A 62,198-nucleotide genomic window follows, 5' to 3' on the forward strand; every position below is an offset into this window, starting at 1 on the left:
ACTGAACTCGTTCGTCTTTAGTCAATGGCAACTTCTTTGAATATTTTGTCAGTTTGGGGTTCCTCTAAAAATCAATCGTCTATATATATTTCAGAGACATTTAATGCAGATCACTTATCGGTTCATGGACTTAATTTGATTCATTTTGGAGATAATTCAGTCTCACGTGTGTTGGGATGCCAGTCCGGATGGGAGGATTAATTGTGGATGTGTTGACTGCATTGCTGTGGCAGGGCCCAACCATGACTGTGGCAGCTGGAGCAGAGGGCACCTCGTCCGGTAACGACCTCACGGTCTTGGCCCCCACCTCGTCCAACGAGGTGCTGGTGGCGGCCGACGAGAGGTTCTACACGCAACCCAGCTGCATTCCCCATGGCCGGCCTGAACCCTCCCTGGTGCCAGCTACAGCACGCGAGAACATCAGCGTGTCTGTGCTGCCTGCACCCCAAGGTGAGTGTGCGACCACGCGACCTCGTGACTTCTCGTTAGGGTGGCAGCCACCAACGCAAGGGCCACTTTGGAGCCACTGCTGTTGCTCATCATGAGTAACACGGGGAGCTTAAAACACCTATCAGACAACGTGACAGGCACATCACATTATTCTCGAATTTGAGCTTCATACTTCAATGTGGAGCAAAATCTTTCTGGTTAATGGTGGCACGACGGGTGCTGGCTGGGGCCATGTTTTATCTATAATGGGAAATGTAGACCCAGAAGTACGAAATGTGACCACTGTGCTTCTTCTCCTTCTTGCAGATGGCGACACCCGCGAGGGATCCCGCGGGGCTGTGCCCGGGACCCCCTCCCCGGATGAAGCCCGAGGCGCGGCGCGGGTCGCCGTGCCGGAGCTGACGGGAGCCGCGCAGGCGGCGGCGGGGCCGCTAAACCAACCACAACGCTGGGAGTACACTGGGGTGGGTATTGGATAATGATAGGTGACGTTTCAGGCAATGGTCCGTCTGCAGAGCACATCACAGTTGTTTGCCCTTTCATACCGTCGCCGATAGAGGGTGGCCCACAAGTTAGGACACACAGATCTTATTGATTTATTTAAACAAATCACAGAGGATTGTTTTGTCATGGTATTAATTATAATAACAAAAAAAATGTTAACTTTTAGACTAAATGATTAAAACGTTGCAATTTCAGTGGCACGATGAATGAAACTTTTGGGCCAACCTGTATTTTGCACTCCTATCATGTGTTGATATTGTTCGTTGTTTTAACATTCTTACCTGCCCCAACATACGAAAGAGCTTTATAACTCATCGGATTCCTCCAGTCTAAATATCTATTCTGATTCCGATAATAATGTGTAATAAATATATAATGTGTGGTTATATATAAAAAAGCGACGTTTCAGGCAATGGCCTTTCTGCAAAGCACATCACAATTGGCCCTTCATAACGTCACCTATAGAGGGTAGCCCAAAAGTCATGCCACATAGTGTCATCATTTTTATTTTAACAGTTAGAAAGCATTATGTTGTTTGTTTTAACAAATGTTAAAACTGACTTCTGTTAACATTGATGCACGATGCACGTATGAGCAATCACAGCTGCCTTCTTTTGCATACGAATGACAATCAAACTCGTTCGTCTCTGGTCAATTTCCTGTCCATTTTTTCAATGTCATCTGAAAATGAAGAAGAAAAATAGATATTAATAATAACATCAAGTTCAAGTTCATTTATTAGGTATAGCCCTGTGAGCCATTCGGCTCTTGAATCGGGTGCAACCACAACAAACAAAAAAACATGAACAAGAAAACATCTTAAAGTGACTATGTGACTATTTGCAAACAGAAAATCCAAGAAAAGACGGCAAAACATTGCAGAAAAAGCACCGTACACCAACGCTGTGTGCAAAAATCCCAGTGGGATGCAAGTCCGGAGTGAAACATTTTATTTTAGGCCACTAAATAGCAGTGGCAGCTCGGGGTGTACATCTCCTCTAGAGCAGTTTTGAGTGAAGATATCATAGGTAGTGATTCAAGTTGCAGTTTATTGGCAATAGCATTCCAGACCCTGGGGGCATCAATAGAAAAGGCCCTTCCTACAGTATTTATACGGCAATAGGGAATCTGAAGTTGGTAAATGAGCGAAGACCTTAGGTCAAATTTTTTCTTTGAAACTGAGAGGAAGTCCCGCAGATAATCTGCGGATTTTTTTGTAAGTACATTATGAATAAAAAAGATCTGGTGTACAAGCCGTCGAACATTAAGAGATGTTAAGTTTGACCCAATGTAGAGATCACAGTGATTAGTCCTATATGGGCAGTTCAGTGCAAATCTTAAGGCCGGGGTGATACATTGAGTCAAGCTTCTTCAATGCAGTACTTGGGGCTGATTTATACACGATGTCACAGTAATCAAGTAGAGGCAGTATGGTAGCTTTTATCAATTCCAAACGGAACATAGGGGGGAAGCAGTGCTTGTGTCGATACAGAAAACCTATTTCTGTCTTTTTACCAATATAATCAATGTGATCTTCAAAATTCAGTTTTGAATCAAGGATGACCCCAAGATACTTATAGATCTTGACTTGCTCTATTTGATCATTATTTAAGAAATGTAATTGGGGAAAAATAACTTCCCGCTTTAGTCCTGGTGAGAAGCATCGCGTAATTGCCCGTCACGTGACGGGTATTTTCACGTCGTAAACGATCCACTGTGTTGTGACTTTGTCGATGACGCCACCTCTGCCGTCTTCCTCCGTTTAATCGACGTCTTCTTTCGTCTGCGACTCTTCTGGATTCATCTGAATGAACTCAAAATTACGGAATGTGACGTACCGAATGTAATTTTCTCTTCTCCGAGAGTAATGTATAACACACCTGCAAATAAAGAATGAAAAATTGTAAATCACCTTCATCATTCTAATAGCTGTTGGAGTTTCCTTTCTGTCGGGAAGAAAGTAAACGAAAAGTTTCAATCGAAAATTAGTTTTGCAAACTTTTATTTTTTTATCACCTGTGAGAGTGAATGAAACAATGTAAACACGCGGTTCATGGCTTATGTTTGTTGCGAATGCGCAATTGTTGTGGTAATTATTACATTATTATTATTATAAGTATTGACTCACTGGATTCCCTATTGATGTGGATACTAAAAAATGAGCTGTTTATAACCCGGAAGGACGCGTCGTTGTGTTCACCAATTTTCGCTCAAAGCGTGAGCAGAAAATCGCTTTTACCAAAATGAATTTGCACTCAGTGAGAGGAGCGGCCCTAGAGCAGCTGCTGCCAGCAACTGGCAACGCCCTCGCCAACCACCCAATGGGCGGCCCCACCCCCAAACCCCAAGGGCAGATCCAGGCTGAGTTTTCTGGTAAACTGGGAAACATTTTTCCCCGATTTTAGGTATGATGATAACTTAATGTTTTAAGCGGATTTTTTTTAAACAGAGGAATAATGATTCGGTCTGTCCGTTCGCCCGTCTGTCCAACCAATACATTCTCAGGAATGTTGAGAAGTGAATTATAATTCATATTCCTGCTGTATGCGCACAGGAATTGAAATAATGACATCGTCGTTATTTTATTTGTATGTTTACTGGTAGTAACCTCCTGGTTACACCAGCCCACAGGGGATTATTTTGTCCGTCCGTCGTGCAGGGAGGAGCTGGGTGGGGAGGGTGGGGCTGGGTGGCGAGGGTGGGGCTAGGTAGGGAGGGTGGGGGGTGGGAGGGGTGGGGCTGGGTGGGGAGGGGCTGCTCACCCCGTGGTGCCCTAACACGTTCCTTCGGAGTGGGCAGGTAGGAACTTGGTTGGACAGCGCGCCGTTCAGGGGGGGGGCAGTTGGATGAGTGGGCGTGTTTACCATTCCCCCCCACCCTCCCCGACATCGCCAACCAATCGCGGCGTAACTCGGTGTTCGATGGGGAGTAGGCCTCAGCAAGGTAAGGTAATTTACCCTTTTTACCGGGTAAAAGGGTAAAGTTGTCAACATGCCAAGGGGTAAGGTCAAGGGTAGGGTAAAGGTAGCTCGGAAGAATTACCCGGTAGGGTAAATGTAGCGCGAAGTATTACCCGGTAAATACGGTACCTTGTTTACCGCTAAAAGCTCCATGGCGCAGTCCATGGCCTCCATTTAATAAGTAATATTACAAAATATTTTTTTTAAACACGCTTTCATTAAATGTACGAGTAATAACAGAACTCCACGACTCCAGGAAGTGGCCCCGAAGCTTGCCACAACGTAAGGGACCGTGGTGATTTACAGCCAACGGCAGTTGAGCGTGGACAATTAGACCCAAGCCGAAACATAGCATATAAAAATCATGTAAATTTTTTTTTTTATGATAGAATATAGTATTGTCATCAGTATGCCATAAGTATACCAAGTGTGCAGTCGATACCACATTAGGAAGTGGGTTAAAATTGAGTTACAAGATTTGAGGATACGACAGCGATGACAACGACGACAACAATGACAACAATGACAAGCGTGTAAAATTGGAATCATCGAGAGTACTCTATATGAATAAAGCGCGCTATCTAGCATTTACCGTTATAAACCTTTTTCATGTGTAGTACCCTAGTAATTACCCTGTAATCGGGTAATTTGTATGGGGTAAGGGTAAAAGGTAGGCTCGTTGCTTTTTACCTTACCTGCTAAAGGGTAAAAGGTAAGGGTAGAGTGATTTTATTGTGGTAAGGTAAAAGGTAGGGTAAAGGTAGGCTCGTCGTTTTTACTTTATAACTTTTACCTTACCTTGCCGAGGCATGGGTGGGCAGAATTCCGGATATGCACGACAGACAGACAAATAATCCCTGGTGGGCAGTGTGGAACCTGTTGTTCCTACCTGTATAACACTCTAGGTAACTAAGACTCACACACATATACACTCACTCTCACACTCTCAGACTCACACACACATACACTCACGCTCAGACGTTCACAGACACTGACATCTCACTCTCAGACTCACACACTCTCAGACTCACACACACACTCACCCTTACACTCTCAGACTCACTCTCACTCTCACACTCTCAGACTCACACACACATACACTCACTCTCACACTCTCAGACTCAAACACACACTTACTTTCACACTCTCAGACTCACACACATACACTCACTTTCACACTCTCAGACTCACACACACACTCTCAGACTCACACACACATACACTCACGCTCAGACGCACACAGACACTGACATCTCACACTCTCAGACTCACACACTCACACTCTCAGACTCACACACACACTCACCCTTACACTCTCAGACTCACTCTCACACTCTCAGACTCACACACACATACACTCACTCTCACACTCAGACTAACAGACACACACTCACTCTCACACTCTCAGACTCAAACACACACTTACTTTCACACTCTCAGACTCACACACACACACACTCTCAGACTCACACACACACACTCTCACTCTCTCAGACTCACACACTCAGCGCGGCGTTCGGGGGGGGGGGGGCAGTTGGATGAGTGGGCATGTTTACCCTTCCCCCCCACCCTCCCCGTCATCGTCAACCAATCACAGCGTTGCTCGGTGTTCTGTAAGGAGGGGATTTCATGAGTGGGCGTGTTTACACGCCACCTCTACCAGTGGCTGCCCCGCTCGGCGTTTGGGGGGGGAAGTTGGATGATTGGGCGTGTTTACCTTCCCCCCACCCTCCCCGATATCCTCAACCAATCGTGGCCTTGCTCGGCGGTCGGTGGGGGGGGGGGCATGGGTGGGCTGCATTCTGATGCACGACAGACAAATAATCCCTGGTGGGCAGTGTGGAACCTGGTGTTCCAACCTGTATCAACGTTTAACCTACTCACGCCGGCGTGTGCCTGCCCTCACAGTCGGGCATATTTGCGGAATACACCACGCCGCTGTTGACCCTGGCCATTGACCGTTACTACCAGCTCCCTCCGCAGGAATGTGTTTTGCTCGAATTTTTGGCGCCCCACTTAACTTGGGGCCCTAGGCGGCCGCCTCGTTCGCCTTCATGGACGGGTGGACGCCCCTGTTCAGTTACAATAACTTACTGGATTCTGAATTGATGTGAATTTAAAAAAAGTGAATATTCATTATTAATCGCAAGGGGAAAGGTCGATGTTCACTCATTTTAACAAATGTTCACCGTAAGTGCGAGAAAAAGTCATCAAAGTGAAACTGCACTGAGTTCAAATTCAAAGCAGATTCTGCTCCTTTATTTCAAGTTCTATTCGACGTTAAAAAATACCTATTATCACGCACAAATTAACTGAATAGTTTATTTATTATTCAGTAATATTGGTGTCAAAACGCAAAGATAAAATACAAACAGAGGATATTTTGGGAGAACATTGATTTTTCTTCTTACAACAAACGATTGATTAGTCACAATTTTAATCTAAGCCTTCGAAGAAAAAAAAAAATCTTGAGAATTGCATGGAACTCCACCGAGCCGAGTCAGTGTTACACGCAGCATGCAGAGTGTCCGGCGTTAGGCACATAACACCAACACTTTGAGAATAAAGTTAACTTTTAAAATAAATAATGAAAACGTAGTAATGTAAGTGCCAAGATAAATTAAATAACCCCGTGTCTTAACTTTTGGGCCAACCTGTATAATAATGTGTAATTAATGTATACTGTATGATTAAATATATAACAGGTGACGTTTCAGGCACTGGCCCTGCTTCAGAGCACGTCACAGTTAGTCCTTCATGACGTCGCTAATAAGAGGCTGGCCCAAAAATCAGGACACATCGGGTCATAATTGTGGTAACAAATAACAGATTGTTATTTAGTTCAAGATTAATGCACGAATTATCTTTTAAAATTAAGTTAATATCTTAAAAAAGTTTACAGCTGCCTTCTTTTGCATACGTAACGACGAACTGAACTCGTTCTTCTTTAGTCAATGGCCCCTTCTTCATAGACTATTTGGCGAGTTAAAGTGAGTTTGGGGTTCCTTTAAAAATAGATTATGTTTATATATTTGAGACATTTGATGCAGGTTGCCCATCGGGTCGTGGACTAAAATTGTATTTCTTTTGGTGATAAAATAGTCCCACGTGTGTTGGGATCCAAGTCAAGATGGGAGGAGCAATTGTGGATGTGTTGACTGCGTTGCTGTGGCAGGACCCAACCACGACTGTGGCGTGCGGAGCAGAGGGCACCTCGTTCGGCAACGACCTCACGGTCTTGGCCCCCACCTCGTCCAACGAGGTGCTGGCGGCGGCCGACGAGAGGCTCTGCTCCCAACCCAGCTGCCTTCCCCATGGCCTGCCGGAACCCTCCCCGGTGCCAGCCACAGCACGAGAAAACATCAGCGTGTCTGTGCTGCCTGCACCCAAGGTGAGCGTGCGACCACGCGACCTCGTGGCCTCTCGTTAGGATGGCGGCCACCAATGCAAGGGCCGCTTTGGAGCCACTGCTGTTGCCGTTCACGAGTAACACGAGGAGCTCAAAACACCTATCAGTCAACGTGACAGGCGCATCACATTTTTCGCTACCTTGAGATTTAAACTTAAATGTGGAGCAACATCTTTCTGGTTAAGAGTAGCAGCACGGGTGCTGCTGGCTGGGGCTACTGAACACAGTGCCAGGTTAAACTTTCGTGGGAAATGTAGAGCCGTGTGTTTGTCCGAAGTACGAAATGTGATCACTGTGCTTCTCCTTCTTCTTGCAGTTGGCGACCCCCGCGAGGGATCCCGCGGGGCTGTGCCCGGGACCCCCTCCCCGGATGAAGCCCGAGGCGCGGCGCGGGTCGCCGTGCCGGAGCTGACGGGAGCCGCGCAGGCGGCGGCGGGGCCGCGTCTGGGGGCGGAGCCTCAGGTGAGGGGGCGGGGCCCCGGGTGGCGGGCGGGGCGGGGCCCGCTGGCGCCACTCAGCCAATCACAACGCTGGGAGTGCACGAGTGGGGGGAATTGTTACAGGAAAATGATAGGCGACGTTTCAGATAATGGCCCTTCTGCAGAGCACATCACATCAATTACATAACGTCGCCTATATAAAATTGCCCCAAAAGTCAAGACACAGAGTTACCGTATTTATTTGAACTAGTCACAGAGGATGTTATCAAAATTAATGATAGTTAAATTGTTAACTTTAAGAATAAATAATGAGAACTATGTAATGTCAGTGTTAAGATAAATTAAGTAACCCTGTGTCTTAACTTTTGGGCCAACTTGTATTTTGCACTCCTATGATGTTTGTGTTGTTCGTTGTTGTAACGTTCTTACCCGCCCCGACTGGACATCTGTGAAAAAGAACTTTATAGCTCATCGGATTCCTCCCGTATAAATATTCTGACTTTGATAATAACGTGTATTACATATATAAAGTATTCTTAAATATATCGACCACCCGTGGTGGGATATGGTCAAAGAACCACAATGGTGGGGAGGCCTTCATCCAGCAGTGGATTGACCGTGGGATGTAAAAACAAAGTGTTGCTTTGTAGCAAATAGCCCCAGGGTGACCCAGTTCCACTCGATATTCAGCTAGGGTTGGACCGAACATTCGGGTCAGACGGCCAGTTGAGAGGGTCGCACGCATCTTCAATGGAGCCTCCATCAAGGCATTGTTGTATTTCCCGATGGGCCAGAGCAGCAACTGATGCCACCCAAAGGTGACGAAACCTTTTAACGTAGCGGCCGCCACGTAATTCACTTTCATCGACCATATCGAGATGAGCACTGCAGTCAGGATCACGTCAGATGTTCTGTGTACATGGAGTGGTGGTGCTGTTATTTTTACTATTTTTTATTTTAACCACGTAAATCCCACTGAGCTATGAAGCGCTTTTATAAGAAGCGACCTGGCCACAGATGATAGCTCAACAAAGTGGCTTCTCGCGTGGACATTTAGAGCACCAAATATTCTCAACACGTCGACTCTAAATGTGGATGGGAACACCGCAGCACCGGGAGAGAAATCCACGCGACCACGTGGAGAGAGACACCGCAGACTCCACATCTAGAGCAGCAGCAGCAGCAGCAGGCGTCGGGGTCGAACCCACGACCTCCTGCACACCGGGCGAGGTAGTTAACATCTCCTAGCCACCGTGGCGACCCGAAGCCTTCATCCAGCAGTGGACTGCCAACACGGCATGGGGCATCACTGCGGGTCTACAAAGGTACCTGGTTGGAGGATGTGGAGCTGAGTGGACTTGCCGATGAGCGGTACCGGCGGTGTCAAGATCGGCCTCTGTGGAGGAGGAGGCTCGTGAGGGACGCTCACAACAACGAGCGGAGAGGCGGGCGGCTAAAACGCGGCGAGTTGGCACAGCTGGTGGCGTCTGCAGCCATCTCGAGTCGGTCAACCCCATGGCACCTGCAGGGTTCTGCCCCGTGACCTCCTGTCAGCGAGCCTTCGACACTTCGCGTGGCCTAAGAGTGCACCTAGCCTGGCACCAACGCCGCGGGGACGTCACCGCCACTTAGTGGCGAATGGTGACGGCTGCTGCTGCTGCTGTTGTTGATGCCGCTTGTGTGGACTGTCCTACTGTACGTTGACTTCGATGATTTTCCGTGGGGGAGGTGGGACCAGCGATGGACGAGTCCATGTTGGTGTCTGACAGGGGGGCGAGGGAGCTCCACTTGGACAGACCAGTCCATGTTGGCAGTTGGTGTAGGGGGGGGGGATTTGTTGTTCCCTGGGCCACGTGACCTCGTGGTGTGAATGCCCCTCCCTCTCTCTCTCTCTGTCTCCACGTGACATGTATTAAGACATGTGTATTATTTTGAGAATATCAAAAAACAGTCATCCCCATAATACATAGTGTTTTATTGGTCGCTCGTCCATTTCACGTCCCACAGCTTAACCACTCATATATGTGGATGCCTCTCGACGAGTTATTGCCACAAAACCACAAACATCCCCAAATCCTTTCGGTTTGGAGTCCAAATGTTGTCGCTTATTATATCCCATAAGAAACGTCGCATCGAATCAATGTAATTGAATTCTACTCGCCTGGACGAGCGGAATTGAATAGTGAAACTGGTTTTGCTGTGCTGTGTTAAATCAGATATTTGCATGACTGCATGAGTATTATTTTGAGAATTGCAAAAAACAGTCATCCCCATATTACATAGTGTTTTATTGGTCGCTCGTCCATTTCACGTCCCACAGCTTAACCACTCATATATGTGGATGCCTCTCGACGAGGTGAGTTGTCCGGTTTTTTCATTTATTAGGTATAGCCCTGTGAGCCATTCGGCTCTTGAACCGGATGCAACCGCAACAAACAAAAAAACTAAAACATGAACAAGAAAACATCTTAAAGTGACTTTGCGCAAACAGAAAAATCCAGGAAAAGCACCATACACCAACGCTGTGCAAAGATCCCAGTGGGATGCAAGTCAAACAACAACAACCACAAGACAACTTAGATTAAAGCCATCATTCTATCTCTGTACTACAACAAACATGGCCAAACCAAAAAACGAAATCACTAAAATAAAGCCATCAGCAATGATGGTCATGATTGACACACACGCGCCACAACCAGGGGAGGGGTAGAAACCGGTCCGGACCGGTCGGGCCAACGGCAGTTGGAACCCCTCTGAGGGGAGGGAGGGGCTGGGGGAAGCTAGGATCCCCCAGAACCCCGCCCCTCAGGGAGAAATCAAAATATATAAAATCGCGAATCTGTCTGTCTGTGTGTCGCCGGACCATACGCAGTTTCATTGGATGACGGTTGCCCCTGGCAACGGGTAGCGACGCCTTCGCCGCTTTCATTGGACGGCGGTTGCCCCTGGCAATGGGTAGCGACGCCTTCGCCGCGGGGTGGACGCCATTTTTAATTCCCGTTAAAAATAGGCGCACGCATTAACACGCGACTCTGAGGTAAATTCATCAAAGTTTCACGTCCTCTTCACTCCCCCCCCCCCCCCACCACAATGTGTGCAATTACTATTATAGGGTCGGTAGATTATAAAATTATAGCGATTAGACAGTATTATTGTAGCGCGGGGGGGGGGGGGGGGGAACGGCACCCGTACTCAGCCTCAGCCGGGTGGGCAATTTAGGCGAGGCCGGAGGCTCTGCACGGTGCTAGGCCTCGACACCCACCACGCGACTCTGAGGTAAATTCATCAAAGTTTCACGTCCTCTACAGAGTTGTGAGGGAGGTGGAGTCGTGAGGGAGGGAGAGTGGTGAGGGAGGGAGAGTGGTGAGGGAGGGAGAGTGGTGAGGGAGGGAGAGTGGTGAGGGAGGGAGAGTGGTGAGGGAGGGAAAGTGGTGAGGGAGGGAGAGTGGTGAGGGAGGAAGAGTGGTGAGGGAGAGAGAGTGGTGAGGGAGGGAGAGTGGTGAGGGAGGGAGAGTGGTGAGGGAGGGAGAGTGGTGAGGGAGGAAGAGTGGTGAGGGAGGGAGAGTGGTGAGGGAGGGAGAGTGGTGAGGGAGGGAGAGTGGTGAGGGAGGGAGAGTGGTGAGGGAGGGAGAGTGGTGAGGGAGGGAGAGTGGTGAGGGAGGGAGAATGGTGAGGGAGGGAGAGTGGTGAGGGAGGGAGAGTGGTGAGGGAGGGAGAATGGTGAGAGAGGGAGAGTGGTGAGGGAGGGAGAGTGGTGAGGGAGGGAGAGTGGTGAGGGAGGGAGAGTGGTGAGGGAGGGAGAGTGGTGAGGGAGGGAGAGTGGTGAGGGAGGGAGAGTGGTGAGGGAGGGAGAGTGGTGATGGAGGGAGAGTGGTGAGGGAGGGAGAGTGGTGAGGGAGGAAGAGTGGTGAGGGAGGGAGAGTGGTGAGGGAGGGAGAGTGGTGAGGGAGGGAGAGTGGTGAGGGAGGGAGAGTGGTGAGGGAGGGAGAGTGGTGAGGGAGGGAGATTGGTGAGGTAGGAAGAGTGGTGAGGGAGGGAGAGTGGTGAGGGAGGGAGAGTGGTGAGGGAGGGAGAGTGGTGAGGGAGGGAGAGTGGTGAGGGAGGGAGAGTGGTGAGGGAGGGAGAGTGGTGAGGGAGGGAGAGTGGTGAGGGAGGGAGAGTGGTGAGGGAGGGAGAGTGCTGAGGGAGGGAGAGTGCTGAGGGAGGGAGAGTGGTGAGGGAGGGAGAGTGGTGAGGGAGGGAGAGTGGTGAGGGAGGGAGAGTGCTGAGGGAGGGAGAGTGGTGAGGGAGGGAGAGTGGTGAGGGAGGGACTCAGCCTCAAAACGAGTAACTGGTGTGGCGTATTAACATCGCCACTGGGGAGACAAAGGCGGCCGGGCGTGGTGGATACAAGTCCCGGGCGAAGCCGGGTAGTACAGCTAGTAGTATTTAAGGCAGGTCCCTGAGAGCGCGAGTCAGTCCGTCTCAAGCCGAAGTCAGAAGCTACCTGGATAAGAAGATCCTGGACCTCAAGCCACCGACGTACTTCTAAGGATTGGGGCTCAGTGCGGTGCCAGTGTTCAAGAGGTTAGGACCCTGTGGTTCCCTCGGCCTGATTTCCTTCTAAGGGCCAGGTCCGGACGGGCCAGTGGTCAGGTACCTACCGGGCCAGTGGTGGGTCAGCCTCCCCTAGGTCTAGCCAGCCGGAGGGCTAGAGTGGACAGAGTTGTAGATACGATAGCCCGGAGGCTGTACCTCCCCAGGTTGTGGGTGGAAGGGGCCATTATTTCTTTGTGTTAGGGTTTAAGTGTAAACTGTTTGGTATAATAAACCGTGTTGCCTCTACAAAGACTCCGTCTCTCTACAAGAACATTACATCAGTGACCGTCGGCACTGTGAAGACAGCGCCGCCTCGCGGAGAGCTCCTCTCATCGCTCCTAGTGCGAGCAAAGCCCCCCCCCACCACATCCCCTCTCTCTCCATCCTGCACAGCCGCCTCCTCCTGCTGCCTCTTTCTCCTCCTCCCTGTGTGCTGCCTTCGCCATCTCCACAACCATCAACCATTACCACAGCCATCATCATCATCGCCGCCATCATCGCCTCTAGCAGCCGTCATCGGTGACATCGCAGCCTCCGCTCTCAGCTTCGGGTCGGGAAGGACAACCGACGTATCCGTGAGTACAGCGGTGTGTGTGGTGTGTGTGGAGTGTGATGTGTGTTGTGTGCTCCACCACACCCCCCTCGCTCCACCACCCCCCCCCGCGCTCCACCAAGCTACCCATCCGTGGCGTCGCGGGGGGCGCTGCGCTCGCGCCGGAACTCGGCGAGTCACCGGGGTGACCTCGTGCAGGCGGCCACGCTCCTCTCTACTTTGAACTTGTCTTGAAAAACAGCGTCGAGATTCGTGCAATCGCGCCTCAAAATGCTGCAGGATTTGTAACGAGCGCGGTTTTCGCAACGAGGCCACTCGCGTGGAAAGCCAGAGGCAAGCGGGAAGGGAGCCATATCCGGTGACATAAATGTTCAAGTTATGCGCTCCTACACTGCGACGTTCAGCCAAATCCATGAATGAGTTTACTCCTGTGGAAGGAAACTCGAGTACCCAGAGAAGACCCAAGCATTAGGGGATGATACTAAAGCTACCATAACAATTGACAAAGCTCTGTCATTCTTCATAGGGATATGTGGCTCGCTCGATGAGGACATCTTTGTATGTATGTACGTTGAGATACTTTCACAGCGTACGGAGCCAACCGCGCTAACCGGCAGTGTTGATTCTATGGTGCAGTGTTGAGTCTATGGGCAGTGTTTTAGAAACACATCAACAACAACGGTGTAAATTTCGATTTAAAGCTTTCGTGACTGCAGGGATTCCTCTTCTTGGTACTTTCGGTAAAGTCACGTAGAAGGGAAATAATAAAATAATAAAAATAAAACATAATAAAATAATTCTCACGACGTTTCGGCCACAACGCAAGCAGCCATCCTCGGGTGAAGACCAGGTCTGTCGGGGAGGCAGCGTCTGAATGCGTGGTGGTGTTTCATTCAGACGCTGTCTCCCCGACAGACCTGGTCTTCACCTGAGGACGGCTGCTTGCGTTGGGGCCGAAACGTCGTGAGAATTTTTTTATTATGTTTTATTTTTATTATTTTATTACTTCCCTTCTACGTGACTTTACCGAAAGAACCAAGAAGAAAAAAAAACACAACGGTGTAATTGCCAGCTCAGGGGGGGGGGGGGGTGTGAGCGGCCGAGTGACGCAGGAATTGAGACGCACCCCCCCCCCCCATAGGGATGGCGTCACTCCGAGGTGCCGTGTCTCTGACATCGCCGCCGTGGCGCCCAAGGGGGGGTGGAGAGGAAGCGCCGGGCGCCACGAGCCGCACCTGTGCTGCTGTCACCATGCGGTGGGTTTCGGGGGGCAGAGGCCACGAGCAGGAGGGCCCCCTGTCAAATGCAGCAGGGTCCACCGCGGGCAAACGGTGCTCTTTAATGGGGGACAGCTGCGACGACTTGAAGCACGCTCCATTTGGCACAGATTTTCTCCAGTTGCTGCTGCTGCTGTAGCCGTGTTTCGCTTGGCGTGGCCTTGTGGTGCCGTAGCGTAGCGTCTCGTGCTGGCGATGGGAGCGCTCTGCCACCCGCTGCTGCTGCTGCTGCCGGTGCCGTCGGCGAACTGCAGCTGTGAGCGCGCGTGCGTCTCGGCCTGCGGGGACGAGGGCAACTCCACGTGCTCGTGCCGAACCTGCGACCCACTCTGCTCCAGGGTCCTCTTGGTGACCTGGTGAGAGGCGTCAGTTGCGTCATTGCGGGAGATGTGGTTGACCGTGTGCAGAGACGCCAAGTCCATGCTCACGTCCCTGTGCTGCCGCTTCTGTGGCGATGGCAGCTTCAATGGCTGCGGATACTCTTCGCGCTTGTGCCTCTGGAAGCAGTCCTTCTGCAGTTCCTTGTTGGCCTTAAATCGAACCTGGCTCATCTCCAGTTGCATCAGCGAGCAGGAACGCACGCAGCATTCTTCTACGATGCCGCCCAGCCCGCCCTGGCGCTCGCTCGGTTGCGCCGCGTTGAAACCATCGGTGCCGCACACGAACTGCAGCGCCTCCACAAGCTCGGAGCCGCAGAGCGTCTTGGCCGAGCAGCGTTCACTCCACAGCGTGCACAGCGCCAGCCACAGCAGAGCCTGGCTGAGGTGGTGCGGACGCGGCTGTCTGCTTGAGTGGAGGAGGCCCATGGCGAGAGCGAGCGGCGCCGCCCCTGCTGCGGCTGCCGTGATCGCGGTGACGGTAAGAACGGCGAAGCACGCCGTTGCTCTCTCTGCTTGCGGACTTTCAGCCCCCTCTCGCCTCGCCCCTTCTCTCTCACGCCTCACCTCCTCTCTCGAGTACCACCTTCATGGGTCTGCGACGTTTCCTTCCAGAGGTATTGCCAAAAAAACACACATCCCAGAATCCTCTAGGTTTGGGGTCCAAATGTTGTCGCTTATTATATCCCATGAGAAACGTCGCATCGAGTCAATGTAATTTAATTCTACTCGCCTGGACGAGCGGAATTGAATGGTGAAACTGGTTTTGCTGTGCTGTGTTAAATCAGATATTTGCATGACTGCATGTGTATTTAGAATCGACGTGTTTCGAATATTTGGCTGCTCTAAATGTCCACATGATAAGCCACTTTGTTGCGCTATCATCTGTGGCCAGGTCGCTTCTTATAAAAGCGCTATGTAGCTCAGTGGGATTTACGTGGTTATAATAAAAAATAGTAAAAATAACAGCACCACCACTCCATGTACACAGAACATCTGACGTGATCCTGACTGCAGTGCTCATCTCGATATGGTCGATGAAAGTGAATTACGTGGCGGCCGCTACGTTAAAAGGTTTCGTCACCTTTGGGTGGCATCAGTTGCTGCTCTGGCCCATCGGGAAATACAACAATGCCTTGATGGAGGCTCCATTGAAGATGCTTGCGACCCTCTCAACTGGCCGTCTGACCCGAATGTTCGGTCCAACCCGAGCTGAACATCGAGTGGAACTGGGTGACCCTGGGGCTATTTGCTACAAAGCAACACTTTGTTTTTACATCCCACGGTCAATCCACTGCTGGATGAAGGCCTCCCCACCATTGTGGTTCTTTGACCATATCCCACCACGGGTGGTCGATGCTGGTCGGTGAAGGTCGCGGGCAACCAGCCCTGTCATCGCTCCCCAGTGGTGTCGGTGTTAGCCCTGGACAGGAATTGAACTCGGGTGGAGCCGGTTCGTAGCGTGGCGCGCTACCCACCTGGGCCACTTCTCGTCACCCTCTTTGGCTGTTTACTCAACGACCTCAACATTCGTCAATGGTGACCGATTCCATTCATAAAGTGCGCGCTTGCCGCCGTGTGCGCCGAGTAGTGCTCAGTATTAAACACGCGTTGACTGCTCTATACAGGGTGGGATAGAGATCTCTACTCAACCCTGCAGGGTGACCCCTCTCATAGTGAAGGCGTTCACACTTGAGCTGCGGTTGTCCTGTGCCAGTAGTTGCATCATTAACCGTGCGAAACCCTTTTCAAACCATTACTATAAAAATGCGGAATTTGCCTTTAAGTTACTTTTCTTGGATTTAGCAGAATTCCACAGTAGCGCTCTCAATAGCTGTAGCGATTGAGTAACGATCTTTTAAATGTTTGCGTTGTTAAATCGTATGAGTCGTAAGACGATAATTGAATGACCACTTAGTGTAAGACGATCATTGAATGTTTTGAACTATAAAACTCTGCAATGTTAATTTAATGCTTAGGGTGTTGACAAGCAAAGTAGCGGGTGTGTGGGGTTTAAATTGTCAACTCGTGCCCGCACTGCATCGTGTGGCGGGTTTCTGACAGCAGCAGCATCGCCACGACGCTCTCATTGCCGCTTGGTGAATATCCGTGGCGGGTTCCTTTTCGTTTTTTGTTCATTGAATGAGACATCACCCTCCCTGCACCTGGCCACCCACTTGTGTGTTTGTGTGCCTTCAGGTGTCACAGCAGAGCTATTGCAGAGGGATGCTGCGATTATACTGGCGTGGGCTAAGCATCCACAGCGGAGGTAAGAGCCCCCCACTCTGTGTCAGTAAATGGGTGGGGGGGTGGTTGATCATACTTCACCACGCTGGTCAGTATGAGTTGGTGTGAAGAGGAGGCAGCCCAAAAATCTGTTCAGATGTCACTCCGCACCGACGTTAGCCGTGGCCGGGAATCGAACTTTGATGGCAGCTAAGGGCCGTGCCACCGCTTCACGGGTGAACGGGCTGATTAGATGAGACGAAGGCGTTGCGTTTCGTATCAGTGGCTACTCCTCCACGTGGCTGAGCGATTGAGAAACCACACCCACAGCAGTGCCCCAGTGTACCGGCACCCCCCCAGTGCTGGAGTCAACATTCTCTGGGCCCCGTTTTTCTTCACACGCCGCCCTGGATTTGGGCCCGGCAAGAAGCGCGTCGCCACCAAACGCGTTACGGTCAAATGTTGTAAGCGGCAGGTTTATCTAACTTCATATTTGACTTCCTCTTCCAAGACCTCCTGGCCAGTGTGGAGGAGTAGGCCAATTACCCTCACAGGGGCTCTCTGCAGCTCCCTCTCGTGGAGGCCCCATTTGCCGGCAGTGGCGTGAACAACCGCAGGGGCTGTACCTTTACCTTCTATCCACTTTTTATATTCAACATTTAATTAGGTCAGCAAGGCGGTGTTGACCTCTTACCCACACACGTTTCTGACAAGTACAGCAAGTGCACGTGTACACAAGTGTACTCCTGTGCTAGTTGCACGCCACTTCTGCTTTTTGTGTTTAGTTTGTTGTCGTTCCCCCACACCTCAGATTAGCACGGTTGGCTGTGTGTGGTGCTAAAGAAGTTAAACATACACACACGCGCATCCACGCACACAAACACGTACACACCCATCAACACACAGACATACAAAGACAAACACCCCCCGTATAGCCAAACAGGCTGTTGGGGCAAGTGCTGTTAGCGAGCACACGCACATACACACATACATACACACATAAACACATACACACACATTTAAACAAACACATACACATACACATCCACACCCATACACACATACACACACACACAAAGACACATACACACACACACACTGCGATGGCAAAGTAATAAATGGAAGCGAGACCAGTTTTGTCACGACAAGTATATATTCATTTCAAGTGCAAATGTAATAAAAGGACTCAGACACTTCTTGCTGACTCCGTGTCCTTTATTTGGGGTTCGCGTTCTCCTTCCCACACGGCACTCCTCCTGAGACTCTCTCCCTGGCAGCCCCACATCTGCCTTCGCTCCCGTAGCCTTCCACGCTCCTGCAGCTCCGCTGCAGGCTCTTGGTACAGCCCTCTGGCTGCTCCCCCAGCAGCTCCATCTCTGCTCCCTGTTCCTCCGTGCGTGGCGATCTCGCCACCTCCCAATGTCAGCCCTTCGTGGCCTCTATGGCTATCTCGCCATTTCCTACCTCAGCCCTTCGTGGCCTCTGTGGCTATCTCGCCATTTCCTACCTCAGCCCTTCGTGGCCTCTGTGGCTATCTCGCCACTTCCTACCTCAATCCTCCACTCTCTCTTCCACCCCGCTGGCTGGCGCCGTCATGAGCCCCTCAGCCACCAGGCTGAGGCACGGCGACCACCCAACGTGTTCACCACCCTTCACTCCCCCGACTGACCCAGATAGCTTCCTGTCTCCCCGCTATAACTTCTCCCCCACGTCACCCTGACTCCTCCCTCTCGGATCGTCATATCCGCCCCGCCCATTTACGCCCGCATTACACTACCCTCCCCCGTAGAGAAAATCCCAGCCGTCCTCGGCTGAAACAGAACAAAATAATGCGGGCGAAGGCATCACAATCAGGAGTCCCCCAGACACAACGGAGATTATAACAACAACAACACAAGCAACGAAAGGGGAGGTATCAGGAACTGGAACAGAACACCGGCCTGTCCTCCGCGCAACATCAATAAGAATAAAAATGGCACAATGAACAAAAACGGCAACTGACACGCAAGAACGGCCAACGCGCACAATCCAGAAATGTGATGTTTTAGTGCGTGTCCATGTTGCAGTTCCATCCGCTCGGCTCAAGTCCAACGTCAAAGAGCAAGTGGTAGAGCAGAACGACGAACGGCGCTCAATTGCTCCTTCAAGTCCTCATCCAGCTAGCACACCAGGTAACACCCAGTGCGACGGGAGCTGAAGAATCTGTGACGAGAAGGAGAATCCAATCCCCTGAGGCACAGCACAACAACGCACATCCGCATGTCGTACACGACAGCCACCCGGCCTCAGGGTAGTGGAGATGATGTAAATCCAGCCCGCTTAAAAAAAAAAAACTCCCCATAAATACCCAAAATAACGCAATGGATGCCCCAGTATTTACATTTTAACAACAATATTATTTACACGTGACAACAACAACAACAAAATTTTCTGCTCTTACCCACCAGCAGTCCTCCCTTGAGGACCAGCACAGACATCGCACGTACACAGCATGTACCCACGGTCACTCTCAGCAACCCAACAAAACGCCTAATCGCACACCCTCGCGTGGAGAGAGCCACGCTCCCCAGCGGTAATGTTTAACTCGCCCTAACCCCCACCGTGGTCGTCAACCCACAGCAACATCCACTGACCATACTCTCAGCTAGTGCAATTTCGGGGACGAGCAGCAACTCGGCCATGCTCCTCCCTTACTATCCCATCGGAGATGGACACACACCAGCCTCGTATAGTCCGATGCTTTATAGCCCAGGGAAGGTTCATCCCCCGGCAATGCCAGACCCCATGGACTCCCCCCACGGGGCAATGTTCTCTTATAGAGACAATAACACCCTAACCCAGATCCCGTGAGCCCCCGGCACACCAGGTTCAGTCTGCCACCGCACAACTGAACCATGACTCCCCGAGCCATATGAGCACATGGCCCATTAGTTTAAGACATACCACGGATGTTTCGCCTCCGGGCTGTCAGGTCAGCCATCAGCCATAGGCCGATGTGACCACAACTCGTGCATCACCCAATCAACAATGGCAGGCATAACAGATGGAATATTTGCCCCACCGCGGTTTTTCCCGCGCGCTCAAAATGGCGTCCCCCTTCGCCCAGCGCGTTCGCGCAATCTCTCGCGCGCACTCAAAATGGCGGCCCTTTCCGCAAAGCGCATCGTCACCATACCCCGCGTGCGCGCAAAATGGCGGACCAACGTGCGAACACGTGGCCAGTTTTCTCCATTCGTGCACCCCAGCTTCCCCTAGCTGGGGGTCACAAGACGCCATCCCCCGTCACGTTATAACAACCCCACCAACGATAGACGCACAGCCCCAGCTTGCTGCGCGCAGCAGTCATATCGGGGAATTTTAACCAATATTTTACCAACCACATTGGTTACACAACCCAACTCGCCAAGCAACTCGTGGCTGCATGCGATCAACCAAATACGCGACGCCACTTGGCGCCAATTTACGGTCCCATTAGCATTAACCTTTGAGACACCCACAACGGCGTCATCACGCACCCTCAAAGCGCGCTCTCTCTCTCAAAAAGCGCAATTACCCATAATATACACGAAATCTCGTGTGCACAACACCCATACAACCAAATTTTAGGGTCCCCCTCTATAATATACACGCAATCTCGTGTGCACAACAACCATACAACCAAATATTTGGGTCCCCCTCGAATTTGTTACCAATTTCCAACAGGTACGCACAATATAATAACAATCCCAATTCCAATAATCAACCACTGCATCGCACCCCATAACCATACAGAACGGTATAACAGCACATGCAATCAGCATATCGCGATCACACGCGCACATTTAAGCACAATAGCAAGCAGATCTGCAGGCAACCAACACACCATTAATCCTGTCGTAACTTTGCAGCAACAACACAATTATTCTCTCTCTTGCAACAATCGCATCGCACACAGCACCTCGCAGCACAATACACCAAAAAAAAAATATATATTTTTTTCCAATTAAGCCCATCACACAAGGTAACCCACAAATAATACAGCGCAAGATACCTGACGCTCCCAAGTTAACAATTAACTTCACCATCAAGATAACAACTCCACGCAGCAGCGCACACACACAATTTGACACTCAGCAAATACAGCAGACTCTCCGTCCATTCTCAACACACGCACACACTTATATTGACACCAAGCAACAAGCAGATAGCGCGTTCATCGTTATTACACACATATACACACAGTCCGAACCGCGCTCCGCACAATCGAGTCATAAGAGAAAACCAAAATACCCCCCCCCCCGGCCCTCGAAAGATGAGTGAGGTGTGTGTTAAGGCCGGGTGCGTATCGTTATGACTCGCCCGGGGCTGCAGCAAGAAGAGGACGGCAGGGTGGCAACTTGAGACGCCTCGCAGAACTCGTTCGGCGACTTGACGGCTCCGTTGTCACGCACCCGAACCAGGACGGGAAGCTCCCGCCCCAGCAGCTGCAGCATCGGCGTCTTCTCCTCGCAGCACCCCCTCGAAAAACAGCAGCTCACAGCAGGCTGCTCACCCCGCGGCACCTCCAGATGGCAGCGCAAGGCTGCCTCTCCGCCGCGATGTTGAAGATGGCGGCGTCCTCCCGCCGCGGTGAAGACAAGATGGCGGCTTCCCGCCGTTTCTCCCCTGCCACGCCCAAGATGGCGTCTTCGTGCCACGTGGCAATGGCGCTGGCAGCGCAGGAAAGGCAGAGGCCTGCGGATCACCACCGGGCCTCCCCGACGTCGTCCTCGGCGTGGTGAACTCACACAGTTGCGCCAGCACGATTTTCAAGGTCCCCATCTGCATCGCCATCTGTCTCCATCGTAAGTTGGCGTCCTCCGGCACAGACAGGTCCACCGACGCGGCGACACCTTGCTCACCCGGACCCGTACTCGTTCCAGAACGGATCTCCTCTTTTATCGCAGGCAGGTCCACCGTCTGAGGAAGGTCGTCGTCGTCGGATGATGTAGCAGGAATATTCTTTTTTTTTTCTTCTTTCTCTCAGTTGTTTTGAGATGCCGTTTCACTTCTGACTCCAGTGTAATAAAAGGACTCAGACACTTCTTGCTGACTCCGTGTCCTTTATTTGGGGTTCGCGTTCTCCTTCCCACACGGCACTCCTCCTGAGACTCTCTCCCTGGCAGCCCCACATCTGCCTTCGCTCCCGTAGCCTTCCACGCTCCTGCAGCTCCGCTGCAGGCTCTTGGTACAGCCCTCTGGCTGCTCCCCCAGCAGCTCCATCTCTGCTCCCTGTTCCTCCGTGCGTGGCGATCTCGCCACCTCCCAATGTCAGCCCTTCGTGGCCTCTATGGCTATCTCGCCATTTCCTACCTCAGCCCTTCGTGGCCTCTGTGGCTATCTCGCCATTTCCTACCTCAGCCCTTCGTGGCCTCTGTGGCTATCTCGCCACTTCCTACCTCAATCCTCCACTCTCTCTTCCACCCCGCTGGCTGGCGCCGTCATGAGCCCCTCAGCCACCAGGCTGAGGCACGGCGACCACCCAACGTGTTCACCACCCTTCACTCCCCCGACTGACCCAGATAGCTTCCTGTCTCCCCGCTATAACTTCTCCCCCACGTCACCCTGACTCCTCCCTCTCGGATCGTCATATCCGCCCCGCCCATTTACGCCCGCATTACACAAATACAAAACGAGGTAGACAAAATCTCTGGAAAACATTAATCTCGCTTTCCCTTCCCACACTTTGAGCTGCTTTTGCACAAACGATAAAAACCCCGAGGAGACCGAATTGTCACCGATCTACATTCACGAGTTCAGAAACCGCTATTTCTGGAGGTATCGTGGATGATGGAAATAAAGTGCTTGGCGAAGTTCATCATTTATCCGTACATTTCACGTGGTAACGGCTTGGCGCTACGGTTAGCGTGTCCATTGAAATGTGCACGCCCCGTACATAAAAAAAAAGTAACAGATATGTAGTTTAAAAAATGCCGACGTATTCACAGTTCAATAAATAAATACTTTGCAACAGCGGTTACTTTTTTAATCCCCGAGACAACGCAAAATAAAAGCCCCGCATTTTACATGAACAGAGACAAGAACCGTACGGGAATACCTTGCACGACCTCACTGAGACCGCACTCCGGCCTCGCGTTGCGGAGGATGCAATCTCGGTCTTCATTTGTAATGGGACAGTTCATTTTGCGGTCACCATCACAGTGACGTTCCTGGTGCCAACTCTCTTGACGATTGGCCAGGGAATAAACATCAACCCCAAGACATAATGGGTTGGTGCCGCCTGCATGGATCTTGGCTCCTGTTTCCCAGAATGGCTGGCGTGATTTTAAGCACTTTCGTGCTGGGTGTTTCAAGTCTTCGTGGATTAAAACTTGATTTGAAGCTTTCGTGATTGCATGAATTACTCTTTGGTTATAGTAGGTTTTTACCCTTTAAACTGGTACAAAACTGACACCTTTATACAAGGCATCATGTTTGCAATAACCACAACACAAGCAGTCAAAATGCAAATAAAAAGAAACAACTTTGATAATGATATGCACTGTCCTTGAAGTTGATTGGTCCACACCCGAGACAGCTTTTCTTAGAGCCTAGTCTCCATTGGTGTTGGACCAGAAGACGCCAAAAGGCGTACAACTCAAAAACAGCACACTATCAGAGTATTGAGAGCTCGGGGTAAGCATTTACACTATGAGACCTCGTTTGTCACTGGTAAAGGAGGTCTCATAGTGTAAATACTCTTTGGTTCTTTCGGTAAAGTCACGTAGAAAATAAATAAATTAAATAATAGAATACGACGTTTCGATTGCAACACAAGCAATCGTCATCAGGTAGAAAGCAAACCTAGTGAACTTAAAAATATTTTCTTTCTTCGTGGATTGTGAGGTCAGAGTTGCTTTAAATGTTTTCTATCTCGTCGGACGGCTGTCAGCATTGGACGGGCGTGCATGAGGCCTTGAGCTAGTGATTGCAGCTCTTTATTGTGTTGAGAATGTGGTCGTCGAGTGAGAATGTCGAGTCTAAGGTGATTCCAATGATGTTCAAGTGATTTCAGAGGCTGGTGGTGGAGCCGGCGATGAATACATTTTGGGGGGCGGGCGACGCCATGGTGAGCCTCTGCCTGGTGCCTTCGTAAAATGTCTCTCAAAATTAGTTTGATCTTGAGGGGAAGCAAGAGGTTAGACACGTGATCATGGATTTTAACCAGCGACTTATCTTGGTGGGGCGAGTGCCAGTTGTTACACCGGTGGTGGCTGCTGTGCGACCAGAGTGGCGGTGGCTGTGGTGGGACTGGTGGCTGCTGTTGGACTGGCTGCTGTTGGACTGGCTGCTGTGGGACACGCGGTGGCAGCAGCTGCTGTGGTGCTGACGGCGGCTTCTATGAGACCTGCGGCGGTGGTGGTGGCTGCTGCAGGACTGGTGGCTGCTGCAGGACTGGCGGTGGTTGCTGGTGGAATGGCAGCGGCTGCTGTGAGATCGGGGTGGTGGTGGTGGCTGCTCTGGGACTAGCGGCAACGGCTGTTGCGTGTCTGGCGTTGCCGGTAGCTGCTGCTGCTGCTGCTGTTCCTGCCGTCGCACTTGCAGTGGCTCCGGCAGTTGTTCCCGTTGGGGCGGTCCGACATCTTGGGTTTCTGGAGATAAAGAAGATGATGGCGCTAAAGTCCAAACCGCTCGACATTGGGAGAATGAAACAAAACCGGTCTAAAGTATAAACAAGAAGATCGCTGTACTTCACCATTCCCTTAATATAAAATGATGCGCTGTCAGGGTGTACATTCTCCCTGGGCATTTCCACGCACACAGGACGGCGTTTCCAATCCATCCTTTACCTTGCGCGCCGGTGAGGAGAGCTGCTGTCCGGTAACTGGGTCCGGGGTCTTCCTTCGCCGAGTGGGGCCGCTTAAGGCACGACCAGGACGTCGCCTTGACGTGCTCCAGCGGGCAGTAGCTCTCCGCTGGCGGCGCGTTCAATTCTGGGGACCTGCATGCACACACCAACGCGTCGCAAACCGTTAACACCTGCCTTTAAAGGAGACACTGCTGCTCGCACAAGACAATATCTTTCCAGTGAGCTGGTCTGGGGGACGGATGTAAGTGCAGGTTAAAGTGGAGGGGAGAGAATGTGACTTACCGAATATAGAAGAGCACGTAGGCCTGCTTATTCATCACAGCCTTGGTGTCGACGTGCCGCACGATAGAGTCGTTCATGCAGCACCATTGTCCATCGCTGATCTGCGCACAGTCAAAGCACAGCTACACTTGGTTACAATGTTTACACAACTGCACCCAGATTCCTCCGTTGATGTAATAACAACACGCAATACACACTCTAGACAACAAGTTCGTAAAGAGCATCACCCCATTGTCAGAGCTGCAGAGCGTGCTACGGTTGCTGTGATGGTGCTGAAGTTACGAAACGATCTGCCTGAATATATCACTGCATGGATGACCTTGGACCAATTTCATCAGAATCAGAATCTTTATTTGTACTGAAAGAATTCGATGATCTACGAAGCTCTTAAACAAATGTCCAGTCGGGGCGGGTCAGAAAGTTACAACAACAACAAACAATACAACACCGATTGGAGTGCAAAGTGTAGAAATGCTATGGAAGTCACTAAATACAAATAAAGTATACACTATAAGTAGAAATTGCATGAGTGCATCAAGACGCAAGAACATACACAAGACTTTTAATTATTCTTCCCTATCGGACATTGGTAACATTATGGGCGCATTGCAGATGTGCGTTGTTTTTGTTTGATAGTAACGAATGGAATTACCTTATTGTAGCAATAATAATGACCCCTGTTGGAGTTGGCTCCCTTGTGCACCAGCACCGAGTACAGGGAGTAGATCGCGGGCTCGCCCTGAGACGTTGAGGTGAAGGGTTGCATGTCCAGGTGCTCCGGGTAGGTGATGTTCTACAGGCAGCGCACAGGAGGGGGAGGCAGTGCACAGAGACAAATGTTAGGAGAGGAAACGGCAGGGGTGGTGGGGTGGGCAGCAGAGATAGGCACCATCTCAGTTACGTGTCAAAGTGATGTCGTGATGTCTCGCTAATTTGAGCGTTGAAGATGGTGCTCATCTCCTGTTCATAGCCCTGAGCAAGTGGTGGAAATTCTACAGTCACATGACGGGGGGCGAGTCTATCTGTCGGACCTATTCCAACATGGAGAGGCATTTTCTCCAGCGTTGAACTGACAAAGGGCTGTCATTAAGTAATTTAATTCGAACGATGTGGAGGGGCAGAATCGTTACCCGGTTGATCTTGACGCCGTAGAGGTTGTACCGCTTGATGGAGACGGTGAGGACGTTGGGCAGGCGGTGGAGAGCCATCGTCTTCGTCGCTTCCCCCTTGCAGCAGCACCTGCACGACAACAACAACGCCAGCCATCGCACGCGTTCCCCAACTTTAAACAATAAGTCTACTCTCTTTTTGTTGTTTGTTAATTTTTCTTAATTTCTTAAAATAAAAAAATGTTACTTTTATTATATATTGTAAGTTATTTTCAATGTATTTACATAATATTTTATTAAAATATTTTATTATAATTTGATTTAATCTGCAGACTTTTGAAGCTACAAATGATTCCAGGGTGTCAACACACGATGCCCAACTCACATTCCGCAGGTGTATTCGTCCAGCGTCTCCTTGTTAAAAAACTCTTCAAATGCCTCCACAAGATCTGATGAGTTCTGTTGGTCGACAGAGTGAAACGCAAATGAGGACTCTAAGAAGCATTCCATGAACATCTGCAGAATGTTATTGTGACGGCAACTCCGAAAACCTGCATCTTGTATGAAATCGTACGACCAAAAAAAGAGATCACGTACGCTACCGGCAGTGTGTTTGGATGTTAAGTGGCTGATTCAGGTAGGCGTGTGTGTGGTGGATGTTGGCACAGCAGGGAGCACAGGTGGTGCATCGGCCAGTCATCTCGGTCAACCCATGGCACTTGGGTCTGTCCCGTGACCTGCCAGCGGGCGTTCGACACTTCATATGGCCTTAAAGCGCACTCAGGCTGGCACAAGCACCGTGGTGACAACACCGCCACTTAGTGGAGAATGGGGGTTGTTCACGTATGCGATGTATGTACGTTTAACTTATTTCGCACCGTACGTAGATCTTTAACTGTTAATCGATGACTTCGTCATTGCTTACATTAATATGGAGTGCAATGTCCAGGCACGTGTCAAAGGTGTCGGAGTGGTTGCAGCACTGCATGCACTCCACTGCAAAACACAAGCACACACGCATTAGGAAGGGACGTCACATGTTACTTAGTAAAACTAAATGCACGCTCCCCACTGACATTGGTAATTGGTAGTTTTCACCAACTGGTAAAAGGTTATTCTGTGTTACACGTGCGTGAGAGTGTGCAAACGCTGCGACGCGAGCACGTCTACACTGTGATGGTGCACTTGCTGCTCGCGGTTAACAAGTTTCTAGAGGAGTGCGCACAACTCACCACGTGATCGAAGGTAACCCCCGAAGATCTGGTAAATGAGGGTGGTAGCCTCCGTGTATCTGTCCAGCCTGCCAGTCACAGAGAACGACACCACACGGTGGTTACAGCAGCAGCAGTAGTAACACCTTTACCGGATGCACACGCGTGTGTGAGAGTTACACCATTGCCCGAGCTGTCGATTCACTCTTTCCCTTCAGCACTGCAACGCGTGCTCTGTAGCAACCAAACGTGGTAGTGTCTGCACAGGGCAGCCACCTTCACGGCACAGCCACAGAGCTGGGGGCACGCTGGCAGCCATCACGCGGTGCTGTTGCCCGGCGCTTTTGTTGTGCTCGGCGTGCCACGTGCCGCTCGTCAACACGAGGAATGTCGTCACGGGGCCACCGCACATCGAGACATCGATTTTCCGATATTTATCGGCAACGTGAAATGCGCAAACAAAAGGTGGCCCACGTCAGGGCCAAGGTGAAAGAACCGTGGTGCCAGCAGGGTCGGACCTCTGCATCTCCCAGGTTTTCACACAAAAGTGTGAGTAGCTTTTCACAGACGTTGAAGTACAATCGTGCAGAAAACCAAGAGGAAGCCGTGAGGTACCAAACTGCAGAACGACTGCCGCATGTTGACTGGCGCGCAGTACTCACTCGCTGTGGCCATAGAGGCATGAGGCTTGCATGCCATCTACCACGTATCGCAGAAACTCGTGGGCATCTTCCTGTCTCCCAATGCGCAGGTGTTTGGCGATGCCTGCAGAGAAATGGACATGGGGACAAAGTGACAGGTACAGGATCTGATGACATCCTTAAAGAGCTCCCCAACATATATGGCAAAAGGAGTGGTGCAAAGGACTTGGAACACAGATGGAGAAAGATCGCGGGGGATAACTTCTCCTGCGAGTGCAAGTGTGAACGTAGTATTGGGACTCACGCGTGATGTTCTTAGTTATGACCTTGGGTGTCAGCACTCTCTGCGAGTTGTTGAACGTGCTGACAATGTGATGCTCCATGACACACATCAGGCAAAAGTCGCTCTGTTGGCCTGCGAACGAGAGCACAGGTGGCACAATCCGTCAGCGCACGCCACTTGCACTCAGCCCAGCTGGGGAGTAACAAGAAAGGCTAGAATCCTGGCACCAGCAACAATCGCAATGAATGTTGCGTCTAAGTACCAATTGCATCACATCTGTCCGACCTATTAAAAATTATCGCCACATGTGCTCGTGTTTATCAAAATCATAATATTTATACTGGTGGAATCCGATAAGCTAAGAGGTTTTGTTTAAAAAATGTCGAGTAGGGGCACTGGGTCAGAACATTACAACACCAAACAATACAAAAAACGATCAGAGTACAAAGTATTGGAAAGGTAAACAAATCACATTTTAAAAATCTACAAATAAAACTAAACTTATTTTTTCATCTTCCCAGATAAAGCCCACTGAGCTATTAGCTTCTTCAGAAGCGACCTGGACCACAAATGATGGCTCACGAAGTGGATTATCATGTGGGAAATGTATCGCAGCAAAGTCACTGACATAATAACCTAACCCATGGGTAAACGAGAGTGCCAGGGGGGAGGGTACTTACAGGTGCTGCAGTGCTCTTGCAGCAGCAGGTAGTTGGCGAGCGGCGGCGTGTAGGCGAGGCACTGCAGCGTGGCGTTGAGGAAGCAGGTGTTCCCCAGGTTGCGCAGGCCGGCACCCTTGCAGACGTCGCTCTCCCACCTGAGGTTCAGCCGCTCCGGCGCAAACAGCGAGAGCCGTGCCGCTGGAATGCCGTCGTCCTCCTCTGCACAAAGGGCACGGTGGTGGCGGAAGCCGGTGTCATCGCAGGGCGCTGCACTGCCGATGGGGCTGGCGTGGATATTCAGTAGCCCCAGCCAGCACCCGTACTGCTACTCTTAACCACGAAGATTTTACTCCACATTTAAGTGTCAGGTTCAAGTTCGCGAAAAATATGATTTGCCTGTCGCGTTGGCTGCTGGGTGTTTTGAGCTCCCCGTGTTACTCGTGAACGGCAACAGCAGTGGCTCCAAAGCGGCCCTTGCGTTGGTGGCTGCCACCCTAATGAGATGCCACGACGTCGCGTGATTGCACACTCACCTTGGGGTGCAGGCACAGACACGCTGATGTTCTCTGTGGCTGGTACAGGGGAGGGCTCCGGCCGGCCATGGGGAAGGCAGCAGGGTTGCGTGCAGAGCCACTCGTCGGCCGCCGCCAGCACCTCGTTGGACGAGGTGGGGGCCAAGACCGTGAGGTCGTTGCCGGACGAGGTGCCCTCTGCTCCGCACGCCACAGTCGTGGTTGGGTCCTGCCACACAACGTAGTCAAAACATCCACAATTATTCCTCCCATCTGGACTGGGATCCCAACACACGTGGGACTGTTCTATCACCAAAAGAAATACAATTTTAGTCCATGAACCTATGGGAGATCTGCATGAATTGTCTCAGAAGCAAATATATATTTACAGTATACACCTGTATTTTTAAAGTAACCCCAAACTCACTTTAACTCGTAAAATATTATATGAAGAACGGCCATTGACTAAAGATGAACTAATTCAATTTGTTGTTATGCATGCGAGAGAGAAGGCAGCTGTAGTTTAAAAGAGGTCATAAATGCATTTCAGAAGATAAATCGAGCATTCATGTTAATCAAATTCATTTTTAACATTTGTTAAAATTAAACTAAATAATCCTCCGTGATTTGTTCAAATAAATACACTAATCCTGATTTTTCGGCCACCCTCTTACAAACGACGTCATGAAGGGCCAACTGTGATGTGCTCTGAAAAAGGGGCATTAACTGAAACGTCGCTTTTATATATTTAAGAATACTTTATATATGTAAAACACGTTTATACGGGAGGAATCCGATGAGCTATAAAGCTCTTTTTCACAGATGTCCAGTCGGGGCGGGTAAGAATGTTACAACAATGAACAACACAAACATCATAGGAGTGCAAAATACAGATTGGCCCAAAAGTTAAGACACAGGGTTACTTGATTTATCTTAACACTGACATTACACCGTTCTCATTATTTATTCGTAAAGTTAACAATTTAACTATCATTAATATTGATAACATCATCTGTGACTGGTTCAAATAAATACGGTAACTTTGTGTCCTGACTTTTGGGGCAACCTTCTATAGGCGACGTTATGTAAATGAAAACAAATATTTGTGATGTGCTCTGCAGAAGGGCCATTGTCTGAAACGTCGCCTATCATTTTCCTGTAACAATTCCCCCACCCCCGTGCACTCTCAGCGTTGTGATTGGCTGAGCGGCGCCAGCGGGCCCCGCCCCGCCCGCCACCCGGGGCCCCGCCCCCTCACCTGAGGCTCCGCCCCCAGACGCGGCCCCGCCGCCGCCTGCGCGGCTCCCGTCAGCTCCGGCACGGCGACCCGCGCCGCGCCTCGGGCTTCATCCGGGGAGGGGGTCCCGGGCACAGCCCCGCGGGATCCCTCGCGGGGGTCGCCAACTGCAAGAAGAAGCAGAAGCACAGCGATCACATTTTACACTGCGGACAAACACACGGCTCTACATTTCCCACTGGAGACAGACATGGGCCTGTCGATCGCTTCTGAAGAACTAAATAGCTCAGTGGGCTTCACCTGGTTTAATAAAAAAAAAATAACCCGTAAAAACAAAGTTTTTCACTATAAATCCTTTATATGCGTGGCATCGGTTTCATTTTATTATTCATTTCTGTTTTTATTGAGTAAGAGTTTCATTTTTATCACATTGGTATTTTAAATAACATATGAATTTTTATTTTTCCTAAAAAATTAAACATTTTTTTATGAAAATAAATTGTCACACACAGCGAGTCTGTGTGCAAAATGCCAGCTCGATTGGATCACGGGAAGTGGGTTAAAAAGACGACCGAAAGATTTGCACGGTCGTAAGCGCGCAAGCAAGCAAGCGCGCAAGTGAACTTAATATAAAGGATTTAAAAAGAGTGGAGCTCATTTCGTTTTCGGGATTAACTTACTTTTCTCATACTTTTCACTTGTTGTTATTGGTGTAATTTCTTGAAATCGTTTAAAAGAGCTTTATAGCTCATCGGATTTATCCACGATTAATAAAGTTCATGATTTTGAATTGGTGAGTGACGGTTGGTATCTTACGGGTGGTCCATTGCCCCCCCCCCCATTGCCCCCCCCCGTGTGACGGTTGGTCGCTCACGGGGGTCTATTGCCCCCCCCCATTGCCCCTTCCCCGTGTGACGGTTGGTCGCTCAGGGGGTCCTTTGCCCCCCCCCCCCATTGCCCCCCCCCCGTGTGACGGTTGGTCGCTCAGGGGGTCCTTTGCCCCCCCCCCCATTGCCCCCCCCCCGTGTGACGGTTGGTCGCTCACGGGGGTCCTTTGCCCCCCCCCCCCATTGCCCCCCCCCCGTGTGACGGTTGGTCGCTCACGGGGGTCCTTTGCCCCCCCCCCCCATTGCCCCCCCCCCGTGTGACGGTTGGTCGCTCACGGGGGTCCTTTGCCCCCCCCCCATTGCCCCCCCCCCGTGTGACGGTTGGTCGCTCAGGGGGTCCTTTGCCCCCCCCCCCATTGCCCCTTCCCCGTGAGTGACGGTTGTCAACGCGACCGCTTCACCCCGACACGAATCACGGCCTACAACGACCACTTGGCCCAACCCCAAACCCCCACACGCAGAGCTCGGCGTTTCGAGCCTTTCGAGTGACTATTTATCGCGAGATTGGTTATTTAAAGCGACCAACACGCAATTAAACCATACGGGTGGTGCTGCTGCTGCTGCTGCGTGGGCAGTGGCGAACAGGTTGCACCAGAACACAACCACTCAGCACGATCCGTGTCGATAGCGACACTGCGGCCTCCACAGGTGCAGGGGCACGTGGGTCATGGCCCCACTTCAACAGCGCCATCTATTGTGTCTGTTTCCCTTCGCAGCAGTGCTGTTGACGTGCTGTCGATTTAGTTTCACGTCGTCTTCTGACCAAATATGGACGAATAAATACTTTAACGATCGTTTTACCTCATCTATATACAAAACGGTACATTATTGAATGTGTCTGTTCGAAATGTTTAACATACTTCCCAACATGCAACAAACTTGATATTTGGCATGTGGGCAACTTCCAGACAGTACGCAATGGAAAAAATATAAAAATAGACTTTTGTATTTGGGGGGGGGGGGGGGGCACAATAATGATACATTTTGCACGGCCAGGGAGCGGTGACGTCACGCAGTATGCCTAGTGACGTCACGCAGTGTGCATACTGACGTCACGCACCCCCCCCCCCCACCCTCCGCGTATTAATCCAAGACAATAATCCAAGTCCCGGGCGAAGCCGGGTAGTAAAGCTAGTACAATATTAATTCTAGATCTAGTACAATATTATTAGAGTCACGTAGGTATATATTTTAATAAATTAAATCACGACGTTTCGGGCGCAACACAAGTGTCCGTCATCAGGTGGGACAACCACAGCAAGAAACAATTGCTGAAGTCCGTGACTTTACCGAAAGAACCAAAGAGTATGGATCCCTGCAGTCACGAAAATATCAAATCTAGAATATAATTAAACATTTAGCTTATTCTACTGTGCTGCCTGTCTCGTATGTGGTGTGCTTGTGTGCGTGTGCAGGTGTAGGGCTGTTATGGAGGGGCTGTTTGTACATAAGATCAAACGGCGAACAAACACAGTGGGCGGAGCTCCGGGAGTAAGCGAGGGGGGGTGCCCGCAACGACGTCCGCATCGGGCAGCCTGGGGGTAGGGCTGCCCGGGGTTGTGATCCTGGAGGGGGTATAAAAGGGGATGACAGAGAGAGCTCGAGGCTCAGTATTAGAACAAAGGAGGGAAGATTGAAGACCCGGGTAGCTAGAGCCCTGGACTCCCCTGAGACGCCGCCCTTGTCAGGGCCGCGCAGGACCGAGCCAGCGGCGTGGTCCCGTGAACCAGAGTCAGCACTCTGGGATTCCGGGTACCGTAGCCCGACTCACCAGTGTCGGGCCAGACAGCCTCCCCTAGCCTGTTAGTGGAGGACTCGGGGTAGGTCAGGGATAGCTAGTGGTGTATCCCCAGTTATACGGGTGAGGGGGCCGATACCCCCTCCAGTGCTGTCCTGTCGTGACGACCTGTAAAATAAATACACGTGTGCCTCAACCTCGGTGTCAAGCGTCCTCACCGGTACTTCACAGGGAAGAAATTGACATTTTTGGGGTAAAAATGTTGATAATTTCCCTTTAAAAGTCCGACGCTCACCTTGGGGAAGCTCTCGTGGCATAATCGGTCGATGGGATTCTCAGGTTGTTGAAAGTGTCGCCGCTGTTCACGTTCAAGAGAGCAGGGACGACGCAGAATCACACAAACACGTCTGCTCTTCTCGCCGTGCTGGAGTTCTGTGCCCGTTACGGGCCTCACGTGACCGTCGTGTCCCTTGGCAACGACCGCGATCATCAACATGGCGACATTCAAACTCGGCACGTGGTCCCTCGTCATCGTTACAACGTTGGAGACGCGAGAGGCACGTGGGGGGCACGGGAAGGGGCTCGTGGGGGGCACGAGGGGGGGGGCTCGTGCCATCTCCCCCCCCCCCCCCGTGAGTGACCAACCGTCACCCCGTGAGTGACGCTGGTCAACGCGACCGCTGCTGGGTGGGCAGAGGCGGCCGGGGGCGGGAGGGAGAATGAATACACGTGGCCCCATCGTCTTGACTGTCAGCGAGTTCCTCTGATTATTACTCTTATTACTATTATCACCGTGGTCAATAGTAGCTCTGTATCCTATAATGCTGCTCTCTGTTGTGTGTAACGTGCAAGGTTTGCAGAAGTGTGTAACTCTGTGCAGTGTGCTCAAATGTGCATTCACGTGTTCATTGGAGAAACTTCGCCCCTTGTTAATGCGTGTCAGTGTTTATGTCTCCTAGAAGATTGGATGTTTTCTGAGAATCAAGCAGCACGAGTATTTGATTGTGACATTTTATTTTAAACCACTGTTTACTTCAACGGCTTCAATATAATTTAATTATCATCATGATGATGATTAAAATATAAAAGTCTTCATACCCTTTCCGACAATAACACAGGAGGTGTTACGAAGCGCAAACACCAAATAGACACCCCGACTACAGGGCATCGAGTCTGCATTGACCACACGTCGCGCTTGTGGTCAAGCATCCAAAGCGACGTGCTCTGATGATGCACGCCTTGTCCCTGACACGACAGTGGCCTCCAGCAGAGACGTCCTCCTTCATGGCCTTGACCCACCCACCAGTTGTCAGGCCAGAGAACAACGACACGAGGAGGCGATCGGCAGCACAGATGCGATGCAAACACCAATCCGTGAATGTGCGGTTAATGCAGACTCGACGCCTTGCAATCGGTGAGTCCATTTGGTGTTTGGGCGTCTTGACACCTCCTGCGTTTACACCATTGGAATATCATTTGCCAGTAAAAAATTATGATAATTGGCTTTTTACCCTTTTATCATCTGGTCCAACCCATGTGAGACTAGGCTCTAAGGAAAGCTGTCTCGGGTGTGGACCATCAACTTCAAGGACAGTGCACATTATCAGAGTTATGTTTTTTGTTTCCATCATGACTGCAGGTATTGTGGTCTATGCAAACATGACTCCTTGTAAAAAGGTGTCAGTTTTGTTGCCAGATAGAAGGGTAAAAACCCAATTATCACCTCCTGCGTTATTTCCGGAAAGGGTAAAACGCCTCTCTTCTGCCGACATCGCCATGTCGATACCGGCAACACAACTGGTCCCGTGGATGTGTAGCTCGTGATGTATATAGTGTATGCGGAGAGACAGATATGAAAGAGACTACGCCACTTGATCTGTTTCTATTTGATAAGCTCCTACCACTGTGAGGCAGTCGAGGCGTTCACTTGTGTGGGGTGCCACGGTGGCGAGGAGATGTTAACTTCCTCGCGTGGTATACAGGAGGTCGTGGGTTCGGTTCCGATTCTGACTCCTGCTGTTGTATATTTGGAGTTTGCGGTTTCTCTCTCCCCGTGATCGCGTGGATTTGTCTCCAGGTCCGTTTTCCCTCTACATTTAACAAACACGCGTCTCTTTATTTGCGTCTGCCATAAATGTCTCCGTGATAAGCCACTTCGTTGAGCTCTCACTTGTGACAGCCAGGCCGCTGCTGAAAAAAGAAACTCTACATAGCTCAGTGGGGCCTTACCTGGTAATTTTAAATATAAATACTTTGCTTTAGTTTATAATCTCAACCAGCACTGCTTCGCATTGAGCTGCATGCGACTGCACTGGCAGTGGTCTGTCTACAGACACAGGACTCACGAGGTGGCTTTGCAGTCACGTCAGCTCATTTTCCCTCGAGCAAGAGACGACGGTGGTTGACTGTACGGTCCACAGCTTGAGTCGCGCTGTGGCTGCTCTTTAATGTACCTCTCTCTCTGCGAGTCTCTTATGGGTCTCTACGAGTCTCCATGTATCACAACGTGTGTGTGGGTTTGCTCTACGGTCCACAGCTTGAGTTGCATGACCACAGTCGCACTCCTGCTGCTGCGTGTTGTGGCTCGTCTCTAATGTTCCATTCGTTAAAACGTGCGCATCGTTCCGTTGATGTTCTGGTGCGGTTCCTGGTGACAGCGGTGTATTTGCGGAGGATTGTCCATGCCAGGAGGTGTGCGGTGGTTGATGCTTGGGTCTCGAACGCGGCGTTCATTCCGGACGTCCATGCTGTTCCACCGTTCGCCGGCGATCTTCCAGATCTGTGCGAGAGCCACAGCCCCGATCGATCATAGGTTTATCCACGTACTCGATAGCAGCGATTTCTCAACCCCTTTCATTGCAACGGGACACTTTCGAGCTCGCTCGATCTTCACGGCGGACCGAACCAAAGAGTCGGTCCTGCTAATTAGCACAACTTTGTGGCGGCACACCGCTCGAGATGCCACGAGGAGGTTGGGGCAGCTCAGAGGTCCTAGCGCCGAGCCGGCGCCACTGACACCGTGGGTTGGAGTGAGGGCTGCAGCCACTGCCTGTGATTGAACGGGTTCTCGAGTTTAACGAGTGGATGGCTTTGGCCCAACTAACAATGACTGCACCCATCAAATGTGTGTATACATTTTAGAATCAGGATTTTTACTTCATTTGGATAAATTCCACCGAAACATGCAATAAACGCCAATGTCGCAGCAGTGCGTTTGAAGGGAGGGAATGGGAGAGGAGGCCATGGGGGTGACGAGGGCCCGTCAGCAGCATAGAGCTGTGGATGAAGAGGAGAGAGTTGTGTGTGAAGGAGGGAGCTGTGTGTGACGGTGAAGGTGGAAACAATTGACTGGAACCCTTCCCTGTCTCCGCATGTTGGCGAGGGTAGCGTTGGCTACACCGTGCAGAACTCTCCGATGTTGCCCCCTGTAATGGGGGATTAGCCGTGAACATTCGTGTGTCCCCCTCTTGAAAGCCTTTTTGGGAACGTGTATTTCTCGTTTTCTTCCATGCAAGAGAGTTGCGAGGTCATATTCGTCGACGTCAAGGATCGGGCAAACCTGCGTCTCCGAAGCCACTTGCAGCTCTTTAAGCGACCGCTTCGTGCCGCTATTTATTAAGGACCCACCGTCTTGTATTCACGTGGCATGGCGGCTCTTGAAATTAAGATAGATGTTTTTTACTATCATTTACCAAATTAGAAAAATACAACGGCCCGTCCGTGCGGAAAGCGGCGTCATGTCGCGTGTTAAAAATAAATTGCTCGTGAATTCAAAATTGGTTCCACGACTCGTGACGGCCAAACAGCAGCGTGCTGCCACGCCTGGGAATGACCATCAAGGAGGAGTGAGCAACAGGAGCCTTGCGATGCGACCGTGTCAGCCACCACCACGACGACAGACTCTGCGGGACGCGTGTGTACTTTTTTATTCGAAACAGAATATGTACAAAACACAGACGAGAGAACACGTTATTTTTGGAAGTGCCGTCTGTAAAAAAAAACCTATACACCCCCCCCTTAACCCCATTTCTGGTGCTGAGCGCACGCAGCCTTCGTGTAACAAAACCCATCATCGTTACCATCGTCGTAATCATCATAATCGATTAAAAAAAACAACCCCCTATCCCACCCAAGCTCCTACAGCTAAACGATACCACGCCCTCGAAACGTTTTGCGTCGACGGTATAAAACCCACCTCCCTGCCCCGCGCGTTTCATAATCATTGAGGGCGAGAGCGATCGTGGTGTAAAAGAAGAGGCGCTTGGAGAACACGAGAGACGCACACACGGACGGACAACACGAGACGACACGAGAGCGGCGACGGGCTACGGCGACGATCACAGCGCTGAGATGACGGACGACGATGCCGCCACGAACACACGTGTACAGAGCGACACAGCCACACGCGCCCGTGCGCATACACGGCCACGCGTGGCCACGTGTGGAGGGGGGCGGGGCGGAGGTGGTGGAGGGGCGATACCGAGAGCCTAAACCTCCGTGGTCATCACCTCGATAGTCATCTCATTGAAGGCCACCTCTGATCATCTGTGGTCACCTCCACGGTCATCATTTCGATAGCCATCTTGATGATCATGTCTATGATCATCTCCATTATCTTCACGGTCATTTCGAGGGCCATCTCCATGATCTCCATGGTCATTTTCATGATCTCCATTGTCAACTCCATGAATATATCGATGGTAATTTCCATGATCATCTCGATGATCATCTCCATTATCATATCTATGATCGTCTCCATTATGATGTCGATGATCATCTCAATTATGATTATCTCCATTATCATGTCTCCATCATCATCTCCATGGTCATTTCCATTTTCACATCGATTATCATCTCCATGGTCATCTCGATGGTCATCTCCATGGTCATCTTGATGGTCATCTTCATGATCATCTCCATGATCATATCGATGGTCATCTCGATGGTCATCTCCATGCTTATCTCCATGAACATCTCGATGGTCATCTACATGATCATCTCCATGATCATTTCGATGGTGATCTCGATCGTCATCTCCATGGTCATCTCCATGATGATATCGATGGTCATCTCCATGATATCGATGATCATCTCCATGGTCATCTCGATGGTCATCTCCATGGTCATCTCGATGGTCATCTCCATGTCAATCTCCATAATCATCTCCACGATCATCTCGATGGTCATCTCCATGGTCATCTCCATGATCATCTCGATGGTCATCTCCATGGTCATCTCCATGATCATCTCGATGGTCATCTCCATGATCATCTCCATGATCATCTCGATGGTCATCTCGATCGTCATCTCCATGGTCATCTCTATGATCATCTCGATGGTCATCTCCATGATCATATCGATGATCATCTCGATGGTCATCTCCATGATCATCTCCATGATCAGCTCAATGGTCATCTCAATGGTCATCTCGATGGTCATCTCGAGCATAAGCGAAACGTCCTACTCTGAAATGGTAATTTTCGTGGTTTGACGCTTGAACACACCGGTGGGCTAAAGCAGTGAACTATTAGTCTTTTATGAACGGGACACTTTCTTAGTGATTGGCCGTGGGGGGTGGTGGAGGGTTAGAACACATTAATAAAGAAGGCGATGTAAAGGCAATAAGGTTGTTTGTTATTAATGTTTGGCAAAGCGTACGTGTTACAAAATGACTGACTTTACTTATTAACCAGGCTACAGTGTACATGATAGACTGGCAGTACAAGCACCGAGCTTAATAAGCAGGCTACAGTGTACATGATAGAGTGGCAGTACGCTCACCCAGCTGAATGACAATGAGTACAGTGAAGATGTGAAGAATCGATTATTGGTGCGTGGGGTTTAAACATAATGATACATTTGTTTTCCAATCCTAAATGGTAATTGTAGTGTTGTAACGCTTGAACACACCGGTGGCGTAAAGCAGTGAACTATGATTGGTTCATCAACGGGACACTTTAGTACTGATTGGGCCGTGTGGGGTGGTTGGAGTGTTACAGCACGTGAATAAAGAAGGCGATCTAAACAGAATTACGGTGTTTATGAATAATGTTAGCGAAAGCCTAAGTGTTAGCAATCTACTAACTTAATAAAAGAACCAGGCTACAGGCAACATTATAGACTGGCAGTACACCCACTGTGCTTCATAAGCAGGTTACAGTCAGCATTATAGACTGTTAGTACACTGAGGCAGCTTAATAAGCAGGCTACAGTCTACATTATATACTCGCAGTGCACTGACGCAATGTAATAATGAGGCAACAGTGCACGTTATATACTGGCAGTCCGCTCATCCAGCTTAATGACTATTTGCACAGTAAACTTTAAAATAATTTATTTTTTGAGCGTGGGGTTAAAAAGTAATTAGACAGTAGTTTTGTCATTGGTATGTAATGTTTAAAAGATTTTGTAAGATTTAAAATGTATTGTCCGGCCGGGCAACGCTGGGTATATGGACTTTATACGACAAAGTCGTCGCTTGACACGGGTGGGGTGTGGAGGCGTAGTACTGCGCAGAGCCTCCGGCGTCGGCAAAATAGCCTGGCAGGCATGCGGCTGTGTCGGGGTGGTCTGTCCACGTGGGGCTCCCGCGCCCCCCTGTCAGACACCAACATGGACTCGTCCATCGCTGGTCCCACCTCCCCCACGGAAAATCATCGAAGTCAACGTACAGTAGGACAGTCCACACAAGCGGCATCAACAACAGCAGCAGCAGCAGCCGTCACCATTCGGCACTAAGTGGCGGTGACGTCCCCGCGGCGTTGGTGCCAGGCTAGGTGCACTCTTAGGCCACGCGAAGTGTCGAAGGCTCGCTGACAGGAGGTCACGGGGCAGAACCCTGCAGGTGCCATGGGGTTGACCGACTCGAGATGGCTGCAGACGCCACCAGCTGTGCCAACTCGCCGCGTTTTAGCCGCCCGCCTCTCCGCTCGTTGTTGTGAGCGTCCCTCACGAGCCTCCTCCTCCACAGAGGCCGATCTTGACACCGCCGGTACCGCTCATCGGCAAGTCCACTCAGCTCCACATCCTCCAACCAGGTACCTTTGTAGACCCGCAGTGATGCCCCATGCCGTGTTGGCAGTCCACTGCTGGATGAAGGCTTCGGGTCGCCACGGTGGCTAGGAGATGTTAACTACCTCGCCCGGTGTGCAGGAGGTCGTGGGTTCGACCCCGACGCCTGCTGCTGCTGCTGCTGCTCTAGATGTGGAGTCTGCGGTGTCTCTCTCCACGTGGTCGCGTGGATTTCTCTCCCGGTGCTGCGGTGTTCCCATCCACATTTAGAGTCGACGTGTTGAGAATATTTGGTGCTCTAAATGTCCACGCGAGAAGCCACTTTGTTGAGCTATCATCTGTGGCCAGGTCGCTTCTTATAAAAGCGCTATGGAGCTCAGCGGGACTTACGTGGTTAAAATTAAAAATATAAAAAAAATTAATCCGTAAAAACAAAGTTTTTCACTATAAATCCTTTATATGCGTGGCGGCTTGAGTCTTCTCGTCCTCTGGCTTGAGATGGCTGCCACCTAGCCATCTCGTGGTTGAAATAAAATAACAGTAAAAATAACAGCACCACCATTCCACGTACACAACATCTGCCGTGATCCTGACTGCAGTGCTCTCCTCGATATGGTCGATGAAAGTGAACTACGTGACGGCCGCTACGTTAAAAGGTACCACCTTGATGAGTCTGCGACTATTCCATCCAGAGTTATTGTCAAAAAACCACAAACATCCCAGAATCCTCTTCGTTTGGGGTCCAAATGTTGTCGCTTATTATATCCCATAAGAAACGTCGCATCGAATCAATGTAATTGAATTCTACTCGCCTGGACGAGCGGAATTGAATGGTGAAACTGGTTTTGCTGTGCTGTGTTAAATCAGATATTTGCATGACTGCATGTGTATTATTTTGAGAATAGCAAAAAACCGTCATCCCCATATTACATAGTGTTTTATTGGTCGCTCGTCTATTTCACTTCCCACAGCTTAACCACTCATATATTTTGATGCCGCTCGACGAGGCGAGTAGTACGAGTACCCCCTTGATGAGTCTGCGACTATTCCATCCAGAGTTATTGTCAAAAAACCACAAACATCCCAGAATCCTCTTCGTTTGGGGTCCAAATGTTGTCGCTTATTATATCCCATAAGAAACGTCGCATCGAATCAATGTAATTGAATTCTACTCGCCTGGACGAGCGGAATTGAATGGTGAAACTGGTTTTGCTGTGCTGTGTTAAATCAGATATTTGCATGACTGCATGTGTATTATTTTGAGAATAGCAAAAAACCGTCATCCCCATATTACATAGTGTTTTATTGGTCGCTCGTCTATTTCACTTCCCACAGCTTAACCACTCATATATTTTGATGCCGCTCGACGAGGCGAGTAGTACGAGTACCCCCTTGATGAGTCTGCGACTATTCCATCCAGAGTTATTGTCAAAAAACCACAAACATCCCAGAATCCTCTTCGTTTGGGGTCCAAATGTTGTCGCTTATTATATCCCATAAGAAACGTCGCATCGAATCAATGTAATTGAATTCTACTCGCCTGGACGAGCGGAATTGAATGGTGAAACTGGTTTTGCTGTGCTGTGTTAAATCAGATATTTGCATGACTGCATGTGTATTATTTTGAGAATAGCAAAAAACCGTCATCCCCATATTACATAGTGTTTTATTGGTCGCTCGTCTATTTCACTTCCCACAGCTTAACCACTCATATATTTTGATGCCGCTCGACGAGGCGAGTAGTACGAGTACCACTTTGATGGGTCTGCGACTATTCCTTCTAGAGGTATTGCCAAAAAACCACAAACATCCCAGAATCCTCTCCGTTTGGGGTCCAAATGTTGTCGCTTATTATATCCCATAAGAAACGTCGCATCGAATCAATGTAATTGAATTCTACTCGCCTGGACGAGCGGAATTGAATGGTGACACTGGTTTTGCTGTGCTGTGTTAAATCAGATATTTGCATGACTGCATGTGTATTATTTTGAGAATAGCAAAAAAGCGTCATTTCCATATTACATAGTGTTTTATTGGTCGCTCGTCTATTTCACTTCCCACAGCTTAACCACTCATATATTTTGATGCCGCTCGACGAGGCGAGTAGTACGAGTACCACTTTGATGGGTCTGCGACTATTCCTTCTATAGCAGGGGTCTCAAACTCAAATTACCTGGGGGCCGCTGGAGGCAGTATCTGGGTGAGGCTGGGCCGCATCAGGTATTCCACAAAAAAAACTTTGCTAAAAAAATCAAACTTCTCAAATGTCATTACTAACAGTTATTTAACTTCAATGGGTTCTTCTGAACATGAATAGAATATTGAAGAACATGAACGGTTCTCATGAACATGGCTTCTCTTGCCTACTTCTTGCTGCCGGAGACCTGGCAGCGCTTCCTCTCACATAGCTGAGCCACATTTGGCTTGAGGGAGGAAGCAGTTGCGACCCTCAGTATGGCTTGAAGATGATCATCAGTAAGTCTGGACCTGTACTTGGACTTATTGAAGTTCAAGGTGGAGAAGAGCTTTTCACACAAATATGTGCTCCCAAAAAGGCACATGGTCCGCTTGAACATTCGGGAAAGCTCAGGGAAGCTGGGGTTCAATTCTCGCAAAAATTGCCCAAGCTTGTCGTCTTTTCCACTCGCCTCCCTGAACTTGGCTTTGAGGTCAGAGTTGCACTGCAGGTCAATGAGCTCCATTTGAAGCACAGGAGGGGCATCTTGCACATCAAAGGAGAAGGGATCCGCAAACATTTGAAAAGTGGCTCTGTGCGTCTTGAAGTCTGCAAATCTGTGATCAAATTCCTCCTGTAGCCTCAAAATGGCATCAACATACTTCTCACCACTGAATGGTGTGCCTGCATTCAGGAGTGCCTTGCATGCTGGGAAATGGCAAAGGTTTGTCTGAGAGAGCTGGGCTTTCCATAACACAAGTTTTGTGGAGAATGCTCTCACGTTGTCATAGGCAGCACTGACGAGCTGCCCCTGGCCTTGTAACTTCTTGTTCAGTACATTCAGCTCATGCGTGATGTCAACAAGAAAAGCGAAGTCCATGAGCCATTTGGGATCACTTAGCACAGGAACAGCCACCCCATCCTTCTCTCCATGAAGGCTTTCACTTCTGCTCTCAACTCAAAAAATCTCTTCAAGACGTTTCCCCTGCTGAGCCAACGTACCTCGGTGAAGTAGAGCACATCCTCATATTCTGACTCCATTTCCTCTAAAAAAGTACGGAACATCCGGTGCTTTAAGCCCCTGGATCTGATTTGGTTGATGCATTTCACAACAACAGACATCACATTGTCAAACTTCAGGCATTTGCTGCAAAGGGCCTGCTGATGGATGATGCAGTGCAGAGCAATGGCCTCCTCCACACCCTCCTCTTCTAGTTTTCTTTGAACAAGTGCCACCAGTCCATTTCTCCTCCCTGTCATTGAATGCGCTCCGTCGGTTGTTATTCCAACAAACTTCTTCCATGGCAAACCGGCATTCACAATGGCATCACACAGCTGGCAAAATATCTCCTGAGCGGTGGTGTGGCCATGCATTGGAATTACTGTGAGCAACTCCTCCATCACTTCAAAATTGTCATCAACACCACGGACATATATTGTGAGCTGGGCAGTGTCAGTGATGTCTGAACTCTCGTCAAGAGCGACTGAGTATGCATTGAAAAATTTGGCTTTCTCACGCAGTTGATCATAAATGTCACTTGACAGGTCAGAAATGCGCTCTGCCACGGTGTTAGCAGAAAGGCTGATGTTGCTAAACTGACCTTTCTTTTCCAGACAGACTATACTTGCAGCCTGTAAGATGCACTTTTTGATAAACTCGCCTTCTGTGAATGGCTTTCCTGCCTTAGCAATCATCTCACTAACCACGTAGCTTACTTCGACTGCTGCATTATTCTCTTTGGTTGCTTTCTTGAAGACATTTTGTTGCCTCAGTAGACATGTTTTAAGATTAGCAACCCAGTTGGCTCTCTCATCTCCCTGGTATTTTGCATACTCCTCAGCATGTCTAGTTGAGTAATGACGTTTGAGGTTGTATTCCTTGTGCACCGCAACTTTTTCTGAACAAATAAGACACGTCGGGGTGCTCATGTGCTCAACAAAGAAATATTGCATCTCCCACTTTTCCTGAAATTGTCTGTGCTCGTCACCAACCTTTCTCTTCACTGCAGGCTTTGAAAAAGACATGATTGGGGCTGTGTGACAAGATATATCTTCATTCCACTTGCTGTCGCTCACGCAATAAAGTTTCAGTCAATTGTTTAGCCAACCAGCGACGCACGGAGACGTAATTTCCGCAAATTCACGTTATTTCCACTTTTTCCGCCTTTGCTCAAGATGCCACTTTATTAATCACTGACACAAAGACTGATACCGTCACTGCAGTATAGCCTAAATAAGTCCCACTGCATTGTAAGTGGCATGTGTGTGCTGTTTTAAGCGTCGTTTTACGTGCGTTTCGGGACCTGTGCTCGTTGTACCTGCGCTGTCATATGTACTTAGCGTTCCGGCACCTTGTGATTTACAAATGAAGCACTGGATACATCATGACCTGCCCGAAAGAGAGCGGAAAACTATGAATTTCACCCTCCTGCTCTCCGCACATCCAAAGCCACTCTTTACTCTCCCGGCTCTCTCTCTCACTCTCACACGTACACAAACACACACACGACCCCGCCCCCCATGTCACTCACATGCATGCCGCATTCACTGGACAGGCACACAGTAGGAAACCAGAGCATCATAACATTGTCCCACACAGCAGCTAACAGCGGGGTTGCTACAATATAAAACTCGCGGGCCGCACTAACATTAAACTTTCATATTAAGGTGGGGGCCACAAAATATCGTCCCGAGGGCCGCAATTGGCCCGCGGGTCGCGAGTTTGAGACCCCTGCCTTAGAGCCTAGTCTCACATGGTGTTGGACTAGATGACGCCTTTTGGCGTCAGGAAAGCTGTCTCGGGTGTGGACCAATCAACTTCAAGGACAATGCATACATTATCAGAGTTATGTTTTTTGTTTGCATTATGACTGCAGGTATTGTGGTCTATGCAAACATGACTTCTTGTAAAAAAAAGGTGTCAGTTTTGTTGCCAGATAAAAGGGTAAAAAAACAATTATCATATTTTTCTACTGGCAAATGAGGTTCCAAAGGTATGTACACAACAGAGAGCTAACTGTGTGGTTGCTTTTGGGATTTCACGCTGCCCTTTTTGTTAATGGCCAGCTTTCAGCATTGCAAAATGGCATCGTTTGGCAGTGTTGTGACTCGCACATTTATGTTCTTGCTTGTGCTTGTGGCTGACCGCAGCCTTGATCCCAGCCCTGCAACAACCGTGACCTCAACACAGACTCCACGCCTATCTTCTTGCACGATACCCATAAAGAGGAGATTCTACATCAGGTGAGAACCTGCTCAGTTCCTTTTTCAAACAGCTAACCAAATTAATGACGCAACTAACGTGATATGTTTGCACGTCCCACCAGAATGGCGTGCGCGATGGCAACCCCAGTGCTTGAGCCTAGCAGGGACTTCCCGGCGTGGCTGGAGGCGCAGGGCGTGAACGAGGAGGTGGCCCGGGCCATGGACTCTGAGCTGGGCATCCGGGACTACGGGGTCCTGCGCGCCTGCATCGGGGACGGCCTCGTGCGTGCCGAGCTGCTTTCCACGGCGCGCGACCGCCTGCCCTTCGGCTTCTACGCCGTGCTGCGGCAGGTGGTGAAGGCCCTGCAGGGTGCCGAGCTCCACAACGCTGGGACGTCACCCTGGGACGCTGCGCCATCTCCGGGCGACGTGACGCTGGGAGGCCTGGTGGACGTGCTGCTCACACTTTTCAGCGGCTTGAGCCGAGAGCTACTGGTTTGCGCACAGAGGCTGGGAGACTTTGATGGTGCTGGGGCCAGTGCCGGACGCTCCATTTCGGACAGCAAGGAAATAATTTTTGAGGAAAAAGCAATGGATGATGCAGATGATCAAGATGTCGATGGTAAAAGTGCATTCGGCTCGCAAAGCAATAATATGTTTACGTTTAAAGTTGTACAATGAGATGTATTCACGCGGAGTATGATAAGTGACGTCGCGAAATGACGTCTAATGTAATGACATCGCCTTAGCAGACAAGGCCTTCAGTGCTGGTTGTCACCTATCCTTGTATCAATTTAGTCGATTTTATTATAGATAAGTTCATAATAGCAACACGACATTTGTGCTAAAATTTTGCTCATATTGGATCATCTTCACAGGAGTTATCGTGGCCTTCTGTTATTGACAGACGATAGAGCAAATGCATTCACGCTAAACTAAACTATTCTTATTTTACCAGCTAAGGCCCACTGAGCTATATGGCTCTTTTTCAGAAGCGACCTGGCCACAAGTGATACCTCGACGAAGTGCCTTATCATCACGTGCAATTGTATGGCAGTCAAATACTTGAACGCATGATGTTGATTCTTAATGTTGAGAGAAAAACCAGAGGACCCGGAGAAAAATCCACTCGACCACGGGGAGAACACGCAACATCCAAATATACAGGCGTCTAGGTCGGGATCGAACCCACGACTTGTATACCAGGCGGGGTATTTAACATTTCCCCACGCTTTTCAACCTCATTTGTCAAGTCTATAAAAAAACGTTTTTGAGCCAGATACAACTACCTGCTCTTTTGGCAGAATCATTTCAAACTGATGAAAAAAAACACTTACGTGGTCGTATTTCTGCCAAATATTAGCCAAAGCAAGCATTGAGGCAGTGCTCATCTCTTTTTACAGCACTGATCCAATGGTGAATATTCCATATTCCTATGGCGGGGGCCAGGCTATTATAGAACAACAATTGTTAACTTCCCTACAAAGTCGTACTCATTTTATTGATCCCGGAGGGATGATGGCCAAGTCATTCCACCGACCAGGATATAAAATTCCCAAACTCCCGATGGCGATCCGCTTGCTCTACTGCTGAACCACCTGGCCGGAACGCTTACGTCACTGATCATTTTCTTGGTTCTTTCGGTAAAGTCACGTAGAAGGGAAATAATAAAATAATGAGAATAAAACATAATAAAATACAATTCTCACGACGTTTCGGCCACAACACAAGCAGTCGTGAGAATAACATTTTATTATGTTTTATTTTTATTCTTTTATTATTTCCCTTCTACGTGACTTTACCGAAAGAACCAAGAAGATTAATCCCTGCAGTCACGAAAGCTTTAAATCAAAATTCACTGATCATTGTTCATTTCTCCCCCTCCCCAAAAGTTTGTGTGCCTTGCTCTTTGGCCTACACAGAAAATGATGGGCACACCCGGGCCTCATCAGAGGCAGGAGACTGCAGCCCAAACCCGTCGCTGCACATGATCAAAACCGAGGCAAGCTGCGCTGGTGAGTACTTTAAGACGAATAAAAGTGTACACTGTCCCATCCTATCTGTCGCCCCCTGTGATTGGCTGATTTGAGGAGACGAGGGTTTTAGTAACATGATGTGATTATGAAAAAATGACAAGGTTTGATAGAATAGCAAACTAAGACGAGGAAAAATCTTGAAGATGGAACAAACAGTTTTAGAAATGATCGTTGAATGCAGACTCCAGTGGTAGAACGCATTACAAAACCTTCAGAGGCGTGCACTCATCAGCGCGGTGAAGTATGGTTGGTTGAAGGACCCCTGTGACGGACACGGCGTGTGGAGGCCCTCTTCCAGCAATGGCTTGACAAAAATGGCTGTACATGTGTACACATGTGGTCATGTGCCGCCCAGGATAGAAACAGACACGTGCGGAGGACCACGTGTACGTGCAAGTGTAATTCATCCTCAATAATGTTGAACGATTGCTGTTAATTTTTTTAAATTTACATTTTATGCATTTTTTTATTATGGTAAGCGCACAAGCCCGATAAAACGTGTCGATGATTTCTGCGGAGGGGTACAGAAAAACCAAGGGTGGCGGGGGAGGGGGACTTTTGGCACTTGAACATGTATAGGTGTGGGGAAGGAATGCTCGCTACCCCACCCTAACGGGGGGGGGGGGGGGGGAATGGGAGCTTATGTTTATGGGGGGGGGGAAGATGAGCCGGGAGGAAGTAACCAACATTCTAGGGGGAGATCGGGTATAGTGGGAGGGGACTTGGAAATGGACCATGCTATAAATCATATAACATACATGCGGCTTTATGTGTTGGGGTGACAACCTCTCCTCTTCTGGGTCTGTGTTATCTCAACTGACGAAAGGATAAAAGTGGGGGTGGCGGGGGGGGGAGGGCAGTTCATTTACATTTTCTCTGATTGCTCTTTCCATCTTCTGTTGTTTTGTTCACGTTTACACACGATCGTTCACTTGATCTACGTAAAGTCTTCTGTAATTATCCGCCATCGCAGCCCAAGCTTCGGGCTGGGCACCTGTGAGAAAGAACTTCCCCTGGCTCATCCTGAGATGCAGCAGTGCCATTTTTAAATGTCTGCGTTAATCCACACGTCCGTTGTCTTCTGCCATTCAGACGGTGATCATCAGAGTCCCACGTCGGACCAGAGAGACTCCAGCCCCAGCCAGACGCCGCCCAGGATAGAAAGAGACGCGTGCGGAGGTAAAGATGAGTTGAAAATAAACAAATGTCTTACCGCGTGGAGATGTGACGATGCAAGCATTCATCGATTAATGTTGATTCTCACGCAGATACGTGCACTCAATTGTTTGTGTGGGAATGTTTTTTGCTTTTCGTATACGGCGAAATGTCCCGTGGTTAAAATTGTCTCCAATTATATTCGTGCCTTTGTTTCTCCAATCCAGTGCCATTATCACATTGCAACAGGTACTCATTTAAGGCCAAATCAACCTGGGTGGAGGGTCCCAGGACCGTTTCAAGAATCCTTAGATACTGATTTTCGCCATGGCTGGCAATCAAATCCATGTCGCCAGATTGGTATTGCAGTGCGCTAACCACTACGCCACTGCTCCCCCTCAAGACAAAGACAGACGCGCATGCCTAATGGACAAGTACTGCCCTTTTGTCAATCCGCTGCTGAATGAAGATAACCCCACGTTGGTCAGATCATGGGGGTTATTTGAACATACTTCATTGTTCCTGGTCAGTGCGGGTGGGTGAAGGAATTGATTTTGCCCTGTCGTGGCCATAAAATAAAACATATCCACAATATGACGTCTAAAGTGACTTCTCTGATTATTTTTCCCAAGGTAATGTGGGCTTTGTCATCCAACAAGTGACCTCGCTTCAGGAGATGGGACTGGACCTAACGAATGCAACCAATGTTGACTCCTATCCCTGGCTTCAACAGCAGCAGCAGCAACAACAGCAGCAGCTGCCGGTCGACAAAATACAAATTGACACTGGCTGCACGGTCCCGCCCATGTGTGCCGCTTACCTGCCCAAGCCGCTCACTGAAGATCACATTGACAGGCAGGATGAGGCACCGTCCAGGAGCGACACTCTGCCTCCTGCCGCCGCCGCCGCGTACCGCGTGCCGAACTTTAAGCTGGTGCGGCGGCGGCGCATGCTGCCGGTTCCCGTGCCGGCGATTGCGGGCGGTGAAGACAACAAGCCGTTCCGGTGCAGCGTGTGCGCCCAGCGCTTCTCGCAGCGCGGCAACCTCGAGACGCACCTGCGCACGCACACGGGCGAGCGGCCGTACCGCTGCGCGACGTGCGGACAGGCGTTCTCGCAGAGCGCCCACCTTAAGTCGCACCAGCGCACGCACACGGGCGAGAAGCCGTACCGCTGCAGCATGTGCGGGCAGAACTTTTCATACTACTGCAGTCTCAAGCGTCACCAGTACACGCACACGGGCGAGAAGCCCTTCCAGTGCTCGGAGTGCAATCGTGCATTCCTCGACCTGAGCAGCCTCAAAAGCCACCTCAACGTCCACCGACGCTACAAGCTCTCGCAGGGGCGGTGGCGGTGATGCTGGGATAATTGCCGCCGAGTCGAGGGTTGGATATAACACCGTGTGCGAAGCTCAAGCCGTTATCTTGGCTCAAGTAATAACCTTGAACAGAAAGCCTTGACTGAAACATACATAGCGAGTGTTTGTGGGAACCGTAATGCTAATCCTTCACGAATCCCCAGGCTCAAATCTATCTGGCTTGACCACCTGAATGTGAAATTGTAGTTGTTGCTCTGCGAAAGAAGAAGGCAAAACCAAATCCCTAGCCCCTTTCGTAATAAAACCTAGTCCTAATGCAATACAATACGAGCCCTAGCTTAGCAAAGACCTTGCCATAACCAACTTTTTCCTTACCCCGGAATTAATCCAAGGAATCCTTTAATGCTACCCCTAACCCTGACAAAATATTCTATCTCAAGTTTTAAACTCTAGCCACCTCTCTCCGAGCCACAGGCCACACTGTAATGTTTCCAATCATTAATTAATTAAGGCCAGGGTTGACAAACAAGGCATTGCTGTGAATACGGCGCCCGACAGGTGACGGATGAGCTTCACTTTTTGAAAACGCATGCCGTTACGGTGTCTTCGATGGACACCTGGTCTCGGTTTCAAATGACACTTGCGTTTCCCAATGAGCTCTTACTTGGTGAAACAAATCTGTTACTGACCAATGGCAACGAATGACCACCGAATGCCACCTCGGCTACAGGAACCGATGGATGGATGACGGATCGAAGGGATTCATGTGTTTTTACGGGAAGACAGACCAGGCAACACACAGCCGTTATGATAGATAATTGATGCACCGCAACAAGAGTGACAGGCTCATCACCAGTGATGATTTGTATCTGGGGCCAATAAGCCCATCCTTATTAACAACAGTTAACCCCCTGATGTGTCCTTCACTCATAGGCACTCGCGTTCAAGTTCAAGAGGTCATCATGGACAATGCCATTTATGCCATGCCACACCTCGCTGTCATTGCTTTCACTTCGGCCGGATCCTGCATTCCGGCAGATGGACTTAATGTTGAGGGTGTCGTTTTTTCACCTCACCCTCACTCCCCCTGCGTCTCTGCTTCTACAGAAGCAGAGCGAGGAGGAGGTGGGGTGGAACCACGCGGCGGCGTTCCCCATCGCGGCTGTCACCGTGGAACTGTGGCACCGGCACCCAGCCATCGGGGAGCTCCTGCTCGCTCACCTGCTGAGCAAGTGCCCCTACTTGGCCCCTTTCTTCCCTCGTCCCACGCCTGGGCAGAGCCAGGAGGACGCTTTCAGGTGAGGGCACTGGGGACATGGGGTGGGGGGTGGGGGGTGAGGAGTGAGGAGTGAACGGTGAGGGCTATGGGTGCACATGGCGTGTGCGTGATGCCCGTGTCTCCCCCCATCACCCGCAGGATCCTCGGTTACCGCTTCGAGGATGGGACACTAGAGGACGAAGACTTGTTCCTCCAGAGAATGTCGGGCATGGCGCGCCTGTACGCGGCCATCGTCTCTGCACCCGTGTCTCCCTCCAGTGGCGACAAGGTAGCCTCACCTTGCTCCAAGAATCAGACCTCACTCTCTTCGTCACGTACAGTTTGGTTCGCTCTGCTAGGCTACGTGTGACATTGTATGCATGCGATTTGCTTAAATCATAAGCCATTGGCTCCGTGTAGCGCAAGTACGAGAATGGGATTTTAAATTGACGAATCCCTCCCACCCCTACCCCACGCGCGTTGTGTGCGTGATTCGCAGAGCCACCCCCACGGCGTGAGTCACGGCTGGTCCTGGCTCACGCGGGTCCTGGATATGGAGCCCATGGCCAATGTCACCCCCACCGTGCTCTTCGGCTTTCTGGAGGTACGCAGGAGAGCACGCACGAGAGCACACTCGCATGAGCACACAGCTCGCTCACACAGCGCACGCACGAACACACGGCGCACACACACGAGCACACGCACGAGCACACAGCGCACAAGCGTTGTGATAGAGACGAGGCTGCCCTGTGACTTGTTGACGTGCTCCTGGCGTGTGTGAGCAGGTGGCAGGCAGTGCCATGGAGGTTGCATACGGCGATCAGCTCTGGGAGCTGCTCGATGTGTTAAGGAAAGAATACATCCCAAGGTACCTCTCACCCAGTGGCAGAACCTAGTCACCATCTCACCTTCACAGAGCCATTTATATTTGCACGTGTTCCTTGCATTTACGCCTGAAGTCGCGATTTTCTTTCTGTTTTTATGTTGTGGCAATAGACTGAATCACCTCGTCAAGTCGCCAGCTAATATCAAAGTAGCATTGCACTTGGACAAAGAGAAGGGTCCTTACACAGCCGTAACTTTCCCCTGCGGATCATAAACTCTGGCTCTTGGAAGACTCTTCACCAGCCCAGTTTTGCACCCACAGCAATTGGCAGGGAGGCAGTAGCGATGTGATCGACGTGACTGAAGTCAGCTGTCGACAGCAGGCTCCCGTGACAGTGTGTCTCTGAACGAGCTTCAAGCTGTGGTTGGTGATGCTCACCGGTTATGGACTGGAGCCGGGAGTTTGTAAGAATCGATGGATGTGCAACTAAACTCGCTGCGTCTGTTCTTGTCCTGCAGAATCGAGAAGGTGTCCACCCGCAGCAGATGGGAGCTGTGGTCAGACTGAGGCTGTTCCTCGAGGTACCGGCTTTGACGACACAACTTTGACACATGCATATATTTTCCAGTGTCGTTGTCAAGACTCGCACAGCAATATGTGTAACATTACCTTAAGTCATAACAGCTGCGGAAGTTGACATCACGTAATGATATCTGAAGTCACTCAGGAGCTCCCTTTATCCATACTCGCAGCAATAGCCATCTTATCCTGAGTGGGCACATTGCGAGTTGGTCAGGAGACGTCAGTACAGCAGCGGATTTAACTTAACTATGCGGAGCTGTGTTTATCCAAATATGTTATGGGTTTTCTCCGGAGACTCTGGATTCTTCCCAATCGACAAACTTGCCTTCACGGAATTCGCCAAACATCCCAAAACAGGGCCATCCTGAAGTAGTGTTAACACTCAATGTGGCCGAAGTTACATTCATTCAGGGCATAGTTAGTACCATGTGTGTGGGTGTAATTATTGTCAAAGAATTTGTAAGTACATGTCAATCACATGAATGTTAGAGTTCGAAAATCCAAATTAGATGAAAACCTGAGTTGAACAAAGGTATTTTTCTTTGTGAAGTTATCTGTGACCAGGATAATACCTTTAACTCGCTACACTTGAGACTCCGGTTTAATCACAGGTGGCTGAAACCTCAATTCAAACCCAGGATCTGAGTGGTGCTGGCTTTGCACTCAAACACATAATTAGCCCCATATCCACTTAGTCACTTAATGCAAATTTTTCCGTGTCGGGAAGTTGGGAAACACTTCCCAGAAATAAATTAGTAATTCTCCTTTCATCGTGGCATGCGTACACACAAAGGGAGGGTTAATCGTTAATTGCCTGAATCACCAGGTCTCCCCTTCACACGGGGTTTCGAGTACATCATCAGGGATGTGTGCCAGTCCTACCCCAGGCTTGTGTATAACTCACAAATGACATCATTCCCAACCGCATTACACCAGGGATAGTGGGTGAGGTCATTACAATCATCGACCTCACACCTGAATGGGAGGAGCAGGAGGATGGGTGAAAGGTGATTGGCCAGGAGGGTTGAAGGGGAAAGGCAGGGAAGGGTTGAGGGAAGAGCTCGATGGTGGATCGGGACATTTGCCAGGCAACTCTTCACGCGTGTGCCGGACTGATCAATAAACACACAAATAGAACAACCACGCACGCGTCTAGAACTTCTCTACAAGTTCGGTTTGGGCTGAAAAAGCCTCTGACCGGCGTGCATTGCTTCCTGCACAAGAATCATCAGCTACATTAAAATAACTTTGTAAAATATTCACGTTAACAGCACTCAAGAGACCAGAGCGAGGCATTCTATTGGCACGCTGCCACTGGTTGGCCCTTCAAACCCCACGTGGGGCTGCTGGGCTGCCAGGAGTGTCCACATTAATCCCTGTGTGTGTGTGTTGTGTTTGCCTGCAGGACTGTTTTGTTAATCGGGAGATTCCTTTGCCAAGCGGGCATCTCTCAGAAGAATTTCGGAAGGCTTAACAAGATCACCTGTACATTATGTAAATATATATTTTTTATGTAAGTAAAACCCTACGTGTTCAACTGTCAATTATTTATTCGTAAATGAAATAAAAATCCTGAAATTGTTACATTTTGTCATGGTTGCTTGTGTAATGTAGGAATTTGGGCGGGAGACGACTTGACGGGTAGCACACTTTTATTAACACCAACTCACTAACACGTGTGACCAACTGCAGCCATGCTACGAGGTTCCCCCGGCTACACACACACGGGCTCTTACGCCCCGTAGCTTCTAGGGAACCCACCCCAACTGGGGTCTGGGTCTCGACCACTGGGTCCCACAGCCTCGCCCTTACAAGGACGTCAGGCCGCGGGTCCCACGGTCTCGCCTCTGAGCCGCACAGGGTCCCAGCCCTTACAAGGACAGCGGGACTAGGGGTCTCAGGGCCCTGTCTCTTCCAACTCCGTCTTCGATCTTCACTGGTTAACAACTCCCCGAGCGCTCCCGCGCATCCCCCTTTATAGTGCTCCGCTCCCGGGGAGACGGAGCCCATGCGGACCTCGATTAGAGCACCCACCCCAGTTGACCAATCAACACGCGCTGCCACACGATCCTTTTTCCCATCTTGTGTCAGTGCACACAACCACTCACCACGCGCCGGCACATGATCCATCACTGTCAGCGCGCGTCACCACTATACCACGCGATGTAGCCACACCCGACGCGCTCACACACGCTCCCCCCTTGTCAGCGCGTACCGCCACTACACTTGTATGCAATATCTACAATGGTTTGTGTTCCTGGTGTGTAAACAGAAAAAACTAACTGCAAAACACGCACAAATAATCACGAAGATGAATAGCAAAACAAAAACTCACTGGGCATGACGCACCAACCGGGCCTTGATATGGGAAAAGGCAGCGGCAATAACCACGATGTGTTCATTGCCCTTTGCTGAAGGCTACCGAATGTTTGCAAGGCTCAACCAGGACACACAGTGAGTTGGTCGCCCCTCTATCTGTCCCCCTCCTACTTTACATAGCCATGCCTACACTGCCAACTGTTAATATACTCTGCCCACTGATCATAGGCCTTACTAGTCCATCTATCAGCAACGCCGGAGGACCCAGAGAAAAATCCGGGCTTCCACGGCGTTGGGGGGCGCAACCGTCGGAGTGGCAAAGCCTGCCCGATAATAATCCTATACGATGCAACTCTCTTTGTCCCGCGTTGAAATAATCGTGTCAGCTGCGTTGCAAAAACGAGACTAACGCGACGAGGCGAAGTGGATGTGGCCGAAATGACTCCCAACGATTGGTGGGAAATGGTGCACCGCGTGCATCATCACCACCATCACCACCACCGCAATCACCACCACCATCACCACCGCCATCACCACAGTCATCACCATCACCACCACCATCATCATCACCATCATCACCATCACCACCACCATCATCACCATCATCGCCACCATCATCATCGCCACCATCATCATCGCCACCACCATCGTCGCCACCACCATCATCACCATCATCGCCACCATCACTCTACCACAACCGTTCTCATCAAACAAGCGGAGGGTGAGGGGGGGGTAGGGGGTTGGGGGGGGTAGGGGGTGTGGGGGGGGGCTCGGCTCTCCCAGGAGGCCGTCAGAGCTGCCTCTTCAATAACGAGGTCGATCCTGGGGGGACATCCCGGGACAGGTGGCAACCCGAAGCAGACAGTCCCTGCGTGCGTTCACCTCGCCACCTCCGCACGCCGAGAGATTCGGGCGAAGGTTGCGGATTCTGGGACTCTGGAGTCGAGATTTATCATCTCAGGGAGGGAGGGGGGGTGAGAGTCTGCCTCGTTCGTGCCGTCTCGGTTGCGTCGTTTTGTCCGATTGTTCGTGTCGTTTGTTCCGTCTGCGTTGGTGGTGTCGGTGTCGTTCCGTCTGCGTTGGTGGTGTCGGTGTCGTTCCGTCTGCGTTGGCGGTGTCGTTCCGTCTCGTGATTCCCGAGCCGACTGTCCAGCAACTCTGTTCGTTGCGGGTGCCTCCGCGTGCCGGGTTAAAAGTAATAAGAAGAATCGACACTCGTTCGCGGGCGTGAACATACTCTATGCAACATACCTGGAGCCAAAAACTAATCAATGTAAATAATCGATAATTAATCGATGAATAATCGTTACCCCCGTTTTCTCCGGAGTATAAGACACGATCCGGGAAGTAAGACACCACTCCAGATGTCTTCCCGGTATAAATAAAGTTAACACCGTACACAGCTACCGGAGTATAAGACGCACTCCCAAACTTTTGCTTTAACGTAGCGTGACGGGGGGGGGGCAGGGGGGGGGGGTTATTGAGTGCGTCTAACAATCCCGAGATTATTCTCATCGTCTATCCCTGGGCTGCTGGGGGGGGGGGGGGCTAGGAAGGGGGGGGGTGATGCTGTGAAGGAGCGAGGTGGAGGCGTGTGCACCACACACACGCGTCCTGTGTATTTGTACATATCGCAGCGAGACGAGGTGCTGTTGATGACGACGGGAACAATCGAGCATTGCAAGGAACTAAAAGAGGATGTGGGGATGATTGATGACCTTGGGTGGTGGCCTCGGTTCTTAACTAGCGGGACATGACGTGAGGTCACCACTTGTGAGTCAGTGTTGCGAAGGCCAGGGCGGGGGTGGGGTTTAATGTTTGCGTAAATATTACAATGCCTCGCGTGTGCGTGGGGTCTAGTAGGAGGAGGGAGGAGATGATGAGACGTCAACCAGCCGGAGAGGCGGTGAGTGCCGTAGGCTTTGCACGGACCGACCAGGAGCAGAACTAAACTATTTTGTCAGTGTTATTGTATACCAGGTAAGCCCTCTGGCTCTCACAAAGCAGATGGCTCGACGAAGTGGCTGCTGATATCATCGCGAGTCAATGTGTTGCTGCACAAATAATACTCGAAACCCCGTGATGTTGATTCTAGAACGTGGAGGGGAGAAGCCGGAGACAAACAAATGCACGCGACCGCGGGAAGAGAGACACCGCAAACTCCAAATATACAGCAGGGTTCAAGGTGGGGATCGAACCCACGGCATCCTGCATACCAGCGAGGAAGTTAACATCTCCTAGCTACCGTGGCAGCGAGCGCGGGGGCACGAGGTGCCACCCCCCCCCCCCGCTGGTGGCCAAAGCTACGAGCTGGGCCCCCCCCCCCCCCGACAACCACTATGATATTTGATTTCAACAAGGGCGTCAAATAACAACAAAAAACTTGAGAACGCTGTTTACATTTTTTTTAATGAAAAGTATTCCATTTACGTTCCACGTTTTATTTCAATTCAGTTAAGAGCAGTAACGTAATGCTACAAAGAGGTGACTACGACTACGGAGCTGTAGTGGCTGCATTGTGTAGATGGAGCGCCTCCTACAGCATTAAATGTTCGCGACCGTGAGCGTACGGAAGATGTGGTTAGGGCAAGAGGAGTCGCGATGTCTAATAATAGCTTCTAGGGTGCGACTGTGCGAGACAAACCAAATATTGGGGCCTCACCTTGCTGCACCCGCTGAGCTGATAATGTAGTCACTACACCACTGATAATGTAGTTACTACACCACTGGTAATGTAGTTACTACACCACTGATAATGTAGTCACTACACCACTGATAATGTAGTCACTACACCACTGATAATGTAGTCACTACACCACTGATAATGTAGTTACTACACCACTGATAATGTAGTCACTACACCACTGATAATGTAGTCACTACACCACTGATAATGTAGTCACTACACCACTGATAATGTAGTCACTACACCACGATAATGTAGTACTACACCACTGATAATGTAGTCACTACACCACTGATAATGTAGTCACTACACCACTGATAATGTAGTCACTACACCACTGATAATGTAGTTACTACACCACTGATAATGTAGTCACTACACCACTGATAATGTAGTCACTACACCACTGATAATGTAGTACTACACCACTGATAATGTAGTCACTACACCACTGATAATGTAGTACTACACCACTGATAATGTAGTCACTACACCACTGATAATGTAGTCACACCACTGATAATGTAGTCACTACACCACTGATAATGTAGTTACTACACCACTGATAATGTAGTCACTACACCACTGATAATGTAGTCACTACACCACTGATAATGTAGTACTACACCACTGATAATGTAGTCACTACACCACTGATAATGTAGTCACTACACCACTGATAATGTAGTCACTACACCACTAATGTAGTCACTACACCACTGATAATGTAGTCACTACACCACTGATAATGTAGTCACTACACCACTGATAATGTAGTCACTACACCACTGATAATGTAGTTACTACACCACTGATAATGTAGTCACTACACCACTGATAATGTAGTCACTACACCACTGATAATGTAGTCACTACACCACTGATAATGTAGTCACTACACCACTGATAATGTAGTTACTACACCACTGATAATGTAGTCACTACACCACTGATAATGTAGTCACTACACCACTGATAATGTAGTCACTACACCACTGATAATGTAGTTACTACACCACTGATAATGTAGTCACTACACCACTGATAATGTAGTCACTACACCACTGATAATGTAGTCACTACACCACTGATAATGTAGTACTACACCACTGATAATGTAGTCACTACACCACTGATAATGTAGTTACTACACCACTGATAATGTAGTCACTACACCACTGATAATGTAGTCACTACACCACTGATAATGTAGTCACTACACCATGATAATGTAGTACTACACCACTGATAATGTAGTCACTACACCACTAATAATGTAGTCACTACACCACTATAATGTAGTCACTACACCACTATAATGTAGTCACTACACCACTATAATGTAGTCACTACACCACTGATAATGTAGTCACTACACCACTGATAATGTAGTCACTACACCACTGATAATGTAGTTACTACACCACTGATGATGTAGTCACTACACCACTGGTAATGTAGTCACTACACCACTAATAATGGAGTCACTACACCACTGGTAAAGTAGATACTACACCACTGATAATGTAGTCACTACACCACTGATAATGTAGTCACTACACCACTGATAATGTAGTTACTACACCACTGATGATGTAGTCACTACACCACTGATAATGTAGTCACTACACCACTGATAATGTAGTCACTACACCACTGATAATGTAGTCACTACACCACTGATAATGTAGTCACTACACCACTGATAATGTAGTTACTACACCAATGATGATGTAGTCACTACACCACTGATAATGTAGTCACTACACCACTGATAATGTAGTCACTACACCACTGATAATGTAGTTACTACACCACTGATAATGTAGTCACTACACCACCGAAGTAGTCACTACACCACTGGTAATGTAGTTACTACACCACTGATAATGTAGTCACTACATCACTGATAATGTAGTTACTACAAAACTAATAATGCACTGTGTAACAATTTGTTTTTGTTCTTGGGCAGTAAGCCCACCAGTTCATCTTAGTTCCAGCTGCCTAAGTGCATATATATCTGCATTTTTCTGAGATGGCATCAAGATGCTGCAAGCATCCGGCAGACGCATTTTGCTATATCTGTGGCCAATTTTTCAAGACAAGAGCGAAAAAGTACTCTGTGGAAGCATCTGCTAAGATGTGTGAGGCCGACAAGGCATATTTCGGCATGCCTGTCGGGGATCAAGACAAACCCTGGGCACCTCATTTCACCTGTGAGCAATGCAACAAAAACTCTGGAAGGTAAGATTGACAATTGTTGCTCAGGATTTTATGTTGTGAAATTTGTTTTAAAAAATTACATTGTAAAAGTTTTCCAATGTTTATTTCTAGATTGAGCTTTCGTGACTGCAAGGATTCATACTCTTAGTTCTTTCGGTAAAGTCACGTAGGTAAAAAATGAATTTAAAATTAATAAAAATAAAACAATAAAATCAAGACGTTTCGGAGGCAACACAAGTCTCCGTCATCAGGTGGGACCGTCACAGCCAGATTAGCTGCATCAAGTGAGGCAGAAATTAGCCGGAACCCTGTTCCGGCTAAAAGAATGATCACAGCTAACCCCGCGCGGCATCTCCCGTAACCTGTCAGGGGATTCAATCCCAAAATGTACTGATTACGAAGATAACGTGAAATGTTGCGAGAATCTCTTACACACTAGTCATGGGTGAAATAAATGTATTTTGTAGGATGGTATTGAGGGGAAAAGAGAGCCATGAAGTTCGCTATCCCAAGAATTTGGCAAGAACCCACTGACCACTCAAGTAACTGCTACTTCTGCATGGTGGACCCTTCCAAACGTAGGACTGGCAAGAATGCACCTATCACCTTCCTTCATCCATCACCCCGGCGCCACACTGCCATGAGCTCCCCGTACCCACTCCTCCGGAGAGAGAGCAGCCGTCTTTAGAAGAGAGCAGCAAGTCAGAGCGCAAGGAAGACATTGTAGATCCAGATGACAATTTCAGAGGTGGAGCTGAGGAGAGAAACCCAGACCTCAACGACTTGATCAGAGATCTTGGTCTCACCAAGTCCAATGCTAGGCTTTTGACGTCTAGGCTCAAGCAGTGGAACTTGTTGGATGAAAGTGTGCAAGTTGCAAGTAACTTTCGACCTTGCGATTGCCCAGGGTAGTGGTGCCGGGAACGACGGCGGAGGTGACAGTGATGACGATGACGGCGGTGATGGCGTTGATGTCGAAGTGCGGAGGAGCTGCGATTCCGTCACCGGTAATCTGATGCCACCTGGCAGGGATGAGAGAATCAGTTTCATTATTCAGTTTTCGTGTCTATTTAACTGTGGCATAATTATTTGTTGCCGCGTGTGATTTCAATGTCTGATATGCAACAAATATTGTGCCAAATGTAACCAAAATTGTGCTGTTCTGGTTATGCATTGGGTGGCGTGTCGAGACGTGAAGCATCCATTAGGAACTATATTTTCAGCGAGCAGTGCACATTTGTGACGGCGAACGACCCTCGGGATCGGACATGACAAAAATACTCTTGAGAATCTGTTATCCGATTGGTTGAGTAATCGAACCGGTAATTGGTAGGGAAATCAATCACTCAAATCACTCAAATAAAACATACAATAAGATATCGCAGCTCTAGCGGTGAGTGATGCAGGGTGTAGTGGTGGTGAGCGGTGCGGGTGTGGTGGTGAGCGGTGCAGGGTGTAAGATGGTGAGCGGTGCAGGGTGGTGGTGTGTGAGCAGTTCAGGGTGTGGTGGCGAGTTGTAGCGAGTTGTGACGTGTCTTGGTGGTGAGTTGCGGGGAATGGTGGTGAGTTGTGGGGAGTGGTGGCGAGTTGTGGTGAGTTGTGGCGAGTTGTGACGTGTCTTGGTGGTGAGTTGTGGGGAGTCGTGTGAGTATGGCACCGCTCACCTCCCCGTGCGTGGGACGTCTCTCTGTGCCACGTCGCGCGTGCGAACCACACAGCGAGCAGCACCGCCCCGACGAACGGGAGGAGGAGCCGGAGTCATTGGAGGGATCCTAGGAGTGCGCGTGGGGGAGGGACATGGGGAAGAGAGCCAAGCAGAGCGGCTTAGGACAGACATTACGGACTCGACTCCCCAGCAACTTATACCCTGGGATTCATTTTCTAAATGCTGCTAGGCTGGCTTGCAAGTAGGCACTTGGCATTAGGCACTCCCACTAGAACACAAGGTATCCCTGGTCCGCAATAATCCTATATTATTGTGCCATGCAATCCTATCTTGGGTAGCGAAAACAACAGTCGTTGCCTTATGGACAGACCCCCCCCCCCCCCCACCATAGGAATGTGTAATTTCCACCGCTGGTTCTCAGCTGCAAACCAGAAATGAGTACCTCTGTAACTCTCATTTGAGCTGGAAATCACTTTGCCTTTAAAAAATATATGTGTATTATATTATTCCTACACGGGTTTACCGTGGAAAGCCTCACTATATCTTCCTTCCTTTGGAGGGCCCTGCCAAGTTT

At 49.7% G+C, this 62,198-nt stretch overlaps 4 protein-coding genes across 8 annotated transcripts; 2 read left to right on the forward strand and 2 right to left on the reverse strand.

Annotated features, from left to right (window-relative positions):
* Positions 1-207: 207 nt before the first annotated feature.
* LOC133340815 (uncharacterized) lies at positions 208-8,231 on the forward strand. Its single transcript, XM_061549237.1, has 4 exons — positions 208-450; positions 757-914; positions 7,090-7,305; positions 7,640-8,231. The coding sequence occupies exons 1-4, from the start codon at positions 243-245 to the stop codon at positions 7,733-7,735; spliced, it is 678 nt and encodes a 225-aa protein (XP_061405221.1). The 5' UTR covers positions 208-242; the 3' UTR covers positions 7,736-8,231.
* Positions 8,232-21,980: 13,749 nt separating this feature from the next.
* LOC133340811 (ubiquitin carboxyl-terminal hydrolase 36-like) lies at positions 21,981-26,984 on the reverse strand. Its single transcript, XM_061549227.1, has 7 exons — positions 26,919-26,984; positions 26,379-26,452; positions 26,015-26,123; positions 25,537-25,677; positions 24,885-24,985; positions 24,583-24,734; positions 21,981-24,384 (listed from the first exon to the last, which is right to left on the reverse strand). The coding sequence occupies exons 1-7, from the start codon at positions 26,979-26,981 to the stop codon at positions 23,903-23,905; spliced, it is 1,122 nt and encodes a 373-aa protein (XP_061405211.1). The 5' UTR covers positions 26,982-26,984; the 3' UTR covers positions 21,981-23,902.
* Positions 26,985-27,824: 840 nt separating this feature from the next.
* Positions 27,825-29,988, reverse strand: LOC133340704 (ubiquitin carboxyl-terminal hydrolase 36-like). The gene is made up of 5 exons (XM_061549092.1): positions 29,977-29,988; positions 29,324-29,531; positions 28,809-29,009; positions 28,150-28,260; positions 27,825-27,969 (listed from the first exon to the last, which is right to left on the reverse strand). The coding sequence occupies exons 1-5, from the start codon at positions 29,986-29,988 to the stop codon at positions 27,863-27,865; spliced, it is 639 nt and encodes a 212-aa protein (XP_061405076.1). The 3' UTR covers positions 27,825-27,862.
* Positions 29,989-39,870: 9,882 nt separating this feature from the next.
* Positions 39,871-52,477, forward strand: LOC133340809 (transcription factor E4F1-like). Of its 5 annotated transcripts, none has more exons than XM_061549220.1 (9): positions 39,871-40,201; positions 45,502-45,594; positions 45,678-46,177; positions 47,448-47,570; positions 48,684-48,770; positions 51,172-51,362; positions 51,482-51,611; positions 51,822-51,926; positions 52,108-52,477. In XM_061549220.1, exons 1-9 carry the CDS (start codon positions 40,014-40,016, stop codon positions 52,419-52,421), a joined length of 1,731 nt encoding a protein of 576 aa, XP_061405204.1. In that variant the 5' UTR covers positions 39,871-40,013; the 3' UTR covers positions 52,422-52,477. The 5 variants fall into 5 exon arrangements, with proteins under 5 accessions (XP_061405204.1, XP_061405206.1, XP_061405205.1 ...); XM_061549222.1 differs by having other exon boundaries at positions 47,478-47,570; XM_061549224.1 differs by lacking the exon at positions 39,871-40,201 and adding an exon at positions 40,748-40,831.
* Positions 52,478-62,198: the final 9,721 nt, after the last annotated feature.

This window comes from Lethenteron reissneri, chromosome 10, assembly GCF_015708825.2.
Source record: "Lethenteron reissneri isolate LAM-NWPU_2019-01 chromosome 10, ASM1570882v1, whole genome shotgun sequence".
Classification (NCBI taxonomy): domain Eukaryota; kingdom Metazoa; phylum Chordata; class Hyperoartia; order Petromyzontiformes; family Petromyzontidae; genus Lethenteron; species Lethenteron reissneri.

Coding starts and splice junctions, on each gene's coding strand:
- LOC133340811 (XM_061549227.1), bottom strand. CDS start 26,981: ATGCAGTGCTGCAACCACTCCGACACCTTTGACACGTGCCTGGACATT. Junction 26,453..26,918: donor ACATTGCACTCCATATTAAT/GTAAGCAATGAC, acceptor GTCGACCAACAG/AACTCATCAGATCTTGTGGA. Junction 26,124..26,378: donor GACGAATACACCTGCGGAAT/GTGAGTTGGGCA, acceptor GTTGTCGTGCAG/GTGCTGCTGCAAGGGGGAAG.
- LOC133340815 (XM_061549237.1), top strand. CDS start 243: ATGACTGTGGCAGCTGGAGCAGAGGGCACCTCGTCCGGTAACGACCTC. Junction 451..756: donor TGTGCTGCCTGCACCCCAAG/GTGAGTGTGCGA, acceptor TCCTTCTTGCAG/ATGGCGACACCCGCGAGGGA. Junction 7,306..7,639: donor CTGTGCTGCCTGCACCCAAG/GTGAGCGTGCGA, acceptor TTCTTCTTGCAG/TTGGCGACCCCCGCGAGGGA.
- LOC133340704 (XM_061549092.1), bottom strand. Junction 29,010..29,323: donor GTCTGTGCCTGCACCCCAAG/GTGAGTGTGCAA, acceptor CCCTTTGTGCAG/AGGAGGACGACGGCATTCCA. Junction 27,970..28,149: donor CATAACTAAGAACATCACGC/GTGAGTCCCAAT, acceptor ATTTCTCTGCAG/GCATCGCCAAACACCTGCGC.
- LOC133340809 (XM_061549220.1), top strand. CDS start 40,014: ATGGGGTTGACCGACTCGAGATGGCTGCAGACGCCACCAGCTGTGCCA. Junction 46,178..47,447: donor AGATGATCAAGATGTCGATG/GTAAAAGTGCAT, acceptor CCTCCCCAAAAG/TTTGTGTGCCTTGCTCTTTG. Junction 51,927..52,107: donor TGCTCTTCGGCTTTCTGGAG/GTACGCAGGAGA, acceptor GTGTGTGAGCAG/GTGGCAGGCAGTGCCATGGA.